Raw genomic sequence first — 72,089 nt, 5'->3', positions numbered from 1 at the left:
ATGAAGTCACGCTGCAGTTTCTCAATCTATTTACACACTCCAATTGGCACATCCTCATGAAACATATTAAAGATGGGAATTTGTTGTGTAACTGACTACACCAAGGTTAACCTTCCTGCATAAGAAAGAGTACTAGCATTCCACCTACTCAACTTCTTTTGTACCTTCCATATGAGGAATAGGAGCACAAATATCTTCCTAACTCCTCAACCTGTTCAAATCCACATAGCTCAACCAGGTTCCTTTTCTTCCACTCAACCACTTTCTTAGAGAACATAACCGTAGTCTTCTAGGGATTGATCCTCTGACCCGACATACACCCAAAAACCTTCAAGCACCTTAGAACTACCTCTACCTAAGATTTCTCAGCTTCACAAAACAACAGGAGATCATCCACAAAAAGGAGATGGGAAATGGCACTCCCATTCCTTCCAATTCTCAACGGTTTCCATCTACCCTTCTCCACTTCATCCAAGATGATATGGGTCACCTTCTTCATTCCTAGAATAAAGAGGTATGGAGAAATAGGATCACCTTGTCACAATCCCTTAGAAGGACAAAAAGCTTCAGATTTGCCCCCATTCTGCAGTAACTATATTGATACAGACTTCATGCACCAATCAATAATGGTTACTAGATCTTGAGGCAGACAAATTTCTTCTAGCACCTTTCTTAAAAAGTCCCAACTCACTCTATCGTACACCTTCTCTAGGTCAACCTTTATAGCCATATACCCCTTATTTCCCCCTAACTTTCCCATATAATGGGCAACCTCTCTAGCAACAACAATACTCTCCTGAATCCACCTACTGAGAATGAAGCTCGTTTGGTATGGTGAAACCAGCCTTGGCAATATCAGTTTAATCCTCCCAATGATTATCTTAGAGACAATTTTATAGAGAACATTACATAAGGATATTGGCCTCAAACGATTAACAGTTTCCACTTTCTCCACCTTCGGTACTAGCACCAACAAAGTTTTATTAATTTCCACCAGCCTTTTAGGCTCTTTCCAGATCCTATGCAAAAACTCAATCACATTTTCCCCTACTACTTCCCAATTTTTGTGATAGAAAATAGCAGGAAATCCATCCTCCCTTGGAGCCTTGAAAGCTCCAATATTGAACACGCTCTTCGAATCTCTTCACTACTCACTTCCCTTCTTAACCTTCTTTTTTCCTCCTCATTAATGCAGTCCCAAGAGTGTACGGTTTGGAACCACTCTCTATTATGTATTTCTTCCACGAACAGATTCATGTAGTGTTGCTTCACCATCCCAATCAATTCCCTCTCCTCATCTATCCATATTCCTACAGCATTTTTCAGCATGTTGATCTTTCCTTTTCGCCTGCTGCTTAAGGTTCTTAGGTGGTAGAACCTCAGTCCCTATCACCATTTCTAAGCCACTCCCCCCTTGATTTCTAGAACCACTGAATCTCCTCTTGTCTTAACACTTCACTCAGTTCCTCAACCAACTCATGTTCAAGTTTCTCAAGAAACCTATGTTCTCTACCATTGAGGCTTCTTTGGATGCCAGCAATTCGTGCAGTAAGTGTTCTCTTCTTCTGTTCAATCCACCTAAACTCCTCCTTATTCCATATCCTTAGTACATCTCTCAATCTTCCTAGCCCACCACAGACATCCTCTTCCTTATTCTAGACACTCCATAATAGATTTTTAAAACCACAATGCGACATCCACATGGCTTCAAATCTGAAAGGACGTAAACCCACAGGGGGGGTTCTACAGACAACTCAAATAGCATAGGGTGATGGTCCAAATAGATACAAGCTAATACCTTAGGAGATGCATCAGGAAACTGCTGCTGCCAAGCAATGTTACATAATCCTTTGTCTAGCCGCTTAAAAACTCTTTCCCTTCCTTGCCATTTCGGACCTCTCCAGGTATAAAAAGGACCCTCAGCTTCAATATCAATTAATCTACAATCCTGAATCCATTCTCTGAAATTGTCACATCGCTGCAAGTTCACTTCAGCACCCCTTTTTTGCTTCAATTGAGAAGTGATTTCATTGAAATCGCCCCCTACCATCCAGGACTCCTGCATACTTCTAGCTATATTCTTTAGACGACTCTAGAGCTCTTCTCTACCAGAACCATGGGGATCGGCATAGACGATAGTACACCACCGCACCTCTTGCCCTTCCCCAATCCTCATATGCAGGAATTGATTAGACTGCTTAATCACTCTAACTGTCAACTCCTCATCTGACCAACAAAGCCAAATACCTCCTGCAAAGCGTCTTGCCTCCACCCTAACTGACTTCTTAAAACCAAGGCTCTTAACAACCTTATCTGCTCTTTCACCACTTACTCTTGGTTCTAATAGTGCAACGAAAGCAGGCCTTCTTATTTTAATCAAGTTTTTACGGGCAAAAGTGAACTACTTGCTTGCAACACCCCTGTAATTCCAAATCATGACATACATTAAAAACTTGTAGGGTAAGTCCGACGATGCACCCCTAACTCACTGCCCAAGCCGACCCTCATAATCTCACTTTCTTTACGTAAGCTCTCCTCCATAACTTCTTTCATTCTTTCAGCCCAACTTCTAGCAAGCTCTCCCTTCCCTTTAGGATCATACTATGCAATATAGTCTCACAGCCATTTCTTCCTTTGGACTGCACATGCCCTTCCCCTAGAACAGCCTCATTCCTACATTCTTTTGCTACCGAGGTTCCCTCCTCACAAGGTACAACCTCAACGCCCTCATGCCTTACAACTTTCCCCATCCTTCTTTGAGCACTGAAGAATTCTCCTTTTTGTTCCCTATATCCCAAATTAATTTTTAGAATTTATGTAAAATATATATAGATATAATAATAATATTTTATTATAATAATTTAAAAAGAAACAAAAGAAATAAGTCAAACTTTCCAACGAAATTCAGTGGAAAGTTTGGGGGAGGGGGTTGGGTTTGAAATCCCCCTCCCCTAATAAATGTGTGGGCGTGTTAAATACACCCACCATAATTCATTTCCTCCCTGCAGGCGCAAGAAGGAAAGGGAGAAAGAGAGATAGAGTGGGTGAGAGAGAGAGGAGCAGACTGTTGAAGGAGAGAACAAGCTTTGAAGATATTTTAGGTACATAAAACTACTTCTTTTTTATCAAAATTTCTTTATGAATATTTTTTATATATTTTAAGCTTCCTATTTACATTATTATTGTAGCGATTGGAGAAAATTTTGAGACTTATATATGATATAAGTATTGAGTTTTGATATAAAAAATGACCATAGAAATTTAGAAGTAAATGAGTTGTTAATTTTAATCGGTTTAGTTTTGTCCATTTGTTAGTTTTAGTATTTAAATTAATTTATTTAGTTGAGTATATGTTATTTATGGGATATACCATATTTTTTTTATCAATGAAATTGAAGTTAAATAATTTATTTGAGATGTTTAATATATTATTAAAATTTTAATCAGTTTAATTTTATTTATTGGGTGACCGGAGGTTTTAAAATTATTATTTGAGCTAAAAAGTTTATTATTTATGGAAACATATATTTATCTGATAGTTGCACCATTAAAATTTCAATTATATTATTTATTTATAAATATTTGAAATATTATTGAATTTTTGTTGGTTCAATTTGAGGCTTAAATTTTAAATGAGATTTTTAGAATTTAGAATATAATAATTCCATATTTTGAAATTTTGGAAAATTCTTTTATTAGAGGATATAATTTGGAGGTCGTAAATAAATAATTTGGCTAGTTAGAAAATTTTAAGTATTTCTAAAATACTTAATTTTGGGTTATGAGAGTTGCAGAAATTTAGAATAAAAATTAAATTAAATTATAAATTTAAATGATATACAAAAGCTTAATTAATTAATTATTTAGCTTATATTAATATGTGATTATATTAATTGTGTAGATTAATTATTGGTTGAACAAAGGATTATTGACCTTGTGGTAATCCTTTTTATTGCTTTGGCGAGAGGTAACTATTTTCCACTTATTATATGTGCTAATATGTTGTTTGTGAGTATTTTGTTATTTTAGAATAATGATGTGTTATTTGAAACTCCAGTAGATATATTATACTTTTTGAGCTATGAAAATTGTCTTGCGGGATTTTTGGGATTGTGATTCAGAAGTTTGGAAAAGATATATGATTTATATCTTATGGATTAGACTGAGAAAAGATTGAGACATTTTTATTATATTATAAATGATTGGTTGTTATTTGGATTTTGGATTGAGCCTTATTCTACCACGTGGTAAGGCCGCCATTAGTGCATATTAGTTGGCTTCCTTCGTCCCCCATAATGAGAGATAGGCCTTTGTGGCTTTTTATTTATCCCCCAAAGTGAGAGATAGGCCTATATGTCTGATTAATCCCCCATAGTGAGGGATAGACTTATGTGGCTTGTGTGTTAGCCCCCCATAGTGAGGGTTTGGATGATTAAAATTACATATCTGTGTTTTCAAGAATTAATAACTGTCCTACTTGACACCTCACGAGAATGTGTTAGTATGTATGATGAGTTAGAAAGTTGGTTACTGAGGCGTTTGTCTCACCCCGTGGTTTTTACTATCTTCAGGTGATAGTTTAGGTGGTGACCCATCAAGGAAGGCTCCGGAGGCATAATGTGCTGTTATAGCTTGTATAGCCTCTCGACTTTTGTTATATGTGGCTGATTTGTTATATATTGCCACATATGGCCTATATACTTTAATGCTGTAAACTAATACTTTTAATTACTACTATATGATATGGGGGTCGTTGGAAGGCCAGAGATATTTAAGACTTTGCGTATTATGCTCTTTTGATATGTTGACTTTTGACTAATGAGCTCCATGACTTATATTAAAATAATTTATCAGTTCGTATGTTTGAAAGTATAAGTTTGGTTTGGGCTAATGGTTGAATGATATTTCTGGACTTTGAAAGTTCAAGGCCCAAGTTAACGATTGATATTACTCGTAATATAAGTTTATTTTTTTTAACCATGATAACGATTTTAAAATTTTAAGGTTTTTTTTTCTATCATGGTTAATCATTCAAATAAATTATTATTGGATTTAATCTAAAATGGTTCTGAAAGAACGGTTGTCATAGTTTCCCTTACACTTCTATGCTCTACTCCCTTTTGAATGTCATCCCTTTTAGTAGCCTCTCGACTATTCATAATATCCGTCAGAGGTTTCTTTCCTCTACCATGTCCCCCAAATCTTTTCCTCCCACCCAGAGTATCGTCACTCTTCTCCTTGTTATTTTCAGTAGTTGGAAATTGCTCGACTTGAGTCTCCTGCACGTCCTGTAGTACACCAAATCTAGATCCAAACTGAACATTTCCAATCACAGTTCTCCCACTCCTACCTCTTCTTGCCCTTTGTACAACCCTCCAAACCTCTTTTTCTTCAACAACCAGGGGTTTAATCACACCATTAGAGTCATCCATCATAGCATTAGGCTTGGTATTCTGACTCTCAACCTATTTCACATTCTTGCAAGAGTCCTTCACATGTCCGTAATTGCCACACTTCAAACAGAGCAAGTTCATGCTCTCATATTCAATTGGATAGTTCATGCCATTGATTGCATAATGGGGCAATAATGGTCTAGTCAAGTCCACCTCTATACAAACTCTTGCAAAGCGACCCCTCTTCCTCCTAGCAGTCGGGCCATCCACCTTAATAACTCTGCCAATCTCACTACCAATAGCATACAGAATTTTCTTATCATAGAAATCCATCGAAATCGCTGGCAAACGCACACACACTGCCACCTTATCAATCACTTTAGTAGCCGGGTTAAATCCAGGCCCCCAACTCATTACAACAAGATAAGAATCCATAATAACCCACGATCCCTAGTTAACGCAATATCATAATCCTCAGCACATTGAAATTCAACAAGAAGAAATCAGAGTCTATGTCTACCACCTCAACCTTACCATGCTTACTCCACATCTGCTCTATTTTCGGACCAAGGCTTCTTAGACTTGGAGATCTCCCAAGCAATTTCACTATTAGTGTCCATTTGAAGGGGACTGCCAATCTCTCTTGTTCTGCCCTATCTAGAATGATGTTAGGACACATTGGGTCTGATCGATCGACCTTGATTCCTTGGCTCAGGTCTTCTATAGACTCAAACCCTATATCTATCAGCACATCGTTGCCCAAACACTAGCGCGACCCCCTAGCATTATGATTCAGCAGCGAATCGCGATAAGAACACCCTCCTTGCACTTCGCCCTCTTCAATCTGCTCATCGACCATCCAATTCTCACTTCTAGGCTTCAAGGAAACCCCTCCAGTGAACTCTTCTCCTTCCCTACGAACCTTTCACTTGCTCTGATCCAGCGCATTTGCTTCCTCCGCTGTCAACTCACCCTTATCGCTGCTCTCCGATGTCTTTGAGTGCGAGAGCATTTTTCCAGTTCGTCTCCTCTCACTGTTGGATTATATATTTTTAATCTCTTCATATTAGTATTAAGCACCAGAGGTAGTATATATTTAAGAGATTTAATGTATAGTCAAGAAATATTGAAAATATACTACAATATGAATTTTGTTGGGTGTCATTAACTCTCTCATTTGCATGAACCAATAGTGATTGACAGTGGGCAATATAACGTTCATGATCATTATTAGGCATCGAAAGCATCTTATCAACATATATATGTATATGTATATATATATATATGTATATGTATATATATAAATAGCCTTATCTGTTTAACATACGTGTTTCAATCGAACCCAAACTTGTGGATCTTTTTATATATTATTTATGAAAATTTGAAAGCTAAAACAACATGAAAATTCGAATTTGGTGGACGGCATTATAATAATGAAAAAAAATACAGCAGTAACATTGTATTTTACATAGAAGATATTGTTACAATAAAAGAGCTCAACATTACACACAGAATAACGGGAATATTTTATTTTAAACATTGAAATATAAATCTAATTATAGGAATTCCTATATAAGAGCAAATCGATATGCACTTTGCTAACGCGGTACCTGCTTTTTTTTAAAGTGCTTCCACGGTGAGATTCCTTCGATGTGATATGATGCCTTATTCCCATTTAATGATGTTAAAATATACTCTGCCTTTTGGGATGGGAATACAGAGGTAAATAAAAATCCTTTTAAAAGCTACCTAAAATAGGTAATTCCAAATCATATTGGCAAATCTAACAAATCCCTAATTGATTTATAGGCCCAATTTAGGAATACTTGTGAATATTTGGTATTTTCCGATTTGCCTCCGATTTTAAAGCTACTCTCTGCCCCTCTAGCTCCTTCCGCTCTTTCTTTTCAAAGTCATTATTTTTACTAGCGGCTGAAGCATTGGCAACGAACGGTGGTTGAAGCTTCATTGCTGGTGGTTAGAGCATCGGTTACAACTTTATTACAAAAGGTTTTTTGTGAATAACTAATGTTGGCTTAGAAATTGCTAACTTGAACTTGTTAATTTATGAGCAATCTAATAATAATCAAGACTTCATAACATGGTTAACAAATTGTGGCTTCTTTTTTCTTTTGCACATTTGTCATTGAAAAAAAAAATGAGAGAATTTGAGCTGAAGGAGCCCAGCCCAAGCAAGAGAACTTCCTCAAGCCCATTTAAAAAGTGAAACACTTAAAGCTGGATTTTGGATTCTTGTGATGCCACACACAAGACATATAGTGGTATTATCAAGACCTATTAAAAATTTCTAATTTTTAAAATAAAATTTAGCAGTTCCTTAAATTCTTCAAAGATAGATATTTTTTAAATTCTTAGAACACGTTTAGTGGCATTTCCAAAGATTTAAATTACGTTATATATTGTCATTTTTCTACGCAAAATTTTCCCACCATCAAATAAAATAATGTAATGTTGAATTCATAGTCATCTACTGAATTTCTTTCTATTAGAGAGCTTAAATTGAGTGTTGCTTTAAATTTCAAATTAAAACTATTATGCAATTTTCTGCTTTTCAACTCAACAAGTATGCATACTTTTGTTTCCTTTTTTTGTAAAAAAAATTTATTTATGGCATGCTTCCTTGATTAATTTGTTTTTTATTCTATTTTTTCTCCAACCAAGATAATTTGATCTTTATCCATGCCCGCGCGATTTGGTATATATCTTTCTTCTTTCTAAGCTCAATTATCAAAAAATAACTAATAATTATTTGGAAAAACGAATGAATAGTTTTAAAATTTTCTAAGAAATGATTTCATACTTGGCCAACTAATTTTCAAATTGATTTCATATTTTATAATCAGGAAAAAGTAGATAATCTCTAAAATTTCTTTCAGGTTTTACTTAAACTTAAAAATGATCCATGCTCACATAATTTAAAGGATTTTAAAAAGTCATCAATTATTACCAATATAATATTTTAACACACAAGTAAATGAAGCTATTTATTTTTACCCAAACACCCCCTTATTATATATTTGTTTGTCTCTTTGACGTGCAGAATTTTGACTTACAAGTCAGGCACGCCAATATTTTCCCTGTTTTTATTTTTCAAAGACTTATTATACATTTGTTTGTCTCTTTGACGTCTTCCCACTTACATTTTTTTGGGGTAATCTCTAGCTGTAGTCTAACAAACTTGACCCGTAATAAATTAGTGATAACAAAAAAAGAAAAAAGAAAAAAGAAAAAATTGCTGAAAAATCCTTTAGGTAAGGGAGGATAATATTATCATAATAAAATATACATACATACATCACGCACATATGTTGAAGTTGTTTCGTGTGAAATGGTGCATGACTTTGAGGTCTCTCACAAGTCAAGCACACCATGTGCTTACAAGCACTAGGTGTGCAGTTGATATGATACATCTAGTTAATTAAGTCTCTTGACTTTTGAGTAGTAACGTTCTTTAGAAGGTACTCTCTATATATGTCCTACAAGACTAACGATAAATGAATTATTGCAAAGGAAATAAAAATGTGGTATAATAAATAAAATCGTACTCCCTAAAAGGACAAAGGTTTTTTTCAAGACTAAAGTAGTTTATGGGGTAACTCTATGACCCCTAAAAATACAATGGTAATGAAAATATTGTCTTTAATGTGATAGCAAACCATTTACAAGATCGAATCTTTTTATCATTATTAGTGTGATTTTTTCTCTTTCATTGCATCAACTTGTTTTGGACATCACTTAATGTTTGAAAAGTCTAACATACCTATGTCAGCATGTCCAGTGACTGCTCTTATTATTTAACCATTAATGAGTTTGTTAATAAGTGTGAAAATACAAAACAAATCATTTAATATGTTCAAATGGGTCCTTAGTTATTGATAAGTAGTAGGCAACCGGGGGGGGGGGAAAAAGCACCTGAATCTTCAACAAATTTCTTGTACCTTTCATTTAAGCAATAAATTTTGCGATGGAAAATTTTTAGAAAGCTAAATCCAAACCGATTTATCACCAGGTCACATTTTTACCAGTTTCATCAGTTCACTCCCTGTTTGACTGGTTTGCCACCATTTCAATTTGCAACCAGTTCAATGCTTAAACCACATTGAACCATTGGCCAATTCATCGGTTTTCTAATTGAACTGGCCGGTTTGGTCCCCTTTCTTGTCCACTGGGTAGTTAACGAATTAAGCTTTTATATTAGATAAGAGAATAACTCAAATGAAGATCATTTTGTAGCAAGTTTATATTTTACTTTTTGCCTATAATCTATTTTTTATTCATTTCTCTGCAAGTATATTATATCCCGTACTCATTTATGTTACTTTCAATTCCAAAATAATTCACATGCAGTATTTAATGAATGTTAATAACTACCATCTATTTTCCATATATTTCTTTCTTAGTATTATACATACATTCTGTTCATATACTTTTTTTTTCATTTTCGTATATCTTACCATATTATAAAAACTACTGCGTCCCTTCGGGGACATCCGAAAAAACTACTGCAATTCGTGGGAAGGTAACTTTTTATAAAATGCGTTCGCAGAATTCGACTGACTATCTAAAATAATTGGTATCGATATTAAATCTCTGGCGTCGAAAGTAGATTATTAAATTTAATTAGTGCTGTGGCTTTTGAAATAAACATACAAAAATACATACTCTTTTTATCACGTACATCATATAAAATCTGTGAAAAAAAGAATTAAAAACTGCACCATTTACTTGTGTTAGCATGATATTACCAAAATAAATCATCCATACATAAGCCGCTTCTTACAAAAGAGAGGGTGATTTTGAGGTCTACTCATAAGTCAAGCACTGCATGAAAAAGTTTTAAGGAGCTCATTTTAAAAAATTAAAGAAGTGAGATTAAAATTTTTTAATTAATTTTTCTTACTCTTTTATCTTATATTTTCTCTTTATTTTTTGATGTGATAATGGACTATTTGTAGGGTTAAAACTTCTCCTCATCACTTACGTAATTTTCTTTCTATTTCTTAATATGGTATTTTATGTAATTTCTTTTGCGGACAATTTGATGTTTGAAAATTCAACCTTGCCCCTGTGCGTTACACTACTCTTGGGGTGAATGGATGAGTCATTTTCATTTAATAGGAAATATCTTCGCAATTAAAATTAGTTTTATAGATTTATTATTGTTCGCAATCACTTTTTCTAAGCTCCGTGATCTATTTTACACCAGCACCATATTCTATACTAATTATTATAAATAAGAAAGACAAAAAGTAACAGGAAGTCCTCAGCTGAACTGTCCTCAGTTTCTAAGATTTTTTTTTTTTTCGTTTCAGTTTTCTCCTTTGTTTGGCTTCATGCTTCTTTTTTGTCCAGTAAGATATTAGATAAAACACTTTTGAATTTAGATATTCAAAATTGACTTGTAAATAATAACGTATTAAACAATTCTAGTGAGAAACGAAATAAAATCCTAACAAATTATAATTATGTATGACAATATTATTATTTAGGAAAAACTAATTTGTTAGTCCTTATAATTTTACCTGATTTTGAATCAAGTCCCTGTAATTTTTTTTTATTCAATACTTATTCTTTTCTTTATAATTATTCTTTTCTTTTTATAATTATTGTTTTCCAAAATTAGCGGCAAATGCAAGTTTAGCAAACAGAAGGATTAACACTAATAATGAAGTAAACAATAAGGACCGAATAAAATGAAAAAAAAACTATGGGGATTTGATTTAAAATAGGATGTAGCTACAAGGACTGGTAAATTAATTTTTTCTATTATTTATAAAAAAGAAAAATGGAATCTTCAAATGTATAGATGCCTTTCACCAGTCTCATGCCCCCCCCAAAAAAAATTTAAAGCTTGTCCACACGTAAATAAAATTTCAGTTAATTAAATAATCATCAGTTCGATTCAAAACTATGAAAATATAAATGATAGAAAATAAGCACACAGCAAAAAGAAAAATCCATAAGGAAAAATAAAAAGATAAACACGGGTTAGTTCTGAGGACTTTGGTTATTTTTGTAAATGCAAAAAGTATCAAAAATAAATTTGATATCTTTATAGTTGAATTTAAAGCATTGACAATGTTTAAAATATATTACGAAATCAAAATCCATAAAAAGGACATCTTAATATCTTATTAATTATTAATCCTCAGAAATAATTTTAGAAATTTTTTTGTCCCCCAGAAAATGAAAACCAGTTATACTTTCCTCAGCCTTTTGGCTAACATCAAGAAAATGAAAAATAATTATATGTCATAAAAAATGTCGCTCTACACTTGTAGTAAAAAAAAAAAAGGAATTAACTTATATAAATTTTTTCTTTATAATAATAATGAAATTTGGTGGCTCAATGGTCACCTATAATTTAAAAATGCAAGTGGCTGTGGTATCAAGTCTCAATTTTACTAGTTACCCAAAAATATTTCTACCCCTAGTGGTAGGCCACCACCTTCTTTATGTGTGATTTTTCCCCAAAAAAAAAATCTTCTAAATCGCTTTTTCAGTGATAAAAATATCTTGTCATGTGATCTCATAATGCTTAATCAAAAAATAAAACATTACAGGTTTTGCCATGGTTTTTTAGTTATCTATCATCAATAATAAAAGTTTTTACAAACTTAATCTTATAGGTACATCATCCCAATAAATGCATTAAATAAAGGTTAGTTGAGATGTGGCTCACTACGACTAGAATATACTACTATCTCATAGCTCAAAGAATATTCACCAAAGTATTTAAAGATCATCCGCTAAAATGATTTTCATTTCAGCAGTAAAATTCAAACCTCACACTTCTTGAATGTATGTGCTATATATATTATATTCGTATAAACTAAAGCAACCTTAATTTTGTTAGGATGTTATTCTTTAGTACAATTTTTCAAAATGCTTTAAAAAATTACACATAATGATCCCTTCAAGTCTCTGTTGTAGAAAGTGTATTATTAGATTGATTGTTTATCTTTTAAAATATATATACATATAAAAACACATACACTTTTGTTGCCACATACGATATATAAAATCTGGGGAAAAAAAAGAAAATTCTGGACTATTTACATGTGTTTTGGAGGTCAATTGTGGTATTTTCATTTGGGTAAACTAAAATGATATTACCAAAGTTACACGCCTACATGAATTGTTTTGTGTGAAATGGGGTATGACTTTGAGGTCTACTCATAAGTTAAGCATTCCCATTGATATTGGGTCATTGATATATAATACATCCAATGAAGAGTATGGACAATATGTCCGCACATGCTTCTTCCCAGTGGTTCTTTTGAAGGATTTTTCTCCATCTATGACCTACAAGGCTGACCATATATGAAATAATGCGATGAAAATGAAAACATCTTCCCAGATGTGAAACTGACCTTATGTTTGGTATGATTGAAATGGAGAACATGAAAAAATTTAATGAATTTGATTTATTAAAATTTTTAATTAATTTTGCTTACTATTTTGTCTTATATCTTCCCTTTATTAAAATTTTATAACTCTACTTCTTCAATTTTTTAAATTGAACTCATTAAAATTTTTCCTCTCCACTTCCCTCATACCAAAACATAAGGGGCAAAGGTTCTTTTCATTAGGAACATGGGATTACTCTATGACCTATATAATACGGCGATAATAAAAATATGACTTTTAATGTAATAACGGATCATTTGTAGGATGAAAGTTTTTTCTAGTTACTAGCGTAATTTTATTTTTCTTTCATTGCATTAACTTCTTTCAATGACTTAATATTTGAAAAGTCTCCCATACTATGTACACTATAGTGATGAGCACTATAATATTTATTACTGCGGTGAAAGCTACGCCATTTCAATATAGTTGTAATAAGCTAGATTTAAAATTTTTAACTCATGATTTCTAAATAAAAAAATTTAGAGTTAAGACTTGAGAGATTACACTTATTTTGGATCATGTACCTATTAAAGGAAAACATTTTTAAAAGAACAAAATATAAAAAATTAAATCTCTTCATCCATATTAAATTTAAATAGTTAAGATTTAATAAGTATTATGGTGCTCATTACTGCAATGAACACCGAAATTGGTTCATGTGCATGCTGGAATTTAAATAAATGCTATTTAACTATTAATGTGTTTATCAATAAGGGGAAAATAGAAAACAAATCATTTAATATCTTCTTAAAATATTAGAAAGACACATATTATGAGACATGTTACAAAATTTTGTGATATCTATTATGAAACAGAGGGAGTAGCTTATTAGTAGCATGCACATTGAAACCTTTTAAATAATTAAATTGGGCATAAATTAAGGAAAACGCTATTTTATAATTAGTGATTTTATAAAATTTAATTGTAAAAATAAAGTATATTTTTGCTATCCGCAATGACAAAGTAAAAATTAACGCGTTTTTCTTTTTTTGCCTTTTACATTTATGCTCAACTTGTTTGGTTGTTGACCATAATATATTTTGGTTTAGTGTTATGTCAATGTCTTTAAAGGCTTATTTTTAAATGATTTTTTATTATATGCGAAACAATTAACTGAAAAGAGTTGTCTCGTGCACAACAGTTTCTTTTATAATTTTTATATCAATTTTGGAAATCTTAATTTTTCAAAGAGAAAAAAATTATTTAATTATGACTTTTATCACTATTTATGCAAGTTAAGCTTGCCATTCTTCTCCTACAAGTTAACATTAGGATTTACTTGACTTACAAGTCTTTGTTTGAATATAAATATAGATTAATTAAATAATACAGTGAGATAATTAATGCAACCATTTTCCAAGCGAATATGTATGATAGTTCTAATAAATATTACTTTAGACAAAAAATAAATTAAATGTATTGGAGTGAGTAAGGTCATAATAACAAAAAACCATGAAAATAATTTCTTCCGACTTCTAAAAAGGCAAATAAAATGAAACGGAAATTTTTTTTAAAAATTATATATTTAAAATTGGAGAAAGTACTTATTATATGCACTAATCAAATTTTCTACTAAATAAGTTGAAAATAGTCCTAAAGAATCCTACACGGAGATCCCATCATCTGCATTGGGCTTATGATTCCCAAAAAAAAAAAAAAGGATGCAAGTGAAAAAAAAAAAAAAAACAATGATGAAGCATACATCTTATATTCTTCTTAGCAACAAATGTGCCTTATTATTTCTATAGCCACTTTTATCTACGCTGCTTTTCCAGACCCTTTTAAAGCGCCAGATCGTTTAGACCAGTTTCGTGCGTAAGACGATCTTTAAAGGAACAACTTAACCCCCAAAAAAAATCTCGGCTCCCAATAAATCTTATCAGTTTTGATGTAATTAATTATTGTCATGAAAATATTTTTATAAATTTAATCATTATAAGTAGTTAAGTAAACATCGAACTCCCAATAAATGTACTAAACAAAATTTGGCTGGGGGCAGCTCACCAAGAATGTATATGATCTTATCATTCAGTGTAATTTTTCAAAATTTTTCTTTAAAATTGCACAAAGCAATTCCTGTGAGTCTCGAGCTTAAGAACGGATTATTAGATTGAAAATTCTGCTTTTCGAAATATGCAGACAAAAAGCTATACTTTTTATGCCACCTACAAGAATGCATACTTTTAAGAAGTGTATTTTCTTAACTTCTTTTCCTTTTAGTGAATATTTATATTATAGATTGATTGTGTAGTTAATTTTCCTTTTTATATTCACCGCGTTGCTTTTAATTCTTTTCATGTAGATGAGGTGATTATCTCTTACTTCCTTTTAAATATATTAGGTGTGTGTAACGGTGGTAATTTTTTTCCCCCCGAACCAAGATCACATTACCAAAATAAAAATATTCATATAAGGGGAGATATTTAGAAGCAGTTTACTATGAAATGGAGTGTGCCGAGTTTGAGGTCTAGTATCAAGTCAAGCACATCACGCATGTATCTGCAATGAAGAGTTATCATAATCACTAACGTATATTTTGCGTTATTTTGTGACCTATATAATAAAATGATCATGAACATATGGTTCTTAATGTGATAACATATCATTTGCAGGGTCAAAATTTCTTCTCACTACTAATGTAATTTTTTTTTTCGCTTTCATTGTATTAACTTCCTTTTCAAGATAACTTAATATTTGAAAAGTGTCAATCACGCGATGTGCTTACACTAGAGGTAAATGGATGAGTTCTCATAATTAAAATTGGTCCTTATTAAACTATTTTTTTGTTTTACGAGACAAAACTCTGCTAATATAAGCTCTGCTAATATATTTATCTTGTACAAGTACAAAATTATTTTTAAAAAAAGCTAAATCAAACACCAATAAATGTGTTTTTCTAAGCTCTACTGTCTATTTTATACCAGCACTATTCTATACTAATTATTTTAAGTAAGAAAGATTAAAAAAAAATAACGAATTTTTATCCTCAGTTGAACTGTCCTTAATTTCTAAAGGAATGAACTTTGAAGAATACAATAATCACCGTCCATTCCACTCCACAGGTCATTTTTTTATGAAGACTTTGGTTGTTTCTGTAAATGCCAAAAAAGATTAAACAAACATGATATTCTTATAGTCGAATTTAAAATATTGAGGATGTTTAAAATATAATATGACATCAAAATTCACAAAAAAGAAAATTAAATAATACACCATCGGCTCGCCCCGACTCTTATGTTCGCTTTCTCTGTTTGGCTGTTAACCGTACAGAAATTGAATAATACAGTGATAATATCGTCCTCAAACTCAAAGTGATAGCTTTTCGGCCAAAAAAAAAAAAAAAAAAAAAAAAAAAAACTCAAAGTGATAGCTGAAGAAATTGAGGACCATATAAATTGTTTTTAATGGGTACCTCGAAGATTTTAATTTATATTGAAATTTATTATTTGTTTTACTTGCAAATTTCCATTAGATGATGATCATGCTATGAGTCTCATATTAGGAATCTCACAAGTATTGTAGAGTTTATAAGTATAAGGGTCTTTTCATCTTAACAGGTTAGTCTTTTGAAATTGGACCTCTCTTTGAGTTTATGTTCATCACATTAATACTTTTATTAAAAGCCAAACATTCATAGAGAGGGCTACCCACAGAGAATTATGACCAGTAGGAGGCTAAGTGAAGTGCTATGGTGTGAAGCCACCAAGGACATAAACTCTCAAGGGGGTGTATGGTTATGAGTCTCTCGTTGGAGAATCTCATAAGTGTTATGGGATTTATAAGTGTAAGAAGTTACCCCTTCTAACAGCTTAGTCTTGTGGGATTAGGTTCTCCCTTTGGGCTTATGCTCATCATAGATCAAGAGTTCCTTGAATTAGCTACAAGCAAAGTTAAAAAAAAAAAAAAAAAAAGCTAGAAGTTTATCAAATCATATATATTATATCATGAGAGATTGGGTCTAGGGAAATGGGGTAGTCCCTTATAAAGTGGCAAATCAAGGTTTGAAACCTTGCTGGAAGAAGTACCAATATTGAATATCTAATAGTGACTTGAATAGGATTGTCTCTAATAAGAAGATATTTATGCGTAACAAAAAAAATTATGTATATTATTTATTATTGACTGAAATAACCACTTGTAAGAATGAGAAAGAACAAAATACAAAGATTTCTTTCATCAATTTAGATTTCATGTAAATTATAACGAAGCATTTTATAGATGGTAGAATTTCTATATCCATAAAATCACAAAGTTCTGTTTGGTATGAGAGAAATAGAGGAGAAGAAAGGGGAGGAAAAATTTTAATGAGTTGTACTTAAAAAATTAAAGAAGTGGGGTTTTAAAATTTTAATAGAGTGAAGTTGTAAAATAAAATAATAAAAAAATTAATTAAAAGCTTTTGACTCCATTTTAATTTTTTAAATCAACTCATTAAAATTTTTTCGTCCCTTTCCCTCCATTTCCCTTATATAGGGTAAATATGTCCAATAATGAAGAAAGAAATAATAGCCTCACAAAAATATTAAAAAAATAAAAATGGAAATGCATGATTAAAGGAGCAATGTATCTTGACCATAAATAAATTATGCAATGAAAGTATGGTCCCAGAAGTAAAATTACTCGACAAGCAATGAAAGGGACGAAGCTTCTCGTTAACATACATTTTGAATTATTTTACACCCCACCAGGCCACCAGACTTGACCACAAAGAAAATAATGCAGTCAAAAAGTATCGTTAAACGCGTGTAGAAACAAATATAAACGTACGTCCAGCATACGAGTTAACTTTTTAGTTGAATTTCTTCTAATCTTATCACTAAAGACACCCTTTTAATTTCCAACTCCGCGTTTTGTTAGTATGACTTGACTTGATTCAGAAAACGGAGAAGTATGAAATGATATATGTGTTTGTGTCAATTCCTGGTTGTGCAAGATTTGATAAGTTTGATATGATCAATATGGGAAAACCTTCTTCCTTTATCTTCCTCTTCTTACTTCATTGCTTCACAGTCGCCTTTGCTTCGATGCCTACAAACATTACTACTGATAGATTCGCACTTCTTGCCCTTAAATCCTTTGTCACTTCAGATCCATATGATTTCTTAGCTAATTGGTCTGTCTCTTCTTCTCCATGCAGCTGGGTTGGTGTTACTTGCAATATTCATCATGAAAGGGTTCAGTCCCTAAATCTTAGTGGCATGGAACTCAAGGGTACCATATCCCCACAACTCGAAAATCTCTCATTCCTTGTTGAACTTGATCTCAGTGACAACACTTTTTTTGGTCAAATCCCTAAAGAGTTAGTTCGATTGCATAGATTGAAACTATTCAACTTGAGCTACAATGACTTTCATGGGCCAGTTCCAACATGGATAGGAGATTTGTCTTCACTTGAGCAACTAAGTCTTCAAAATAACAATTTTAATGGATTTATTCCATTATCTCTTTTCAATCTATCAAGGTTGGAGATCTTGGATTGGAATTTTAATCTCATTGAAGGGATCATTCCACTGGAGGTGGGCAAACTTGAGCGACTCAAGATTTTACGACTTAGTCATAACAAACTTTCAGGAATCATTCCCCAAACAATTTCCAATTTATCTTCGCTTGAGTTGTTGCATTTATCCTATAACACTTTGTCAGGTATGTTTTGGATTACTTTCAATAATTATATTTGTCTTTGTTCTATACTAGTGTATTTGGTTAGTAGGATCGTATTCTTGAGTAATTTGAGTTTGTCTTTTTTTATTTATTCATTTTTTGTATTTTTATGAATTTTCTTCTTAAATTTTGCCAACATATTTCTATTCTTTTTTCAAAGAAAAAAACCACTTGTCATCCAATTCTTGAAACGTAGTATATAGTCACAATTTTTTTTATTAACTTGTCATGCCTGAAAAATATATGTAAATGGTCTCATGTACATATAATAACTTGTCATGCCTGAAAAATTGTTAGTGGCATTGATTTCTTTTTCTCCCCTGATATTTCAAGGAGCCATTTCCAATGAGATTGGTGATCTTTGACAAGCAGAAATATTGTGTTTAGAAAGAATCAACTTTCTGGTCTGGTTTTATGATTAACTGTATTAAAAAAATTCTATTCCAGTATTTCATAAGATATTAGTGAATAATGATTTTGAACTGAGATTTTGTTCCCCATCATTTAGTTTATGTCACAATTTTCACACACATGTAAAGGTGGGTTCACAAGTTGCTCCAAAAATCTTTAAGAACCAAAATAAAATATTGAGTCATTAAAAAAGGGGAAGCCCCGTGGAAGATAATCTGATGAGGATGATGGAAAGGACTAGTTGGGATTCCAATGTTCTTTCTAGATTTTTATTTTTCATTTTCACCCCATATTTTATTTTCAATGGCAAGTTTTTCATTTTTTTTAATATAGATAATCCATTAGAATTTAATAAACACGCATAATTATTGACCTTAGAGTGTGTAATATTCGCAAATACCATTTTTACTGTTTGTTTATTGAAATATTAAAATGGCCCTATACAACACTACTTAGAGTAGTCACACGGAATTGAAGGGTTGAACTATTTTTTACCTTTATGAATGATATTTCCATTTTGGATCATTTGTAATTAGCTGTTTATGCTTAGAGACATCCTTAAATCCGAATAATCTGATTATTTATATATTTATGTTAGCTTCTCAAAGTAAAAAGAAAACTTCAGATGTATTGGAAACAAATATGACATGCCACTCTAATTATTTTTATTTGAATTTTTTAATTTGCTGTAATCACGTGAGATGTCATTCTGCAGTTTGTTAGGTGTGTTTTGAATGAATCTGGGCTGTCTCCTTTTTCTCTTTTAGACTCCATCATTTCTCTATTCTTTTTTCACGAATAAAACCCAATTCGTCATCCAATTTTTTTGTAATGGTTAGGAAAGTTATACCATAGGGAAAAAGAATATTGTTATAATATTAGTCTGAACAGATCTTTTAAGGTTCATTATCACTCTTTGAAACCCAAGGCTTATTATTATGTTATTAAAAAGTTTTTGAAGTTTTATTTTTTAAATGAGCAAGCCTTATAAGCAGCATGCATATTTGGAATTGGAACCTTTCATTTTAATTTGGATGATATAAAATATTAAAATATATCTTAATTTTATTATTTATTATTAATTTTTATTTTAAACTCATAATCTTATTTGTTGAATGAGACGAATGCAGCTTACATGATGTATAAGAATTTCCCAGAATTAATTAATCCTCCAAATCTAAAAAAGATAGCAAAAATAAATCTGAATTAATCTAATATAAATTACAGAATAATAGACTGAACTGAAACATAAAACACTGTGTAATGAATTGAAAGGGTTATTTTTCTATAAAGTAAGTATTGTTGTGTTTTATTATTTAGAACATATTTATGTTATTTCTCACAATTGTGCAAGTCTTTCAATATTTATAAAGTGAAATAATCATTTTTGCTATATGAAAGTTGATATTGACATGTTGTTTATCATTTAATATTGGAAGGAGCCATTCCAAATGAGATTGGTGATCTTCGACAACTTCATACAATATATCTTTCAACTAATCAGCTTTCAAGCACTATACCAACCTCCATATTTAATAGTTCAGTGCGACAATACATTGAACTTAACAACAATAATTTATCTGGGACTCTGTCAACAAATGTATGTTTTGGGCTTCCAAAACTTGAAAAACTATATCTCCATGAAAATGATTTGTCTGGGAAGATACCCTCCATTTGGCATCAATGCAAGGAATTGGTAGAGTTGTCATTGGGGGATAACAAGTTCAATGGAAGAAACATACCAAGTGACATTGGAAATTTGACCAAACTTGAGTGGTTATATCTTAGTGGCAGCAACTTGCAAGGTAAGAGTTTTAATTATGATATTCCAATTAGATAAATTGTTGTCACGAATTGAATCCAAAATAAAGGAGTTAACTCATATTATTTTCTTGCATTATAATGTTATGTTATTTTTAATTTTAGCAACCAGGGGAATCAAATCCTACCAACTCCACTTTTCTTCCTTTTTAGGGGGAAAAAAAAAAGTTCCTTCGGGCAAAAAAATACAATGCTCTGGCAAAAGTTCCAAACTTATTTAAAAAAATAACGGGCCATTTTTGTAATTTTTCATGAATTTTAAAATTCTAATTTATTTTTTTTTCATTTTCTGTAATTTTTGAAGTGGTAGGTGCCTACAATTTCAGGCCTTTTTATCTAAAATTTTCCCTAATGATTTCTCATAAAATTATACCAAACAATTCTTTCATGCAGACATAAATTGCTGAAAAAGTAGTCTAATATGCCATACATGATTAATTAGAAATATATAAAAAAAAATATTTAGTCAAACTTAGCGTACTGATTTGCAATATCAAAAGGTAATAACACAAATATTCAAGTTTTTGGACTTAGTGCGTAAAACGCGTACATATGTACATACATATTACTTCTATGCAAACAACATATATATATATGTGTGTGTGTGTATATAACCTATATGCAAACAATATCTTTTGTGTTTATAAATAAAGTATTACATTTCTATTTTTTAAAATGGAGGCAGTGTTAGAAGTCTTGTAAAGAATTTAAGTTCTTTTTTATTCAAAATATAAGTATAAAACAACTTATGTAATTTGAAAAGCTGGTTAAAATTGATTAAAAATAATAAATATGTCAAATATATAACTTATTGTCCTAAAACATCCTCATTTATGGTGAGGCCGAATGGGAGAGACGATGAGCTAAAAAAAAAAAACCAAAGAGAATGAGTTAAAAAAAAGTCAAAAAGATAATGAGAGAGGCTTATAATTAATTTGAGAGAAAAATTTAAAAAAAAAGTATTAAATGATCCAACAAATCTGAAACGAAGCTTATAAAAAAGTCCCTCTTGAAGATTTGATGCTTATATTTTTTAACTAGAGGAAGTATTTTGTGGTAATGTTCAATCAGGGGTATCGGGCTGTAGGTTCTCAAAACCTAGTTTCCAGTGTCTATGTTTCTGTATAAATATGGGTTAATTATCTGGTGTCATACATGAACCCAGTTCCCCTTTCGCTGAATAATAGATTTTCAGTTCTCTCAAGTTTTTCACGGGCACCCTTTTACATTATATATGTACTTTATGCATATTATACAAAAGTATTATAAAATTTTTTATTTTCCTATTTACAAGTCCCTTCAACCTTTTCACAAGAAGAGTGGTTAATGAATTATATTTAAATGCCAACCTCTTTACAAGTGTTGAGATTATTATTTCTTATTTTTCTTCTTTTATTTCCTTTTTTAATATTCTTCAATAATAAATAAATTTAAAATGAGATTTTATATGTTCATTCCTTTATTATCATGCATTTTTCTAGTGGAGGTTTAAATATGGCTAATGATTTATAATCACAAAGCATCATCGATTTTCTATTTTTTTTTTCTGGTGATATTTTCTTCATTTAGAGGAAAACAAAAATGGGATTTTCTTTCATTTATTCATATTTTTCGTTCATATAATGCGATCTATATTAAACTTGTGATTACAATACCAGCATAAAAGAAAAGAAACATAAGATCAATACCTGATGGAACCACTTGATATTTAAAATGTGCAAGACATTTTTTTAAAAAAAGTTTACTCTTAACTATCACATCATTTATACTTTGATCAATAAAATGGCTTCACCATATATAATTTTTTCAGGAATCATTCCAAGTGAGATTGGAAAACTGATAAACCTCCAGCACCTTGATCTTAGCAACAACAATTTGCAAGGTCAGAATTTTAATTATATGACTGTTTTAGACCATGTGTGTATTTTTGTTTTGTTTTAATCTGGGGGATGAAAAATAATTTTAAAATTAGATTCTGTTTTTATTTTTTTCATTCATTTTAAAGAATCATGAGAAGTTATGTGTTCATAGGAAAAATGCTTAAAAAGAGCCATGGCTTATTAACCAGTACATGTAATGTTCATGTTTGTCTATTCATAAAATGCGGTTTATCTTTTTTTCTTTTTATTTGGAAAAAAGACACATTTAATGGTGATACTTTCTTTTAATCCCAAAAGTGAATATTGCTTTATACGTGTATACATGTTTGTAACTTGATTAGAGTGTGTTGATTGAAATTTGCGCGCGCACACGCACACACATATATTCATCTCCCACATGTATTCGCATCGTGCTGTGAATACATGGCACTAGTTGGGATTCCTTTTTTCTAGTTTTTTTCTATTTTTCATTTCCTCCATATTTTCTATTCAATGGCATGTTTTTTTCGTTTGCTTTTGTTATAGATAATGCACTAGAATTTAGTAAACACACATAATTATTATGCTTAGAGTCCGCAATATTCGCAAATATCATTTTTTATTGTATGTTAATTGAAATTTTGAAAGGACCCCATACAACACTACTTAGAGTCACACAAAATTAAAATGCTAGAGTATTTCTTACTTTTACTAATGATATTTCTATCTTGGGTTTTTTGCAATTAGCTGTTTATATTTAGTGATATCTTTATAATCCGAATGATCTGCTTATTTATATATTTATTTTAGCTTCTCAAAATTAAAAAAAATAATTTTAGATGTATTGAAAACAAATATAACATACCATTCTAATTAATTTTTTGGTATAATTATAGTGAGAAATCATTGGGAAATATACAAAAAGTAGTCTAATGCTTTATGCCATACATGATTAATTGGAAATATACAAAAAAAATTATTTAGTCAAACTTAACGCACTGATTTGCAATATTAAAAGGCAATAACACAAGTATTCTACATTTTGGAAGTAGTACGTAAGAAGCATACATATACACATACACATATTACTTCTATGAAAACAATTTATATATATATATATTTTTTACCTATATGCAAACAATATCTTTTGTGTTTATAAATAAAGTACTCCATTTCTACTTTTTAAAATGGAGGGAGTGTTAGAAGTCTTGTAAAGAATTTATGTTCTTTTTGTTCAAAATATAAGTATAAAATAACTTATGTAATTCAAAAAGTTAGTTAAAATTGATTAAAAATAATAAATATGTCAAATATATAACTTATTGGCCTAAAACATCCTCATTTATAGTAAGGCTGAATGGGAGAGAGGATCAGTTAAAAATAAAATAAAATAAAAGAAAGAGAATAAGTTAAAAAAAGTCAAAAAGATAACGAGAGAGGCTTATAATTAATTTGAGAGAAAAATAAAAAAAAATGCATTAAATGATCCAACAAATCCAGAACAAGCTTATAAAAAAAAATGGTTAGTTCCTCTAAAAGATTTGATGCTAATATTTTTTAACTGGAGGAAATATTTTGTGATAATGTTTAGTAAGGGGTATTGGGCTTTCGGCTTTCAAAGCCTAGTGTCAGGGGTATTGGGCTTTAGGTTTTGTATAAATATGGGCCAATTATCCAGTGTCATGCATGAACCCAATTTCCTTTTTGTTGAATAATATATTTTCAGTTCTCTCCAATTTTCCACCAGCATTCTTTTACATTATAGATGTACTTTATGCATATTATACAAAAGTATTACAAATTTTTTATTTTCCTATTTACAAATCCCTTCAGCCTTTTCACAAAAAGAGTTGTTAATGAATTATATTTAAATGCCAACCTCTTTAAAAGTATTGAGATTATTATTTCTTATTTTTCTTCTTTTATTTCCTTTTTTAAATATTCTTCAATAGTAAAATAAATTTAAAATGATATTTTATCTGTTCATTTCTTTAATATTGTACATTTTTCTAGTGGAAGCTTCAATATGGCTAATGATTTACAATCACAAAACAATGATTTTCTTCTCTCTTTTTTTTGGTGATATTTTCTCCATTTAGAGAAAAGTAAAAATGAGATTTCTTTTGGCCATTTCATTCATTCATATTGTTCGTTCATATAATGGGACTTATGCTAAGCTTGTGATTAGAATGCAAAAATAAAAAGAAAGATAAGATCAATAGCTGATGGGACCACTTGATATTTAAAAATGTGCAAAACCTTTTTTTTTTTTTCAAAGCTTTGCTCTTAAAACTACCACATCATTTATACTTTGATCAATAAAATGGCTTCACCATATATAATTTTCCCAGGAATCATTCCAAGTGAGATTGGAGACTTGACAAACCTCCAGAACCTTCATCTTAGCAAGAACCATTTGCAAGGTCAGAATTTTAATTATATGATTGTGTCAGACCATATGCGTGTTTTTGTTCTTGTTTTAATCTTGAGAATAAAAAATAATTTGAAAATGAAATTTTGTTATTATTTTTGTCATTTGTGGAAATATCTTATAACAGTTTATTAGGTGTATTTTGAACAAACCTGCGCTTTGGATATTGCTTTAGATTTTGTTGTATTTTTGTCCATTTCTCCTTTTTTTTTTTCAAATCATTTTTCTATTCTTTTTTAAGAATTTAAAAAAAATCTGTCATCTGATTTTTGAAATGGTTAGTTATACCAATGGGAAAAAGAATATTATCATAATAATAGCCCAAACCGATCTTTTAAGGCTGATTATCAATCTTTGAAAACAAATGTTTATTATTATATAATTTAAAACTTTTTGAAGCTTTTTCTTAAACAAAGACTAAGCAAGCCTTACAAGCAACAGGTTTGGAAATTGGAACATTTAATTTTAATTTGCATAACACAAAATATATATTAATTTTGTTATTTATTATTAATTTTCATTTTAAACTCATAATCTTATTTGTTGAATGAAACGGACGCAGCTTACATGATATATAGGAATTTCTCAGAATTAATTAATCCACAAATCTGAAAAAGATAACAAAAATAAATCTAAAATTATAAATTAATCAAATTTGAATTACAGAATAAGAAACTGAACTGAAGCATAAAATATAGTGCCATGAATTGAAAGGGTTTTTTTTTCCCCGAAAATAAGTATTTTTGTGTTTCTAAATGCGCAAGTCTTTCTGTGTGTTTCTAAAAATGTAAGTCTCCCATGAACATAATATTTTTACTAAACCCATAATCTAAATTGGGTGATAAATATTGATAATGAATTGTTCCTGTATAGGACTTAGTTAGCTAGTAACAAATTTAATTTTTGAAAATAATTATATTTTTTTTAATATTGTCAGATTAACTTTCTAAGGACATATCTTATCCTTAAGAATATTTTTTAAAATTTTTCAATAAAAATGCAGACAAAAAATGCAACACTAGATTGAGAAATGTCATAATGTAAACATAAATAAAGAAATACATAATTTCAAAAATGCCATAACGTCCTGACTTGCAATATTAAAAAGTAAGAAATTTGATAGACAAAATTTGCCTTCCCCTATTGTAATATTTATGCATCGACTGATCCGCATAACACAAATATTCAGGTTTTGGGGATCAGCTCGTAAGACAAGTAGAGTTATATATACAGTACCTATATGCAAACAATATTTCCTGCTTTATTTTCCCTTTAATGTCGGTACACTTATACAAATATATTATTAACTATCTTATTTTTCTATTTGCAAGTCCATTCAGCGTTTTCACAATCAAACTTGTTGTTAGTGAATTGTATTTAAATGCCACCTCTTTACGAGCATTAAGATTATTATTTCTTATTTTTATTAATTTTTTCTTTTTAATATTCTTCCATGATAAAATAAATTTAAAAATGAGGTTTTATCTTTTAATTTCATTAATATTGTATATATTCATAGCGGAAGCTTATATATTGTTGATTCATAGAATGGGGCTTATATATAGCTTTTGATTACAATGCCAAACTAAAAGAAATATAAAATCAAGAACTGATGGGACCACTTGATATTTATAACGAGAAAAATAAATGGCTTGTTTTTTTTAAATTATTTTTTCCAGAACAATTCTATAATTTTTTTAAATAAGTTTTGGGAATAAAAGATGAAAAAGATGTTTGGTTGACGATTTTAAAAACCATATTTGAAACAAAAAAAACATAAAAATTCACATTGGGCAGTTTGATTATATAAAAAAAGTTCAAATGTGTTTTGGATCATGAGAAATATGTGTTTGCTGTTTGTTTTTATATATAAAGTAATCTGTTTCTTTTCAACATGCTATTCAGTTTATGCGCTTTAAAAACGTTTCGTGTTTGTAATGTTCATGAGTGGACGCAATGTTTTTTTTTTTTAATGACAGGATTTGCCTTTGAGAAGATTTTTATGATACATCCAATTCTCTTATCAAAATATATATATAACTCATATCTTGTCCTCTTTTAAATTGAAACAGGTGAGATCCCATCATCTCTCCTCAACATTTCTTCTTTAATTACTCTGGGTTTAGACAAAAACAATTTGAATGGTAGTCTTCCAATATCAAGTGGCAATGGGACATTGTTGGAAGAATTACGTTTATCATGGAATTTCTTTACAGGTATGCCCAATCAACCCATTTCTTTATTTTATGCTTAATTGATTTTATTTTTTATTTATACTTATTCTGTATTGCTTGCAAATTTTTTAATTGAGATTGTTTTAACCCTATGCTTGGATGGAGAGAAAAGTTTGGGGGGAAGAGAACTAGGAGAGAAAAATGAGAGGAATAAAAAGTAGGAGAGAAAATGAGATGTGAGATCCATTATATTTTTTGCTCAAATTTTCTCTCCACGTATGGAAAGAAAATGAGAGGGAAAAAACACACCTTCCATTACTGCTCTCACCTCCACCCCTCTTCATTATGATTTTTGTGAGTGAAACTCATGGCAAAACTGAATTTCACGTTATGGCTGCTCTTATTATCCCCAACGTTAATGCAGTTTGCTTTTCTTTTTCTTTTTTTGGGGGCAAAAACGATATTGCAGTTTAAAAACCTCATTTTTTTCAATTAAAAGAAGGAGAAAAAAACCTTGAGTTTGTGATAGACTGGTAGTTCGTATATGATTAAGTGGCTTCCCATACATAATTTTTATTTTTATTTTATTTAATTTTAAAAAATTAATCACTTTTATTGTTATCCCAAAACGTAACACTTCTATCAAATTATTTCACAATGTAAATATTATTATATTAATATGATTTTTTATTTTAATATCTTATTCAATTTCAAACATTTATATTTTGTCATGGCAAAAAAGATATTTTAGTCATTTAAATATTTAATTATTTTTTCTTTCTATTTTCTCTCATTCATTAAAACATTTGATATGATAATATTTTCTCTCAAGTTTTTTCTTCACTCCATTTTCTTTCTGTTTATTTTCTTTCTTGCCAACTTTCTTTCCATCTAAACGGAGGGTAAGAGTCAAAATTCTAGTACACTTGATATGTTTAACGCAATCCATTTTTCTTTTAAAAAAATACAGTTGTTATTATCTGTACTATATCTGTACAATGTGCAACCGAAAGTATTTTAGTTCCTTAAATAAAAACTAAATTCTAGCCTTCCATTTTTTTCTTGCCCATAATGAACTCATCCTCAGATTTCAAAATGTGAGCCTTGTAAATATTAAATAAGTTTAATGCAAAATATAAATAATTTGGATGTTTATTTCATATAGTTGAGGCTAAATCCATAGTCTCTCTTTAGCAATCCTTCTTTGAAAGAAATTTAATGTTCAATTAATCATTGAGATTAGAGGAGTCCTTTTTAAATGACCGTCAACCTAAAAACTGAATTATTTCCTATTACTTTTAAGCCTCTAATTATCAAAATTCCATGTATTATTTATATGCTTATATGTGTGTGAGTTTATTAGGAAGTTGCTTGCCATACTACCAAGTAATTAACAAATATTTTGTATTTATTTACAGGCAAAATTCCTTCATTTCTTTGGAACATGCCTTCCTTGAGAATGATTGATGTTGCCGTCAACCATTTAAAGGGTAACTTGCCAGAGGAAATGTGTCATCATCTCCCTTTGCTTGAAGCCTTTGTTGCTACTGATAATCAATTAGAGGGAATCATTCCAAAATCAATAAGTAACTGCACATCTTCGAAAGGATTATATTTGAGTGGTAACTCATTTATAGGTATGTATTTATATGTGTTTGTTTTCTTCTTTTTTAATATTTTGTATGCACTTATGATAGGACTCATATAGCTAGTGATTACAATCCCAAAATAACAAATAAAGCAAAGATTATGAATAGACGGAACCTTATGATATTAAATTAGTAAGATAGAAAAGTTATATATAATTTATTTATTATATATATTTTTTGAGAAAAATTCTCTTTATTATATATAACTTGTAACAATTCTATATTGTTTAAATGTATTAATATATGTAATAATTTTAAAAATTTGTATTGTAGGAATTGAAAAATGTACAATAAACAAAAAAATGATTTAGATAATTATAGAAAATCAGTTACCAATAAAATTTAAAAAAAATTTAAATGAAACTCAAAAAACACTTATTCAACCAAATTTAAGTTCAAATTAATGAAAAAAAATACAACATGTTTTCAATAGTTAGTCAAATTGTTAAATCCAACAAACAAAAATCGGACCGGATACTAAACCGGTTAAAACAATAGGTACAGATTCAATGAATCTTATTGGGTTAGACCAGGTTAAACCAGTAATAATTAAAATAAGTAAAGGTATTTATATTTTAGTTATAAAAAAACAATATTTTTTGAATGGCTACTCATATTACAAAATAATTATGCATATAATTTTTTTTATTTTTAATTTCTTTTTTCTTTTTCCCCTTCTTTTTCCTCACAGCCCAATACAATTTTTTTTTAATAATTATTTTGTACCTCTCTCTCTCTCTCTCTCGCAAATATTAGACTCTTTCTTCTCCATAACACATCACGAGGTCACCTTTTTATGCCTCTCTCCTCCTTGAACAGCAGATTCAAATTTGCTTCTTAAAAGTTGAAACTTGAAACACCTATATATCTTCTCTTTCTCATTCAGATTGGTTCCTCCTTCTTTATTTCTTTCTTTCTCAAACAGAGACAATAAACAGTAACCATTTTTTTCTCTCAGCACATCCATTCGAAGTATACAAAATCACCAGGAGGAGAAAAGTATATTTTCATAATTTCTCACTTCAACTGTACCATAAAAAATCTCCTGGAGAGAAAAATTGCTGAAAAAATAATTTAATGCTTCATGACACACATGATTTATTGGCAACGCGCAAAATATTTATATGGTTAAACTTGAGAGACTCACATGCAATTTGTTAAGAAATTTGCTTCCGCCCTTCCGAATATTAATAAGACACGTGGAGTTTTTTTTAATAGTACACATATATATTATTATATGCAAATAATATGACTTGCTTTATTTTTTCCTGTTATAAGTCTAATCAATTATACTTGGTTGCCAATCTTTTACAACCATGAGATTATTATATCTTATTTTATTTTCTTTGCTTTTAAAATCATTTTTTTATAGACTAAATTTAAATTGGGATTATGTTTTTCATCATTTCATTAATATTGCACTACTCCCAGTGGGGGGTTTAAATATAGCTAATAATTTACAATCCAATATATCAAAAGATCAAATCATGAATTGATGGTAGTCTATGAGATTTTGTTTTTCGATTTTAAATTCATTCATACAATTCTAAAATAAAATAAAGATGGCATCACGAGCTGATGGGGCCACTTGATATTTAAAACTTGGAAGACAACATTATTTAAGTACTTTGTATAAGTTATACTCTATTCAATGAAAAAGCACAACATCATATATAAGGTACCCACATGTTATCCACACACTTACATGTTCTATTGTTCTCCAATTAAGTTCAACTCTTTTTTCCCCCTTCGACCCTTAATTAAAGAATACAACCTTTTGCTGTTTTTTATTTTTGCCAATTTTGCCAATTGTTTCTTTTCTATTTCACAAATTTATTAATTTCCTATCACACCATAAACTTTGATTTTTAAACAAATCTTCTATAACTGTGACATCTAAAAGGTAGTCTTCTATGATTTCCGCTGATTTTTCACTTGAAAATTTTTTTTAAAGACTTAAAAAATAATATAAATAAATTTATTTGTATATATTCTGAGGTGTATATATATTTATATGTATATATAAAAGTCATGATTCCCATCAATTTTCTATGTACAGGTTTTGTACCCAGAGGCATAGGCAAACTTGATAAACTTGAACTCTTAGATATGAGCTTGAATAATTTGAAAGGACCTATTCCTTCTGATATATTCAACATTTCAACATTAACGCTCTTGCGTTTTGATTGGAATTCTCTCTCTGGCCTTCTACCATCATATTTAGGAATTGGACTTCCCAACTTGAAGACATTATGGTTAGATGAAAATGAACTAACTGGACAAATTCCAAAGAGTATATCAAATGCATCTAGACTTACTATGTTAGGTTTGTCATGGAATAAATTTAGTGGAGCTATACCCAGAGTACTTGGAAATTTAAGGAACTTGGTGGAATTAGATTTGAATGGGAATAATCTGAATGGGTTGATTCCGAATATGGTTAACAAATTACATAGCCTTCAACGTTTAAGTCTCAGTGATAATAGATTGCAAGGGTCCATTATAAACGAACTTTGCCAACTCAAAAATCTAAGTGAGTTGTATCTTGCCAACAACATGTTTTCAGGAGCAATTCCAGGATGCCTCGAGAATACTTCATTGCGGAAGTTGGATTTTAGTTCTAACAAATTGATTTCTCATATACCCTCTTCTATTTGGAGTCTCAAAGATATATTGGTTTTAGACATATCCTCCAATGAACTCAGTGGAATAATTTCACCAGAGGTATCAAACATGAGAGCAATTATACTACTGAATTTGTCAAGAAACCAAATTTCAGGAAGCATCCCTACAACTATGGGTAGCTTGCAAACTTTGCAAAATCTATCTTTGGCTCACAACAATTTACAAGGACCTATACCTGAATCGCTTAGTGGCATGATAAGCATTGAGTCCATGGATCTTTCCCACAATTATTTATCTGGTGTGATTCCAAAGTCCTTAGAGTCATTACTCCATCTTAAATACATCAATCTTTCATATAATTTATTGCATGGAGAAATTCCAGAAGGTGGCCCTTTTCAAAATTTTACAGCTCAGTCTTTTATGATGAATAAAGATCTTTGTGGAAAATCCCAACTACAAGTCCAACCATGCAGAAAAGAAAGGAATTACATGACAAAAAAAGTGAAGTTGTTGATAAAATGCTCACTTCCTATCGTGGTTGTCATTCTGGTTGTTTCATGCATTGTCTTTCTAAGACGTAAGAGTGATGTGTATGCTAGTGGTTCAACGAACAATGATTTAATAAATGTGGGGATACCAATTAGGATATCCTATTATGATCTTTTGCATGGAACAAATAGATTTGATGAGAGTAATCTTCTTGGTGTTGGATATTATGGATCAGTATACAAAGCAACTCTTCCAAATGGAAAGGTCGTTGCGGTTAAAGTATTTCGCTCAAACTTGGATGAAGCATTAAGGAGTTTTGATATTGAGTGTACTGTAGTATGCAATTTACGACACCGCAACCTTGTTAAGGTTATTAGTAGTTGCTCAAATGATCATTTGAAGTGTCTAATAATGGAGTTCATGTCAAATGGGAGTCTTGACAAATGGTTATACTCTCATGACAACTATTTAGACATCCTACAAAGGTTGAGTATAATGATTGATGTGGCAGCTGCATTAGAATATCTTCATCATGGTTCTTCTACACCAGTTGTTCATTGTGATGTAAAACCGAGCAATGTCTTGTTAGATGAAAATATGGTGGCTCATCTTACTGATTTTGGTATAGCTAAATTGATGGGGGAAGAAGAGTTGGAAATTTATACAAAAACTTTGGCTACAATTGGTTACATGGCACCTGGTAATCATTTACTAGTTATATTTTAGTTTTAATCGTTTGCATTGTTTTTGTTTACTACCTTAATAAAGTATGTTATTCAATTACTAACAAAATATTTGTTGTCTTACATGCATGAATTTATTGTATTAATAAGAATGAATTTTAATGACACATATATTACATTCTTTTTTGACACAATGGCATTTATACTGACAATTCTAATTGATATATAGAGTATGGATCAAAAGGAGCTGTTTCCATTAAAGGAGATGTGTATAGCTATGGTGTTTTGTTAATGGAAATGCTTACAAGTAAAAAGCCAACAGATGATATGTTTGCTGAAAGTCTAAGTTTGAAAGATTGGGTTAGCACATCAACACCACATTCTGTTATCAATATTCTAGATCCAAATTTGCTGCACAATCAAAATATTGGTGATGTAGTACCACATATGTCATCAATTTTGGAGCTGGCTTTAAATTGTTGCACCAATATACCTGAGGCACGACCTACAATGATTGATGTTGTGGTATCGATGAAAAAAAGCAACTTTTCATTGATGCAAAATATTAGAGGCAACTCAAGGTAAATAATTGTTAAATAAAATTTTAGTTTCTTTTTTTTTTTACCCCTTTGGTTTGGTTTATTTGTGAACTATGTAATAATCTTATCGGAGTAGAGCAAAAATGTTTGCCATGCTAATGCATCAAGTATTCGAAGTTTGGGTTTTTCTTGACCATATGTGTTTTGAACATTTCATATTATTTGAATAACAGGAACCTTGAACTTTGGGGGAAGAAAAAAGAATAACAGGACCTGAATAGTCCACTTTTATCCCTAAAGATTCCCAAATGCAAAATGAAATTTGAATCAATATAACTTTCATTATAATTTTGTTATGTCAAACGATCAAAGGAAGGAAGGGATATTCTTAAGTGATTGACCCTATGCAATTTTGTTATTATAACATAGCAAAATTATTGTCACACAATTTATCACTCAGAGAATTTATGGGTAACTTTACATGAAATCAAAACTTTAATATGCTTTTATAAAGACCTCACGTTAAAACTTTAACATTAATTTCTAATAATAATATTATCTCCAGTCCTAATTATAAAATTCCGTTTGTAAACTATAAATGAAATCTTATAATTAGGACTAAAAATGGTACAATTTTTTGAGCTTACTGACTATTGCTTTCAACAAAACCGATTTGCAACTTACAGTATTCTAGTATAAATTCTTTTTTTAGGATGTTGGTATTTTTTTCTGTGACATATTACTTACTTGTAAACTACACATCACCAATCATGCTAATATTCATTTAAATTAAAATCCCTTAAATAATAAATCTTAAGCAAATAAATTAGCAAAACCTCTAGAAACTTTATAGTGAACTCCAATAACATCTAATGATTCTAAAAGTGAAGACCCTTAAATATTAAAAATTGCCCTTTTTAAATTTAAATTGTTAGATAGTATTTCTATTTTGATTTGACAGGGTCAATGTTATCATTTTGATATTCTATTTTTGAATGACTTAAGTATGTATATGCCTTAACAAAATCAGGCTTTTTTATTTGGAGAAACCAAAATCAAGCTTATTCTCATTCTTGTCACAACATTATTATCACAAGCGGGTTGTGATGATTATGAACATTTGCAAATGAATATTAGCATATCAATTTAGGCATTTAGCCCTTCTTCTAGGTACTTTTTGAAGTTCTATATACTTATTTTACTTCAAACAAATTTAATTTTTTTTTATGAATATAGAAAATTATATGCTTTTAACAAACTCTACTACCATTTACAGCAAAGTAATGACAAAAAAAGTTTGAATTAATAGGAGAAAGAGATGTGAGAAATAATGACAATGTTGAGGAGCTTAGACGCAACCCACTTGTGACAAAAATGGTGGAGCAAGCTTGATTATGCTAGAGTAAAAGTAGAGCTAAGGAGCGCAAGCTTGATTATACTAGAGTAAAAGTAGAGCTAAGTCATTGAAAAATAAAATATAATAATAATAAAATTATAGGATTATTTATATTAAATATTTCCTATCAAATGAGATCTAAGAGCTTAACTATAAAAATGAAAATTTTCATTATGAATATTAGAACCTCGATTGTAATCAACTATGCATCATCTTACTAAAATATATGAGAATAGATAATGAGATTTGTTTAAAGAAATTAACACTCCATTTTTCATTTGCACATAATGTAAGGTTTTTTTGACCAGAGCATGTTTGTCCTATCGTAGTATGTGTTATTTGTATGAAAAAAAGAAGAAAATGTTCCTTTCACTATGGACAATCCAAAATTAATGAAAATTTCTTTTTGGGAAAGAAAAAAAATAAATCCTCTAGTCTTAAATATAAGACTCATTTTGTAGTGTAAATTATATTACAAAAGGGATATTATATTTAGAACCGGAGGAATATAATCCAAAATCTAGCTTCTTTTTTTTTTAATTTCAGAACTGCTTTCATAGATGAACAAATTTTAGATTTTTTTTTTTGTTTTGACCTGAACAAAATTTAGAATTAAAACCTTACGTTTATGTAACGTAGGGTATCATTGAATATTTCAGTGATACATGAGATTAATGATTTTTTTTTTAAAAAAAAAAATGAATCCCAAAAGCTTGCGCCCGGTCCGTTCATCATTCTCAACATTTGTATTTTTGGTAGCGGGGCCCTATTTTTTGACCCAGAGGGCCTAATTCTAAATTTTATGAAATCATGTAGGCTTACTATTTTTGCCACATTCAATGTCTTTTTTTTTTTGGAAACAAGCCATGATTTAATGTTATTTAATACTCGTTTAAAATGATTTATAAGTAATTTTTTAATTATGATATATAAAATATGAAATAAAAATATGACAGAAATTTTATTTCGATTTACGTAAAAATATACTTATAAATGATTTTAAACACTAATCCAAACAAAACCTTCCTCATTTGGTGGTATTATTGGGCTTAGCCATCAATTAGGTCGCTTACTTTGATAGGAGTAGGTACCTTTATAGTAGTTTACCATGAAAATATTGTATTGCCAAATACTCCTCTGATTCTTAATATAAGACCTATTTAATTAATTTAATTAGATTAAGAAAGTTAGGTAAATTAGTTAATTATAAGAAATGTGACACGTTTTTCCTAAAATACCATAATCATTTTTCTTAATACTCTCTTTTCCTCTTCTATTTGATTATGGTTGAGAGAGTATTCATAGGATTAATTTAGAGAAAATTGATAAATATGAGAAATGGGTTTTATATTTAGGACCAAAACCAACTCAACAATTAAGTCTTCTATTAAGGAGCGGAAGAGTACTATTTAAGGATTTGTTCGAAATTACCATTGAAGTTTGCAAAAACAACTTTCAATTATAATTCATAGTATATGAATTAAGTATGCGGAACAAGTTTTATCTCGATTTTGATTTATATAAACTTGCTTATAATAAGTAATTTTAAATAAACACTAAAGGGGGTTTCGAATACCTCTGAAATTAATTAAAAAATATTTTCACTCAAGTTAAAATAAAATATCTCTGATATACTCAATATAGCGTGCAATCATTTCTAAAAGCTAATCTAGTCACATTTGTTGTAAATGGACACCCTAACTTCACATTCGTTGTTTTGGGGTCACCAAACGACTTTAGCGGCAAAGCCTGCCTTTTGCAGCGCTCACTTCAAGCTACTAGAATGTTTCAACTTGTCGCATGGGATAATCCCTCCATTTCTGAATTAAACCAAAGGCGTCAGCAAACAGGCATTGAGTATACGAAGCATTCATATCAAAGAAAGTTGACCCGATGAATAAATTTTCATCTTCTTTCCTTAATCATAAGAAAGAATAGAATCAAATATTTCAATTTCAAATTATGCATGAAGGGAAGGATTGAAAGGAAATATGGTGTTAATGACCATTTATTCCAATAACAACGCCACCAGTAATGTTTAGATGAGATTCCGATTTAAACCAAACATTAATATATTTGTGTGCATGCGTATATTTAAATTGTATCATATAAAAAAAGAAAAAATATGAAGATATACAATTTTGATATTTATTGCCTTCTAAAGTAGTGGAAATTGGTCAACTTCACATGCTCATCCTTATTATAAGTACTTAATAATAATTTATATAAATTAACAAAATTAGTTATTTTTGTTATAAAATATCAAAATTATTCTTAATAAAATTATTTGTTAGAAGAGTTTACTTAACTAGTTAAGAAGTTTTATAATTAGTCGGGAATACTAGGAAATAAAATTAATGCTTTAAATAAATCATGTTATATTATTAAACATATTAAGAGTCTTTGCAATAAGAATTGAGAGTATTAATTAGGGAGAATGATAATCTGGTCCTAAAGAAGGGATTTAATTATTTTAAAATCTATTGATAATTAAAAAATACGTAATGACAAGTTACAAGATATGAATGACAATAAGTTCATGCTAGTCATTTGTTATTGAAATTTCTTGATAATTAAATCCCTTTCTTAGGACCTCATGATAACTCTCTTTATTAATTATGTTTGAGAATTGTCTACTTCACCAATATATGTTAAACCACCTCGTTAGACTCGTCTCAAGCTTTATAATATACCTTCTTCTTCTTTTTTTTTACCAGATATACCTTCTAAATATTAGATGCGAGACTTCATTTTTTAATAATATTTCCCTTAATATCTTCCCATTCTTCAATTTACATCGAATGGCTCTTGATACCATGTCACTCTTTAGTCTTTATATATCAACTATACTTGAGAATAATTTATTATCATTTTAATCTTGGTTGTGTTCCCCCCACCCCACCCCACCCCAAATCACAACCCACACACCCATTATATTCTTTATAAAATGTTCAAACTCGCAACCTTATACTTAAGAAAACCTTAAGAAAGATAGTACTTAATATCATTTGAGTTATAAGGGCAATCTGTTAGTGATTGGAAATAATAATGCAACGCAATTATATATTTTTAATCACACTTTGAGTCAACAGACACACAATCCTTTGAAAGTAATCCATAACTAACTACTCTGATGAAGAGTCAGACCCCAAAAAAAAAAAACTATATGCTAATGAAGGGACTGAATAAGTCACATAAGTATAGGCTTTGGGAACCCAGGAAGTCAAAAACGCAAAAGAAAACAGACCCTTGCAATCCCATATTATAAAAATATATTCATTAGGGTTAATATAATCTTTGGTTCCTCAAATGTGCTTTTATTTTGATTTTGATCTCTCAGATTTCAAACCATAGAGTTTGGTCAATCAAGAGACAAAATGGTCTAAATTTTTATTGAATTATATGAATCAATGTTTTAAATGAAAAAAAAAACTTAAAAAGACTAAAATCTATGGTTTTTAAACTTGAAAGAGGTAAAATACAAATCAAAATAAGGTTAAAACTTGAAGCACCGAAAAACTTATACTCCTCTGCCTTAATATAGGACCTATTGTTAAGTTAATTTTGGGTCCTAAATATAAAATATATTTCTCATATGTATCAGTTTTTTCCTAAATTACCCCTATAAATACTCTCTCAATCATAATCAAGTAGAAGAAGGAGAAAGGGAGGATATTAAGAAAAATAATTATGGTGTTTTAGGAAAAACATATTATTATTTTTATAATTAACTAACTTTTCTAACTTTCTTAATCTAATCAAATTAATTAAATAAGTCTTATATTAAAGGACTGAAGAAGTATTAGTCCAAAAAAGTTTAATGAAGTTTGTATTATACATAGGTGTATGATTTTATGATACATATGGATGCATACTCCCTTCATTTCAATTTAAGTGTAGTTAAATATTTTAGGACAGAAATTAAGAAATGTGATAAACAATTTAATGTGTGATGTAATTTTATTAAATTATTCTGCAAACTTGAAGCGCCAAAACTTATACTAACCCAAAAAGTTTAATAAAGTTTGTATTATATATAGGTGCATAATTTTATATTACATATGGATGCATACTGCCTTCATTTTAATTTAAGTGTAGTTAGATTTTTGAGGACAGATATTAAGAAATGTGATAAACAATTTAATGTGTGATGTAATTTTATTAAATTATTCTTATTGTTTTTTTTTTTTGCATTTTTAACCTTTTTTTTTTTGTTTGAATCCAGGATATCTACTAATTCTCTCGTACCGTAGATTTCCTGAAAGGACTTTAGTACTAGCTATGAGACCTTCTCCATACACACAGTCAAGCTAGCTAACTAGATACTTAAAAAACCTAGCCAAGTGCCAACTGCGTTAAGCCTCGTGATTTTTTTTTTTTTAACTTTTAATGATCAGACAACAGTACTTGTTTAGCAATCACATATTAATTATGAAATTGGAAGACAAAAATATTTTAACTATAAATTATCATCATAAAATAACAGGTAAATTAGGACAGAGAGAATACATGAATTTTTTTCTTTTGGTCAAAAGCATAATTAATTATTTCCGGCAAAAAAAGCATAATTAAAACATGTTGTATTATGAAACATATTAGGAATCTTTGTAACTAGGATTGGGAGTATTAATTATGTTTGAGAATTGTCTACTTCACCAAAATATGGTAAACCATTTGGTTAGACACATCTCAGGCTTTATAACATACCTTCTAATTATTAGATGCGTGACTTCTTTCTTTAATAATATTTTCCTTAATATTTTCTCATTCTTCAATTTACATCGAATGGCTCTTGATATCATGTCACTGCTTAATCTCGGAGATTCCCTTTTTTTTTTCCCCCCCCTACAACCCACGTATCTACTGTATCTTTTATAAAGTATTCGAACTCACAGCCTTATATTTAAGAGAACCTTTAAAAAAAAACTCTTCCAATCCTTAATATAGGATCTAATTATTGAGTTGATTTTGGTCTTAAATATAAGACTTATTTCTCATATTTATCAATTTTTCTTAAATTACTCCTATAAGTATTTCTTCAACTATAGTCAAGTAGAAGAGGGAGAGAGATATTAAGGAAGATGATTATGATGTTTAAGAAAAAAACATATCATATTTTTTATAATTAACTAACTTACCTAACTTTCTTAATTAATCAAATTAGTTAAATAGTCTTATATTAAGGACTGGAGGAGTAGTTAATGTCATGTGAGCAAGTGCTGACTTGAAAATGTAACTATGCGAATGAATCAAAAGATATATTGAAACAACATTCCTAAGTAGACGGATAAACTTAACTTTTTCATAGTAACTTTAAGAAATAACTTTTTATAACCAAACCATGTTAAATACAAACTTAAATTATATCACAACCATCTACACTAACTAATTATATAATATTGTTATCTGTGATAGAAAAAAGCAGCACTCAATCATGTATCCTGTCACAGATAAAAGAACTTTTCTTAACTGATTCAAATACAAACCATGTAAGAAAGGATCAATCTTATCTAATATGGTTATAAAACAACATATAATATGGCTCATAAATTAAAATATTAAGAATTAAATCTTAATTCACACTTTATAATAAATTCATAAACAAATCACATGCGGTCTCAGGCCTCTGGCCAACTATCAGCACACATACCACAACAGTACATTCAAAGGACATAAGACATAATAATGCATGAATTAGTTAAAAACAATTTATCCTAAGGTGGCAATATACAAGATACAACATAGCTCATAAATCGAGGAGACGCTACAAGTCACTAATGTAGCTTTACTCCTCCTGAGCCTTCCCTGACATCCCTCCTCTAAAGCTTTCACACCTGAAAAATGTTAAACAATAGAGATGAGACAACGTCTCAGTAACTAAATCCCTACCCATCACACATACTAGCATGGGCCAGTGAGGTGTCATGTGGGATACACAGAGTTAATAACAGTCAATAGACACTTATCGAACAGTTGAACTCACAGTAACCATATAGGTCAAATATATCTGCTAATCTCATGCAACTGATAATTTCAAAAGAGATAACATACTTTTCATTTATTCAAAGGATGCACATATCAATGAAGATTCTATGTTATATGTAGTCCATAAACCCCAAATCCATCCTTATATCCTCCTTATTTCCATCGATTGGACCCATGGGTTAAGTTCTTTCCATTTGACTGGCTACTCTGACAAGCTCACCACACGAATAATATGGACCGGCCAAAGACCATAGAGCACTCGGTGGACCATGGGTCCCCCCTCGAAAAACTAGTGGGGTGTCGCAATCTCTCGAAGAACTAGTGGGACAATAATAGTGGCCAACCATAAAACTTCGTATGGAGGCCAATACCACGTGGTAAGTATATAAATCTCAATAAATCCAATTATCTCCTTCCCCCACTCAAACTAGATGCACAGGGTTTAAAATAACACATTTACATGCATAATCAACCGAATTCCAGAATAGCACCTCATAGTCATAATCATTAATTTCTATTAATGCAAACAATTTCAACCCTTTTCAAAATAGTATCCCACAAGACAGTTCATACAAAACATAATATATGTATACAAAACTTGGTTATAAAATCACTCACCAACCTCATACCATTATATATAACAGATAGAAATTTAGTTACCTGGTCTCCTAACTAACAATAAGTACAAACGAGGCCCGTACTTGAAAATGCCACAATAGAGTTTATATCTACAATTGAAATTAAAACATTATCTCTACAGTATTAGAATAAACTACTCACAAATTTCTAGCATTTAACGCTCCCTCTAATACCTTCAACTGTTACTTGAAATTCTAGCTCGAAAGACTTTTTTCTAAGGTTTCAGGTAAGAACGTATATATGATGATTTATATTCAATTCCTAGGTTCCCTTAACTTATGGTATCTTTAATTATTAAATTATATAATTTGAATCACCAAATTCATAACCTAGATAGAGAACCCTCAATTTATAGCTTATGTTCTATATTCAAGGAATTTAGACAGACAACCTCAATATGAGTTAATTTATTCTTATTGTAGAAGTCTAATTATTAATTCAACCATTGAATTTAATCACTTACGTGTCACAAGTATACTTTCTAAATTTTGGGTTAATCCAATGGTGAAAGAATTTAAAAGCGCTAATTTACTATCAGTATTCTATCTACCAAATCTAAAAAAATAAATGAAAAACATACCTAATACCCTGTAACTCAGAGATTGAATCGATGATCCAACCGTTGAAATGGATGAGTATGAACTCTAGGACCAGTTGACCAAATTGCAGTTCGATCCAACAGTTCACAAACTCATAAACAGTACTTTACTGAGACTGTCTCAGTTTGTGCGAAAATTATTTAATTCATCTTTAACTCTCCCTTACTATCATTTATATATAAGCTCCTAGAGCTCTCTCTTCCCATCACTTAGTCGATGTGGGACTTCTTAATATTGTTATTTTATCCATCCTCTTATCATTTAGTTAATGTGGGATTTCTTAACATTGTTATTTTATTTATTTTCTCTCACACACACACATACACATATACATACATAAAATCAGAATTATTTTGATTGCATATATATATTTGACCTCTACCTATTCTACAAAAATTTGTTTAAATATTAGCAATATGAAAATTAGGATGTTACATTAGTAGTGATTGGAAATGATAATGCAATTGAATTATATATTTTAACCGCATTTTGAATCAACGGATATGCAATCCTTTGAAAACAAAAAAATAATCCATAACTAACTATGCTAATGAAGAGACCGAATAGAAGTCACGAACGCTAAAGAGAACAGAAACTTTGAATCCCTGTTATATAATAATACGTCCAATATTTACTATAAGAGCTAGGTACTTAATTTGAGTAGATTAAAAAAATAGTTAAGTTAGTTATTTATAATAAATATGTGTTATCTTCTCTAAAATACTCTTACTAATCATATGTACTCTTCCGGTCCTTAATATAGGACCCAATTCTTAAGTTGATTTTTACTACTAGAGAAAAAAAAACATTTAACATCGCAAAATAACGGTGGTTAAGAGGAAAACGTCATGGAAAAAAAGGCGGTGGCAATTTTGTAAATAAATGGAATAACTCTTGATTTTCCACGGCGATTATCTGGAAAACCGCGTGGAAAGTTCCAACTTAAACCCTACGACGCGTTCTGGTTCTCTCATTTTCACAGTCTCGACTTAGTGCGCCGTGGTCCCCCACTGTCCCACCACCAAAAAACTTCCATTACCGGCCATTCCCTCTACTGTCCCGCCGTTTTTAAACTTCTCCATTTTGCTTGTGTGGTCTTGCCGCCGTTTGCTGCCGCCTTGCCGCCGTGGAGTCATGCCTCTTTTCACATTGAATCATCTCTATTCTATGAGTATCCTCTTCTTTCATTCTCTTCAATTTTTTTTGGTTTCCTGGATGTTTTGGCTGTTAAAATCCGTTGGATTTCGAATAGGTTTGTTAGTTTTACATTGTGGTTGGCTTACATTGTCGATTTTGCATTTTTTATTTGGTTGAGTTGTTGATTGGGGACGTTGGATGTGAGAAAACCTCAATTCCTTCTTATGTACGGTATTAGAAACATGTTTAAAAGTTTGAAGTTGATTAGTTTTGAATTTTTTGATTTTTTAATAATTTTTTGATATTTATTTCAAATTTTTAGTAAATTTTTTGAAATAAATTTTATAATTTAGTAATAAATAATCTGTTAATTGTTTTGTGATTTTTTTTTCGTTATGAACTTTGACTGATGATAAAGTGTTATTTAAAATTTCATTATAAATGAATATTGTTTGTGTTCCCCGTTTTGTATTCAGAAATTTTATCTTTAAGAATCTTTATTCATTGAATTGGTTTGAAATTAAATTCTTATTTTTTTTATTTATTATATTTCTTCAATCCTATTTTTAATTTTGTTACATTGTTATATTGGTTTGATTGATTTGTTTAATTTTGTATACAAATTTAGGATTTGTTATAGGAAAAATTAGATTGAAAAATTATATTGAAAAACAACTATGTTCATTGACTCTGTAGAACAATAGATCGTAGTTGGATGAAAGCTAAGAGAATTAGCAAAGAATATGAGGATGGGGTTGAAAGGTTTCTTCAGTTTGCTCAGAGAAATGCCCCTAATCAAAGAGATGGATTATACTATTGTCCTTGTGTCAAATGCCTAAACAATAGTCAGAGGAGTATTTCTGAGATAAAAGAGCATCTTATCTGTGATGGGATAAATTTGAGATATACAAATTGGATATGGCATGGAGAAATTAGAAAGATTACACTATCTGGAAAGGAGAAGGTTGTGAATGAAGACTTTGGTGATAGAATTTCGGATATGTTTCATGACATAAGGTCTGAATCTTCTACATAGTTTTCTTCCACTTTCGAAACTTTGTGTAGTGATGCAGAAACGCCTTTATACCCAGGGTGTAAAGATGATTACACAAGGTTGGCAACCGTGTGTGTGAAATTGATGAACTTGAAGGCAAAAATAGTGGACCGATGCTAGTTTCACGGAATTACTTAAACTGCTGAGTGATATTCTTTCAAAGGGGAATTCACTTCTGAAACGAATGTATGAGGCAAAAAAGATTTTGTGTCCGATGGGTTTGGAATATGAGAAAATACATGCATTCCCTAATGACTGTATATTATTCAGAAATGAGTATGAAGGGTTGAATAAGTGCCCTAAATGTGAGACTTCAAGATACAAGGTTAAGAAAGATGGTGGTGATTATAATGAGATGACCAAAGGTTCTCCTTTGAAGGTTCTGTGGTATCTTCCAATAATACCACGATTTAAGCGTCTATTTGCTAATGCCACAGAAGCAAAGAACTTGATATGGCATTTCGATGAGAAAATATGTGATGGAAAGCTTCATCACCTAGCAGATTCTCCTCAATAGAAAACAATAGATCAAAAATTTCCTCAATTCGGTAGCGATCCAAGAAAGCTTCGTCACCCAATGAACATCAACTATATATTTATTACATATAAAGTTTATAAAAATGTGTTCTGATGTTCTAATATTTGAATGTTCATAGGGCTTTTCACACTTTCAATTTTATGACCAGGCATCAAAATATGCAACCACCAACATGGTTTCTCCCACAAGTATGTTGTTTTGAGCTAAATATGTAGTTATAAATCTTTTCAATCATCAAATTAGCTAATGCTTATAAATCTTTTATTTTTTCAGTATCGTTGTCAACCTGGGAAAGTTGAATGCAGATATTATGTCATCCGTTATATCAATGACATTATTGAGACATGGGTAACTGAAAAATTACACGGGGTAATTAAATATAGCTTATGTTGCATGTAATTCTGCCCATTTTTTCACATTTTTAATCAAGTTGACTAATGAATCCATTTTTGATTTACAGGCATTCGAAAATGTTATGCCATATAGCATGGAGGAGATCAATTTGATAAGAGACTCTTTGTCAACCACGTTGTTAGAGAATCTTTAAAATGGTCTCTTAGCTTCCTCGCATATTGGTTCATTTTTTGAATGTTAACTATAGTTGATGTTCATATATGGTAATATTCAAATAGTTTTGTTGAGATAATGCTTTGGTGTTTATCTGGTAATCTTCAAATGGTGCTGCATATATATTACTCTATCGATTTGGGTACCTAAACTACAGGGAGGTGGTAAAATATAAAATGACAAATGAAAAAAAAAAACATTTAACGGCGGTTATTCAAAAAACCGCCGTTAATTAATTTATAACGGCGGTTTTATTAAAAACCGCCGTGGAAAATATTTTATAACGGCGGTTTATCAGAAACCGCCGTGTAAAATTTGAATTTCCACGGCGGTTTTGAGATAAAACCGCCATGGAAATTTATTTTCAATGGCGGTTTTCAACAAAACCGCCGTTGAAAGTTTATTTTTCACGGCGGTTAATGACCGCCGTGTTTTCTAATCCTTTCAACGTCGACTCTTTTTACTCCGGCTCCAAACCGCCGTTAAAAGCCATTTTTCTGGCAGTGTTGGTCATAAATATAAGAACTATTTCTCATATTTATCAATTTTCTCTAAATTACCCCTATAGATACTCCCTCAACCATAATCAAGTAAAAGAGGGAGATGGGGTATTAAGAAAGATAATTATGGTGTTTTAGGAAAAATGTGTCATTTTTCTTATAATTAACTAACTTACCTAACTTCCTTAATCTAATCAAATTAGTTAAATAGGTCTTATATTAAGGACCGGAGGAGTATTAGCTAGAATTACCATTTCATGAAACATTTAATATGTATAACTACTATAAAAATAACCTTAAAAAAATAGATAAATATGAGAGACAAAGTAGATTAAGGTCTTATATTTAAGATCAAATTAGACGTCAAACCAGCTCTTATATTAATAACCGGAGGTAGTATTCATCATTTCAAGCACAGGCTTTTTACTTTGTATCGTTTTATCTTTTTAATAAATCAACTTTTATAAAAAAAAAATATATTTTGTATTATATATAGATGTATAATTTTATATTACATATGGATGCATCCTCCCTTCATTTCAATTTAAGTGTAGTTAAATACTTTATTAAAGAAAAAATTAAGAAATGTGATAAACAACTTAATTTATGATGTAATTTTATTCAATTATCCATATTGTTTTTTTTTTTCCTTTTTTAACTTTTATATGATCACAAAACAGTACTCATTTAGCAATTGCATATTAATTATGAAATTGGAAGGCGAAAATATTTTCATTATAAATTATCATCATAAAATAACAGGTAAATTGGGACAGAGGGAATATGTATTTTTTTTAATATTTTTGGTCAAAAGCATGATTAATTAGCAAGTGTTTTTCCATGTCATTGGCTGGTGAATCTTAACTCTTCATATCTATTTTCTGTCTGATTTGGATCCAAACATCCCCATACCTCTCTCTACTTTTGTTGTTGGGCAGCATATTTTTTTCCAAGGCCTTTTTAGCCTTATAAAGAGATAGTATCCTTCTCCCGTGGCTATTTGGACAACTCACAAAAGATAAACCAAACCTTTAAATTCATATTTTTCCCAAAGTTATCCCAATTCCATATCGTTACTTTCCCTAGTGCGACGGTACATGCTCGTGCACCATTAAAAGAAAAGGCATTATTATATGTGCAACAAAGCCAGTCATTTTTGTTTATTCCATGCGAATGTTAGAAGTGTTTTTATGGAGTAAATAAAACGTAGATCGAAGATAGAGACTAAAAAGGAAAGCAAAGAGCTTGGCTTATGTAGAAAGCCTGGCAGAACAGTGTACTAAAATTGGTCAAGTTGATCAGGCTTGGGGATTGCAAGCCTCCAATTTCGGCCCTCGATTCGTTTCCTCCATCTCTAACATTGCGATTTGTCCTTCCTTCGACATATCAAAATTCTTCACTAAACCATGACCACAAGCTATTCTTACCTTGTTCACTAAGTCACATTTCTTTTCTCTTACTCCCCTAGTTTGTAGCACTTCGAGACACCCCAATGGTGTCTTTTTCCCTTTTGCTCAGAATCACCCACACAGTTAAACTGATTCTGCCATGCCCAACCCAACCGCTCGCTCCCTCTTTCTTCCTTTAATTTTGTTCTTGATTTGCAATTTTGTGTTCCCACAAATCCGGCTCGTGTCGGGTTCCTCTGTTCCTGATAAGCGCTTCCAGAGACCGGATCCACTTCGACGTTTCAAACACTACAATGGAGGTTTTGATGTTCGAGATAAGCATTACCTTGCTGTAAGTAGTTTTTCAAATCGATACATTCTATATTCTGCCATTACATATAACCATAACTCAAAATGACCAAAATACAGATGTTGCAAATGAAACGTGCGGTGACATAAATTGATTTTACGTATTGCTTTCTGATCCTTTTCAGTCTGCGGCATTTACAGGAGTTCACGGCTACGCCATTGCCGGAGTTTGGTTATTATGTGGGCTGCTCTTTGGAATCTTCATGATCATCAAATGGCTATGCGGTGGCTCTGCTTCATTACCCTTCAAAGACTGTTTGGACAATCACCATATCCTTCTCTTCTTACTGATTCTCTTATTGACTTCTCTCGCCATGTAACCCCACAATCTTCTTTCTCTTTCTCTTCGAATTCCGTGATTTGATTTATACTAAGCACCTATATATATACATACACTCACTCTTTTGTGTGTGACAGAGTTGCTTCAAGTTTGGTGTTCGTGACCAATCAGAAGGCCCTGAAGAGAACAGAGAAACTGAAGGATTCAGTACTGGGCATAGGAGAAGATGCTCTGAGGTCATTAACCACAGTGATTAAAAAGATGAAACAAATGCAATACCTTCTGCTTCCATATAACCAACAGATAACTGGGAATTTGAATACTACGATTGAAAGTTTCAGAAGCGACTCGCGGGTGATCCGTCGTTTTCTTGACTCAAGTGGTCGTATATTCCAGAAGGCCATTCATACTTCGTATGACTTTATTCTTTTTGTTTTACTCTAGTTTCTTTTTGTAAATAATCAACGGGTTGATTGATTTTATATACGCTTTATATTTGCCCTAGATATATTGCTCATCTCGTTGTTGTGGCCGTCAACTTAGCTATGTTGATTGCAGCACTAGGTAAGCACAACCTGTGCAAAGTCAATTTATTAGTTTAAGCATATGTTCCTACTTCCTAGTACAACAAGCGTGCTCATTTCTTAAATGTTTACAAAAAGTTCGTTAACTTGCTCATACATTTGACTCTGTCTCAGTCCTGCTGCTGCTGTTTTGGCGCCCCGGATTTATCACGTAAGATATTAGTGTATTTATCTTTACTCTTTAAGGCTCGAATTATAACTTGTGATTGCAGCATGTGACAGTGTGGGTTTTGTTGTTTCAGCATAATCTTTTGTTGTTGGATGCTGACAAGCCTGTGCTGGGTCTTGACGGGTTTTGATTTTTTCTTACACACGTGAGTAAAAAAATCATTGTTCATGCTTGAATCGCACATATATAGCTTCAATTATTGGACCCCTTTTTTCCAAGGCGCTTCTTCGTACGTACATGGTTTAATAAAATCGTCCATGCAGTTTTGCAGAAGAGGCATGTTTTGCTTTTGAGGAATTCGAGCAGAACCCACAAAACAGTAGCCTGAGCTCCATGTTGCCATGCATGAACGACTCAGACGCAGCCAAGTTGATGACTCGAATAGGCTTCACAATTCACACATTCATCGCAGAGGTAGAGATAATCTAATGTTGTTTACTCCGAGTACAACACAAATGTTCTAAAAATCTCATTTTTTGTGTGCTCAGTTGAATGCTAAAATGTCGGAGATTTATGGTGTATTGGGAATAGACAAGCAGGCCCAGAAAGTGATAGGAATTGTAAAGATATGTGAACCTTTCTCTGGACCACCAGATTACAACTTCATTCCCAAAACCTGCCCTCGGAATGCCATCCCAGTTGGCGACTTACCAAAAGTAAGACTTCTTTGATACTATACCAGGTCCCATGTTTAAGGAGTTGAAATTAGAACATAGTACTAATCAAAGCTTAGCATGGGTGCATCAGATTCTGGCAAGATTCAAATGTGGGAAAGATGAAAGTGCAGAGGACTGTGAGAAGGAAGCGAAGTTTCTTCCAGAAGCATGGTACAACATAGCTCATGCTTACAGCAGATCTGTTCAGGATTTTCTGGACATATATCCAGACTTGCAAAGCCTATCAAGATGCTCCTTTCTCAAGGACAGAACTTCAGATATATTGTTGCACCAGTGCAGACCCTTAAAACTTGCACTTAGATTCTTGTGGGCATCCATGTTGTCTCTCTCCATTGTCATGATCATCTTGGTGCTCGCGTGGCTAGCACGCGCTTTTCTGTGCTCTAACAATTCATCTCCCTCCATCTTTTATAGGGCTAGAACGAGAACTCCCGAATCTGGATAGATAGGAGTTAGGAAATATTTATTTTATTTACAATTTGTAAAGGTAGAATGCAAGATCGAGTTAGGTAGAATTTATCAAGATAGGGGGTATGAGTCATTTTTCGGATTTTATTTTGATTTTATTTTTTTCCCCAATTTAAGGTGTGAATATGAGAGAATAAGAGAGAAGTTTCAGTGCTTCTAGCTCTAGGCATTACCAGCCATGGATGCTCAAGTGTACATAGACCAGAGTGGTTTTTTTTTTTTTTGGTGCCTGGATGAAGAAAGAGTGGTCTATTTAATTGTACATATTATCCGTTTGTAGGATAAATAAAAGTGGTTTAGTATTGCTATCATTTGGCATGGCAGGGGGAGTTTGGATTTTTCTACCGTAAACAAACCATGAGATACAATGCTTAAAAATAATAAAATAAAAAAAATTTAAATATTTTACACCTTGTTATCTATCACAACTTTTATTTTGCTACGCATAGTAGCTTTTTTATTAGATGTAATCCTATTTGAAGTATTTTTCAAGGACATGTATCCTAAAACAATTTTGTTCAAGATACAACAATGTCCTAAATGTGCATATTTCTTTTTAGCAAAAAGTCAAATATTAGTTTGTAGGTTAACATTTTTATTAGACCCAACTCTCACTATAACTTTTATTGAATTGGATGGTCCATCTGGTTTGGTGGGCCTAGAATTCTTGTCCTGTACTTCCTATTTGATTTTTCCCAATTATTAATATTAAATATTAATACATTTTAAATAATAATTAATAAAGCTTCTTAATTAGATGATCAGCTGGGAAGCCTTTCCATACCTTAATACAGGTCGTGGTCTATCGAATTCCTAATTAAGAAACGCCATAACTAATTCTTTTTTTTTTTGCCAGCAATTATTTAAAACTCATTAAAACATATGAAGACATGGAAAGACTTAAAATAAATTTAAAAATATGCGCATCCAAACTAAAACATTTGCATAATTTATTATTTATAAATAGTGTGAAATTTCCATAAAAATAAATAAATACTCCTCCGGTCCTAATTATAAGACCCAATTGACTTATTTGAAGAGATTAAGGAAGTAAGTTATGTTGGTTATTTATAATAAATAAGTGTTGTCATTTCTAAAATATCCTTGCTAATTAAGTATATTGGCTAAAACTATCATTATTAGAAGGATTATCTTGGAAAAAAATGCATAAATATAAGAGACAAAATGGATTGGGGCCTTATAATTAGGACCAAATAAAAAGTCAAATGGGGTCTTATAATAAGGACCGGAGGAGTAGTTCGGTTCCTTCAAAAGTTTTTTTTTTTTTGGCCAACGCAAAAGTTTTATTTATTATAATACCTTTATTGTTTACTTAAATGCTGTTAAATTAAATCAAATTCAAAAAGTTTAACCTCACGCTTCTCTCACGGCTAAAGAAAGAGTAGCTTCTTAGGCAGAATCCAAATAAGTTATGCTTTCCTAATAATTGTTTATTTTTTTATTTTTCAAATAATAAATAATACTACGTCCAGTCCTAATTATAAGAGCCAGTTGACTAATTTGAAGAGATTAAAGAAGTAAGTTGAATTAGTTATTTGTCATAAATAAGTGTTGTTTTTTTTCTAAAATATCCTTGCTAATCAAGTATATTGACTAAAACTATCATTATTAGAATGATTACTTTAGAAAAAATATAGGGAAAATTGCAAATAAAGACCCCTCAATATATAAAATAGCAATCAGAGACCCTGAATTTGACAAATTGCTCACAAGGACCCGGTCCCAATTTGCAATTATGAAATCATGGCCAAATTACCAAAATACCCCTCTTTAATTTTTTTTTCAAAAAAGAACACCACTGCCTCGCCGGAATCCGGCCGCCGGCGCCGGAGTTCCGGCCGCCGGAGCTCCGCCACCTCAGTCGCCGGCCGCCGGAGCTCCGATGCCGGCGGCCGGATTCCGGAGGCCTTCCTTTATTTTTTTTTTGAAACTGTTTTTTTTTTTAAATTGGGGGGAAGTGAGGTTGGGGGGATTTGATCCCCCAACCTCATGCTTCCCAAAATTAGGAATGACCATTGAGCCAACAAATTTTTGCTAACATTATAATACAAAAAAAAATATAAGTTAACTCATTTACTCTTGTTCCAGGTGATAACAAGAATACATTTGAAAATAACAAGTTCTGATTATAAAATAACAAGTCTGGGATTAAAATTTAACAACACGTTTTTTTTATAACAACACACTCTGTTGCAGGTGATAACAACAATACATTTGAAAATAACAAGTTCTGATTATAAAATAACAAGTCTGGGATTAAAATTTAACAACACGTTTTTTTTATAACAATACACTCTTTTTCAGGTGATAACAACAATACATTTGGAAATAACAAGTTCTGATTATAAAATAACAAGTCTGGAATTAAAATTTAAAAGCACCTTTTTTTATATATAACAACACATTTTATTCCAAGTGATAACAACAATACATTTGAAAATAACAAGTTCTGATTATAAAATAAGAAATCTAAAATTAAAATTTAACAGCACATTTTTTTATAAAAATTAATTATTTTATACTTTTAAAAAATAAATTATTTATAACTTATAAAAAGTATTTTAAATCTATTTAATTTGCTAAAAAAATAATTTTTATCTCCAATTTATAATCAAAACTTGAAGTGTAATTTATTATAGATTAAAAATACTTTTTATTGTTCAAATTTATAAATAAAATTTAGGGAAAATGACAACACACTTTTTTAATTTTTTTTAACAAATTTTTAATCTATATATCTATACAACTCATTATAATATTTTTATATTATTTCATTCTTTAAATATTAAAATTTATTATTAAGTATTTAAATATTATAGTATAATTTATTATTTCATTCTTTAAATATTAAAAATAGTTTTTATATTTAAAGAAAAAATAGTATTTTTAATTATAAATTAGAGATAAATTTCATTTATAAATTTAAGCAATCAAAAAGTATTTTTAATCTACAATAAATTATACTATTTATAATTTATAAGAAGTAGTTTGATTTATAATGAGTTGTATAGATATATAGATTAAAAATTTGTTAAAAAAAATTAAAAAAGTGTGTTGTCATTTTCCCTAAATTTTATTTATAAATTTGAACAATAAAAAAGTATTTTTAATCTATAATAAATTACACTTCAAGTTTTGATTATAAATTGGAGATAACAATTATTTTTTTAGCAAATTAAATAGATTTAAAATACTTTTTATAAGTTATAAATAATTTATTTTTCAAAAGTATAAAATAATTAATTGTTATAAAAAATATGTTGTTAAATTTTAATTTTAGATTTCTTATTTTATAATCAGAACTTGTTATTTTCAAATGTATTGTTGTTATCACTTGGAATAAAATGTGTTGTTATATAAAAAAAGGGTGCTCTTAAATTTTAATTCCAGACTTGTTATTTTATAATCAGAACCTGTTATTTCCAAATGTATTGTTGTTATCACCTGAAAAAGAGTGTGTTGTTATAAAAAACGTGTTGTTAAATTTTAATCCCAGACTTGTTATTTTATAATCAGAACTTATTATTTGCAAATGTATTGTTGTTATCACCTGCAACAGAGTGTGTTGTTATAAAAAAAAACGTGTTGTTAAATTTTAATCCCAGACTTGTTATTTTATAATCAGAACTTGTTATTTCCAAATGTATTGTTGTTATCACCTGAAACAGAGTGTGTTGTTATAAAAAAAACGTGTTGTTAAATTTTAATCCCAGACTTGTTATTTTATAATCAGAACTTGTTATTTTCAAATGTATTGTTGTTATCACCTGCAACAGAGTGTGTTGTTATAAAAAAAAACGTGTTGTTAAATTTTAATCCCAGACTTGTTATTTTATAATCAGAACTTGTTATTTTCAAATGTATTCTTGTTATCACCTGGAACAAGAGTAAATGAGTTAACTTATATTTTTTTTTGTATTATAATGTTAGCAAAAATTTGTTGGCTCAATGGTCATTCCTAATTTTGGGAAGCATGAGGTTGGGGGATCAAATCCCCCCAACCTCACTTCCCCCCAATTTAAAAAAAAAAAACAGTTTCAAAAAAAATAATAAAGGAAGGCCACCGGAATCCGGCCACCGGCATCGGAGCTTCGACGGCCGAGGTGGCGGAGCTCCGGCGGCCGGATTCCGGCGAGGCAGTGGTGTTCTTTTTTGAAAAAAAAAATTAACGAGGGGTATTTTGGTAATTTGGCCATGATTTCATAATTGCAAATTGGGACCGGGTCCTTGTGAGCAATTTGTCAAATTTAGGGTCCCTGATTGCTATTTTATATATTGAGGGGTCTTTATTTGTAATTTTCCCAAAAATATATATAAATATAAGAAACAAAATATATTGGGATCTAATATTTAGGATTAAAATAAAAATCAAATAGAGTCTTATATTAAATACTGGGTGTAGTATATTGTTATAGCAATAATTATAACACTCTAAAAATTACTCCTATAACTTGTGTAAGCTTTAAATTAATCATTGGCCAAAAAAAGAAAATACTCAAGGGCGAGGAAATTGAAAACCAGAAGTCCTCTTCTCGTTTTTGCCACCACAGCGCAAAAAAGTCAAAGAGGTACCTGGCGAGTGACATCCTTGGATTCCCGGTTTCACTTCCTTGTTCGGAGGGTTCCTTTTTTTTTTTTTTTTTTGCCCTTTTTGGCCGGAAGTTCTGAAGTTCTGAAGATGAGGAACGATGAGTTGTTGCTAACTGTCCCAGTGTGATTGGAGGTGGACATTAAATTATTGAGAATATCAACGTCTAATGAGCCGAAAGAAGAAAGAGAATAGCCAAAGTAAAAGAAGATTTGAGAGGCAAACAGAAAGAAGGCTCGTTTTGCTGAAGCTTCTAGAGCTGTCTTCCCTCTTTTGAGACACTCGGCACCAAAAAGCACCGTCTGATAGTGCAATTCTAGATTCGGTCGCAAGTCAACGTCATCAACCTCGGTGTTCAGATCGAAATTTCACGCAAACTTAACTACCGCCTCTGTTATTTTCATTTTCTTCATTTTGCACCTGCTCCCTTCTCTGCTCTTCTTCGCCGCCGGCCTCGTATTGGGACTAGGAACTGAAATTGGCGTACTTTGGTGGTCGCGCCTCGGTTTCTCTAACTTTGAGAGCTGCAGGAGAGACTCATGTTTAGGACTTTTGTTCAGTTCATAGTTCGGGTGACATCACGTAAGTCTTCTTCTTTGGTCGCAATTTGATTCTCTGTTATTGTTGTTGTTGTTGTAATCTGCGAGCTTCCGGAGGATTTTGATCTTCTCTGTCTCGAAGCGATGCTAATTTTAGGGGTAAGCTTTGTTGCATTGTTGCGTGACGGTCTGGTGGATCTGACGAATCGCTTTTCACTTTGATTCTTGTTTTATGAGAAAATTGACTTGTAATCTATTGAGGGGGCAAATCGCTGCCGACCATGATAAATTGACGGCGGTCAATATTGGAGTGGAATATCGTAGTGAAAGAGAAGAATCCAACTAGTCAACAGTTTATTGTCACCCTTTAAAATAATTTAGTATCATATTCCCTGAATTGGTTTTATCACAATTAATTGCATATTGTCTTTTGTACAAGGTAGATTAAATCTTTGTCAGTTGAATTTAGTGGGGTTATGAGGTCTCCATAGGTTGCATTTTGTTAATTGCAGCATTAGCCTGAAGATAAAAGGGAAGAGAGAAAGAGGATGAGGAACAAATACAGGAAACCAACAAATTTATGTCGCAATGCAGGGAGCAGATTTTCTGCATCTGCTGTGGTGTGGAGCTTGGTAGGATGCATTCTTTTGATTCATTTCTATTCCAGTATTCATCAAAGATATAGGGAAGGTGGAGAGGTCCAATTGCGAGTAAGCCGTCATCCCCAACTCCGTGAACTTCAAGAAGTGGAGGAGGAGGAGAACATCCGAATTCCCCCACCAAGGGGAAAGAGGTCTCCTAGGGCAGCAAAACGCAGACCTAAGCGCACAACTACAGTGATTGATGAATTCCTTGATGAAAATTCACAACTGAGACATCTATTTTTTCCTGGTCACAGAAGAGCTATAGATACAGCAAATGCTGGGAATGAGAGTTATTATTACTACCCTGGCAGAATTTGGCTGGATACAGACGGAAATCCTATTCAAGCCCACGGAGGTGGCATTCTGTATGATAAGAAATCGAGGACGTACTATTGGTATGGTGAGTACAAAGATGGGCCCACTTACCGTGCTCACAAGAAAGGAGCTGCCCGGGTAAGTCATTTTACGTGAAAAACACTTGTTCTCAAGTATAATGTGATTTTTTCCCCCTCTAATGGCAATTTGTGCGTCTTATTTTCTGGACAGAAAAGATGCTCAGTCATCTTCCTGGTTGTTGAAGAGGCGAGTTCTTATTTTTAGTGCCATGCTTTGACGTTGCATCCTTTGGTTGTTGAGTTTATAACAATATCTTTAACAAACGGAAGGCTTTATCACTGATTGGAGATGCTTATATGGCTTTTAGGCTTTACATATCTGCACTGTCCCTACTTTGACGCACAACTGCGTAGTTTTACCTGTATTTAATTCATGTAAGATTCTAGTTCAAGGGGCCTTATGTCTCATTAGCAAATTCAATATCTTGAGTTCTGAATATTCTCAATGTCATTATTTTATATGAAATCTTTTGTAGAGGGATAGCATTGGAAATGCCTGTTGGCGGTTTGATTTACTAAGGGATTACAAATTATTGACCTGAATGCCATAGTAAACATTACCAGTGGCATAAGATTAAGGTGTGGAGGTTGATTTGTGGTATGAATAGGCTGAGTGGACTTAGGATGTAACTTGTTTTTCACTTTCTTTTTTCTTTTTAACCAGATAATTAGCTTCAAACTGAACTTGCAAAGATAATAATACTAGTGAGTTTTTATATGGAATGATTCCATACCCGCCGGGAAGACAGCAGTAAGATTTTTTAATATATATATGTATACACACACTCTAGTAAGCTTTTTGTTTTCTGTCTCTCTTACTATCATGGAGTGAATACTCTTTTTACAGTATATCAATCTGCTCTTTCCCTGTCAGTGTTATGTTCTCATTCTAAATAATTTTGCTACGGTGCTGATATTATAAGTCATACCATGCTGTTATAAGCCACGACGGCTTCTTTGGGTGGCAACAAAGGGGTGGCCCAACAAAAAAACTGTGTATGCTTACTCGGCTGCATTGCCTTGTGCAGAAATTCTAATTAGACTTTTATCTCTGTCCCCTTCAGGTGGACGTTATAGGAGTTGGCTGTTATTCTTCCAAGGATTTGTGGAGTTGGAAAAATGAGGGTATTGTATTGGCGGCGGTGGAAACAAATGAAACTCATGATCTGCACAAGTCCAAGGTGCTTGAGAGGCCAAAAGTGATTTACAACGACAAAGCTGAAAAATATGTGATGTGGATGCACATAGACGATGCCAATTATACAAAAGCTGCTGTTGGGGTAGCAATCAGTGATGCTCCTGCTGGTCCTTTTGATTATCTTGGTAGCCAAAGGCCACATGGATATGAAAGCAGGGATATGACAGTTTTCAAGGATGATGATGGGATGGCATATCTAATATACTCTTCAGTGGAAAATAGTGAACTGCACATTGGACCCTTAACTGAAGATTATCTTAATGTGACTTCTGTCATTAGAAGAATTCTAGTGGGCCAGCACAGAGAAGCACCTGCTCTATTCAAGCACCAGGGCACATACTATATGATCACATCTGGCTGCACTGGGTGGGCCCCAAACGAGGCACTGGCTCATGCTTCTGAGTCAATATTGGGGCCATGGGAAACAATGGGAAATCCATGCGTTGGAGGGAACAAAGTATTTCGATTGACCACTTTCTTTGCTCAGAGCACTTTTGTACTCCCTATACCAGGATATCCTGGTTCATTTATTTTTATGGCAGATCGGTGGAATCCTGCAGACCTAAGGGACTCAAGATATGTATGGCTGCCTTTGATTGTGGCAGGACCTGCTGATCAACCTCTGGAGTACAATTTTGAGTTCCCATTATGGTCAAGAGTTTCTATCTTTTGGCACAGAAAATGGAGGCTGCCTCTGGGATGGAGGGGATCCATATAATGAGGTTGCTCTTTGTACATTTGAATATTTGATCAACTATGTAGCCTGAGTCTGCAGCTCGCCGAGTTGCATTGGTAAACCCTTGCTCAAAACTAAGAGTTCAGTCACACCAGGAGGACGCGGATGCAGGACTATAGTCTCAAGAACTAAGGTTAGCACATTTCCTAATTCACGTGTATATATCGAGAAAAATTGGCCATTGACTGGAGTTCTCCCGGTAATCAAGCTGTGTTTGTCTTGATCTACCGAGTCCTAACTTACAGTGGTGTAAAATGATTCTTTCTTATGTGCAAAATTTATTGACCTTTTTCTTTCCGATTCTGATATACATACATGAAATTGCTTTGCATACGTGGATATAATATACTGATTTCATGTTAATGCCTCCTGGGATCTAGTTTAGTCGTCTGTTTTAAGATCTGTTCAAGACCCTGCCATGATAGCAACGAAGCTTCGGGCTTTGTTCTATATCTTTTTTTTCTTTTTTCTTTTTATACAAAGGAGGGCAGAGCCCGGAACTAAAACTTAAACATCAAAGGGATTAGATCCCATACACTCAGTAGAAACTAAGGCCTGAAGCTTGGGAGGACAAGAATCAAGTAGGGAAGTATGAGATAAACCGTCTTTTGCAAGGAGATCTGCTATCCGATTCCTCTCCCTATTAATGTGGGTAATCTCCAAGTGCCAGGGAAGTCTGACAAGTTTCTGAATTTGAACCATCAGAAGACCACCGTTATTGAAGTCCCTGTTATCTCTTAATAAGCTGATCAGATTCAAGGCATCAGACTCTAGAATAACGTTTCTGAAACCCATATCCCAAGCAAGTTGAAGCCCTTTATAAATGGCCCATTGTTCAGCCTCTATTACTGGACATGATCCCAAGAAGTGAGAAAATCCGGCAATCCACTTATCATTATGGTCCCTGATAACACCGCCACATCCTGATCCAGTCGAGGAATGGGACACTGCTCCATCAACATTTACTTTAATCCAACCATTAGGAGGTGGCTGCCACGTTGACTGAGGATGATTACTGACAAAATAGTCACCGTGACTAACTACTCCATTCTTTACAAAATTCATCCAGCTATTCAATATAATAAGAGCAGGTTCTTCAGGTTTAACAAAATTGGGATCAAAGGTTGATTCGTTTCTCCACTTCCAGATTTTCCAAATAGTTACTTGTTGTTCTATATCTTGTTACAGCTAATGTAGAATTCTATCCTGGCCCCGAGGTCCATGGCGCCGTTTTCTCTTAAGCCCCACGTTGGCGGCAGCCCATAGTTTTTATCAACTGGTATTGACTTATGGCTAGTGAGCCCTGAAAAGATGAATCTTCTGAGTACTATGTAGTGTCTACCATCCGATTGGGCCTCAACCTCAAAATAGTTCAAGTGAGTTTTGAGAACAAATGTCACGCATAGCAAACAGGAGTTGGTCCATTTGGTATTTGGTAAGGAGTGGGTTCATAACTTACAAGATTGTGAGTTCAAATCTTACTGCCAATATGAGGATCTTATTGGTGGGCTATCTGTAAGTATTTCTGTAAACGTTGGTCTTGATAAGCTTTTGGTACTCAATTCACTTAAACTTTTATTGTAATTTAAAAAAAAAAAAACAAATGTCACACATAAATTCAACTGCAAGATTGATCTCCACGAGTTAAAAAAGGGTAAGCCCTAATGGTACTATCATGTTGGTTGTTACCTTTTTTTTTTTTGACCTGACATATTGGTTGTTACTGGATTCTTCAATTATTGCGTTATCAAAGAAACTATTCGTGTGGTATAATTATAGAAACCATATAGGCTACGGGAACAGGAAATACAGGGACAGAGGGACAAAGATCCAGGAGTACTATGGGCTGGCAAATACGCTTGAACAAACTTTATTGCTCGAAGTCGGTCCCATTAAAACATAAAGGTTTCAGCTGGTCGTTGTCAATGTCATAGAAAAAGAATACCAAAGGCCTAAACTGGTAGAAGAAAGTTGGGTCCTGCACCAAACTCCCTTTATGAAAATTAAAACCGAATGAAAGCCACAATATATGATTATTTTCCAAAAGCACAAAAGGCAATATATACATATATATATAAAGAGAGGGGTGAGTGGGTGTATAAACGTGGAGAGGGGAAGCTCCACCAGAAGTCCTGGGCAGGCAGCCCTAAAAAGATGAACCCACTATTCATAATGTTTCCTTTTCATTGTCCATGACAGTTACAATATATTAGCTTTCATGGGCAAAAGGTGCCTCTTGTGAACCCTTATCTCACCTCCATGAAAGAGCTCAGGCTTCGTGGGGGCCATACAAAGAAGCTAAAGCTAAGATCTGTGTCACACATATAAAATTATATGTATGTATAAAGATGATGGACTCTAGAGAGAGAAAAGAAAAAGGAAAGACATTCAAAGACTAATTCAAAGACAGCGTGCTTTGCTGGCCACTAAGACCCTTCTTCCACTGAGGAGACTCTGCTCCTTTTTATGAGATTCCCTCACATATGAAACCCAACATAGTGGCCGTCCTAAAGATTCTATATATCACTTGAAAGACTTGATGAACACGTCCTCCTTCGTTTTTTGCTAGTTTGGTTTATTATATATTAATTACCAGTATGGATGGGCAACTTTTTTTATATTATTATACACCATTATCCCTACACAGGTGATATCATCTTTGTAAACCAAATACCAAATCTTGATTCTTTCTTTGGGACCTTTTTGCGGGAAGGGGAAAAAAAAATTATTATGGTAAGACTGAGCCTTCCTTTTGTTTTTAAGTCGATTATCTTCTCCGGCATAATTATGTTGTTAATTAACTTGCTAGTTGATCGGGATTGGACCATGCATAACCATATTTTGGTATAACCCTGCATTATTTATGCCGATTATTCAACTTCTAAGTTTTGATTCAATGGTGATAGATTTATTGGGCGGTTTAAGTCCTAATTTAATTTATGCCGTATTCAAAAAAATTTACAGGCAAAAAAGGACCTTTGACCTATAAATTCCATCACAACGATTCCATAATTACAATTTTAATCGAACGTTAAAGGCAATATGGGCGTGACCTTCACTGAACATAAACTTTTTTTATTACCACTTCGTTATAACTTTCTTTTTCTTATGAATCTCGCACCAATTTGTATACACCAGGCGATTTGAGTGTAAAATGATAGCATGTGCTGCGCAGATTGTGTTCTCAGTTAATTTTATGACCAGTTTAGATTAAAAAAAGTTATCATATGGGACTAAATTATTATGTTTTTTAATCAAATTAAGAGAATATTGTCGCTTGAGATATGAATGTTCATAACAAATAATTTTTTAATTATTTATTTTTAAATAGAAAAAGCTATTTTTTTTGAAAGAAAGACAGTTAAAAAATTATTTCTATTTTATATTCTATATATATATATATTAAAATAGTTATTTTAAATAAATAAAAATAAAAAATAAATCAAATTCAAATCATCTAAATGAGATATAGACGATCCAGATCTGATGAGCATAGAGTACCAGTGAAAGTGATGAGCACCGAAACTGGTTCCCAAGTTATGATAGGAAACTATTTATCACTCCAATTAAACATTAATTATGATCATGCAATATTGGAAAATGAAATTTATAAAAACTAATGGGCTGTCAGTACGTAAAACATAATAAAAATAAAAGAAAAAGCATTTTATACTTAAAAATAATCAATGCTAGCAATAATATAATGAGAATTGTGCTTTAGTATTCCTAAAAATCAAAAAATCCATGCCATTATTTTTTTAAAAAATATATAAATTGTTCAGATTTTGGTGTTTTAATTATATTATTACTTCAAATTCTCAGTCATCATTTTACCCACAAAAAAAAAGGATGAGAGACTGTTCTCATATTATGACCTATTTCATTTAAAATAAAAAAAATTAAAATATAATACAATTGAGCCATCTAAACTAAAAACTATACAGTCAAATAAAAATGATATTATCAACACACGACTACTCTTTTCTCAAATGAAACCAACAATTCCATCTAAATGCACACATCTCTCTGTTTTCTTAAAATGCATCTCTTGAAGGCAACATGACATTAATTTAAGGGAATAAGTTCATCATCCGCTCAAAAATAAAATAGTCGGACAATTGTGCCATTGATTACTTCATACATATATATAATATATATATTCAAAGTCATAACCTATTTCTTCGTAATATGAAAAATTAATCACAAAATGTTATCAAGAATAATTGAAAATTCAAACTCCCCCTCCCAACCATCTCAACCTCCAATCGTATTGTCTTGCCAAACTGATCAAATAAAGAAAATTAAAAAAAAAATAAAAACACCCACGGCCACAGCAATCTCGTCCCATCATGCACGTGCCAAAAAAACCGAAAACACGTGCGAATCACTCCGTCGCAGCATCCTCATCATCCACTACGTCAAGGCCTCCATGCACTGGCCCACACCACCGGCTGTTCCTTCCACGCCAAGAATATTCCGGCGTCGGAGCAATGTGTTATTGCCCACCCCTCCTTGTACCTCCTCAACAGCGCTCTCACGTCGTCGGAAACCTCATCACTGAACGGCAGTGCGTTGAACCCACTGCCATGCAGCCGCTGCGACCATCTAACCGCTGTCTCCCGCCGTTCTACAGACTGCGATGGATCACAAGCCACCAGGTCAACGATGGCTCGTCCTGCCGCTCGCTCGAGCATCAAACGCTCGTTGCTTGCTCGGGGGAAGCTCTCCTCCAGTGCCTCGAAGTAAACCCTAAACCACCTCAGGCATTCTTGGAAACCTCGTACAAATTCAAACCCGTGAAATCCAACATCAAGATCAGCTTCCTCTTCCACCACGGTGACTATCCTAGGTTGTAATCTCTGAAACGAGGATATCAACATGTCTCGGTTATTACCAAAGGCCGTGATGGAATGCAACGAGTTCACACAGTTAATGGCGAGAGCCTCGTCATCTTTGATATCTAATTCCGAGAAATTAAAATCTGAGAGATCACCCGCGTGATGAATGACGTTGAATTTAAAAGGCACACCCATGAGCCGAGCGAATTTCTCCATCCTAGTACCTATCTCCTTCATGACTTTTTGAACCGCCGCGATAGAGCCACCGGCTCTGCGGCTAACCACAGTGGTCAACCGGAGGTGCGGGGTTTCATCGCTGCGAGTGGCCAAGGCTTCAAGAAGAGTAGGCCACTGGGTGCAATATGTATCGCTAATATCAACTATGTGCAACTTGGGCTCACCATCTAACGCCTCCAAGATGGCGCCATTGGAAGCGACGTGACCGAAAGTAGTCCAAGGGCTGACCTCTTGGAACTTCAAGACCATCTTCCTGGTTGACTCAAAAGAGCATGTTTTCTCCGACGCGGAGGCCAAAGTACGGTGGGTACGGTCCCCCGATTCGGTGACACGACTGAAGAGAGCCTGAAGAAAGTAAGCTGCGAGCTTCTGATCGGTGTCACCATAGGGACTGGCGAGCTCGTTGAGCATCCAAATCAACTGCTGGACACGCGCAGTGTTCTTGTCGGCAACGGCACGGGCCGTCTCGAGGAGGATGTCGTGAGCCCATCGGCCGGAGAATTCAAAGTTGTGGAAGTCCGGAGCGGTGGGGGAGAGGGAGAAGGAGAAATCAGAAGTGGTGGGAGTGGTGGTGGTGGTGGTGAAAGTAGGAGTAGCAGTGGTGGGGGTGGAAGAAGGGTGGAGATGATAAGGATAGTAGTGCCTAGAAGAAGACGAGGACAAGTCTTCTTCATCCATGAAAAAGTTGAAGCATTCTTCGTCTTCTTGCTGCTGGTAGTGATGATGATGGTGGAAGTTGCTGTTGTTGTTTTGTCTGGAGGATCTAGAGCTGCTAGAAGTTCTGCTAGAGGAGTTGTTGAGAGATTGAGGATCAGTTGCTGGTTGAGACTGAAAACTGACAAGCCGAAACAAGGTATCCATTTAACCTCACATCAATACAAAATACAGACTGTGAAATGTGAATAGAAAGAGTGCGATGGGTTCTGGTGTTTTTAACTGCAACAGTTGGGTGGGTGTGTGCAGAAGAATGATTAGGGAAAATTTGATGAATTTGGGTTATATTGCAAGTTATAGGCTCTGAATAGGGATGCCTATGTGCAATAGAGCGACATTAATTAAAACTAATTATATATATATTTTGTGTTTGGGAAAACGATGAGAAATAAGGATGTAGGTATGGTACTACAGTGTATAGGGTATTCAAATGAACTAATAATTATATTGAAGAAAAGGGAAGGGAGGTAGTCAGGTGAGGGGTGGGGGGGTTATTAGAAAAAGAAAAAGGGGTATGGGGTAGCCAGCTGAGGGGGTTAGAATAGAATAGTTTTCTGACAAAAAGTGGGGAGAGAAGGAACAGGGAAGAGAAAGAGATGACCATATGGGTTAGTGGATTAGCTTTTCATTGTTTTATTTATAGGGGGGAGGGAGAGAGAGAGAGAAGGGTGAGTGGAAGCAGGCGTGACAACTGAGTTTGGAGAGAGAGAGAGAGAGAGTAAAGCTGCCGGCGTGAAAGGGGATGATGATGAGCAAACCCACTATCTATCACAACCCACTCACGTTGCTTGCCTCTTAATCCCTCTCCCCATCAACCTTTCCCTTTCCCCCTTGTCATCTCATTTTTTCAAATGAAAAAATTAGGGTACATTCTAACATAAGCAATTTGATCTTCTGAATTATTAATATAAGATCACACTGAAGTCATCATTTGTTGAGAGATTTTATAGTGATCAATTTCTTACCTGAGACTCCACCATAATTTTTACTTTCTTTAAATTATTAGACTTGTGAATATTTGTTCTTCTAGATTAGATTAAAATTCACTTCACCCATCAACTCAACCGTTTGAATCTACATAAACCGTAAATTACTTGCTCCATATCTCATTGAATTGACGAAAAAAAGGAAAATGGAATATAATAAGAATAATGTTGCAGTAATGATGTGGTCGTCTTCTGCAAGTTCTAGGGCACGCGACCGTTTACTTTTTCAGTTTTTCACAATGCCTCTCATTTGATTTGGATGGTTTATAAGCATGCAGCGTCAGTAATTAATCACTTCAAGGTCTTCACCCAAAACTGTTTCTGGTAACGTTTCAGAAGCTCCATTTCCATTGTCACTCCTCTTCGCCTTACCATAAATTGTTTTCTCTTCTACTTCATGTCTTCATCTGCAATGACCTCAAGTATAAGCTTAATCGGAGAACCCAATCCTAGTCTATTAGAAGAGAGAGTCATTTGAACTTATAAGTCTCACAACACTTGTGAGACTCATATCAATGCACTCCCCTCGAGAGCTGACATCCACGACCGCTCCACACCATAGCTCTTTACTCGGTCTTGTAGTGGTCAGAACCCTCCACGTGAGTACACATCTCTGTGAACATTGAACTCTATCAAAGAAAGTACTAATGTGATAAACATAAGCCTTAGAAAAATCTCGATCTCAAAAAACTAACATATTAGGAGAGAGAGCATTTTAAACTTAATTATAAATCTCACAGCACTTGTGAGACTGTCTAACGCGGGACTCATAACATTATCACTCATTACTAATCTCTCTTCTTTCATATACAACTAAGCTTCCTCCTTCGTTAGTTTCCCATCACTAGGTTGTTGTTTTATGGATTATAAGTTGAGATTAATTATTCATTATTAGACGCCATGCATTTGTCTGCATTTAGTTTTTCCCTTGCCAGTTGATTAATTATTTTGAGTAGATGATGAAGTCGATCTTGATGGAAACTATACTCATGTTTCCTTGTTCTTCTTCACCGAGATTTCTTGTTGGAATTGAAGACTTTCTTGATCTATAGACTCTACACTATTATTCCTGTTTAATTTCAATTATTTCAAAGACTTTTCATACTAGTTAAAAAATTAAGTTTATGGAAGTCTACTCGTCTTACTCATGTGGATTAATTTTTGAAATGTGTTGTTATAACATACGTTTTGCTAATTTGATAGTGATTCATTAATTATAATTATAAAGGATGCTTATTAATTATTTCAAGTTGCATCATCAACACCTTTAAACAAGCGATTCAAAATGTTGATAACCGTTAACCACATCCACGTGTTATGAATAAAAATAGCAGCTTGCAAATATATTAAACAAAATGTAATAAAAAATTGTAGGAGTCATTACCAACACAATATACAGCCTTTTATCAATAAAGGCAACTGAAAAGAGCACTTCAATAAGTGGGCCTTAATTTAAAGCACTGGGGGAAAAAGAAAAGGATAAAATAAAGACAGTTTACCGCTCAATAATTCAAGGCTTTTTGAACAAATATTTTCTTTCTAAATTAAAAATTAAAAATTAATTATATTTTAACACATTAAGTTTTATAAAATAAACAAATATTAGACCACAACATTAATATTGGGAGTAATTCAATCCAAACAAAGTTATATGTTAATTAATGGACTAAAATAATGACAACTTTTGATTTGAGTTCCAAATATATTTTCTTTACTCAAAAGTCTTGGCTTAAGGATCAAGTCTTTTCCAGTACACAGAAAAAAGGATCACAGTACATCTTTTAAATTGGTAATGAAAACATGGATTTGTATCCCATCTTCAACTAGCCTATATATTTTTATTCTTAATTTTTAATTAATGCGGCCACATTCAACGGAGAGCAAGCCGGGACATATCAAAAGGTTGTTGTACAAGATTGATCATAAACTTTATAATTGGAAAGGAGTTTTACTCTCAGATCTAGTTGGCTAGGCCAGTTGACTCTGAAAAGTCAATATTAAATTCGAATTCAATCTACTTATAAATTATTATATCCCAGTTGTTCATAGTATAAGATCTAATTTATAGTTCAATTTTTATTATAAATTAAATATTATATTAAGGACCGGATATTATATCTTCTTAGGTATTACCTCAATTTATTATCAAGAAGCAATATGAGAATAGTTGCTAATTAATCTCTTTTGGGAGACGAGGGACGAGTAATCAAGCCAAGACGTTGAATTGGGTTAAACTATGCCATCTTACAGGGGAGGGGCAATGTTAATTAGGTTCAAAAACCATAACATGGGTAATAAAAACTTTTTCTTCCTCAAGTATGTCATAACTATTGATTTGTGGTTTTGATTGATACAAACTAGATATATCAGAGATCAAATCAATGATTGAGACAAACTTAATGAGAAACTAAAAAGTTTCATTATTCCAGGAAAGCTTTTTCTCTTTTATCAATTAAAGAAACAAGACAAGTTAGATGTGATTGCTTATGGGCTTCATCATTAGGGATTTTCTATTCTGTCTGATTCTTCTTAATGATGTAATTATCATAAAAGAATACAGTTGATGTGTCCCTTTACTTAAAATATATATTTGATTAATCTAAAAACATAAAAACGATCATATATCTTTTATAATGATACGCAGCAATAGTAGCTGTTAATTCATCGTCATCATGCAATTAATTAAATATCAATTTCTGAAATATGATATCAAGCTTGCTGTTCTCCTAACAAAGTCTGTTCAATGATGTGATTTCGTCTTGCCTCTTCAAAAGAAAATCCTTCTGTAACTCTCAACAAAGAGTCTTATACATATACATATACATATATACATACATATATATATGTGTGTGTGTGTGTGTATAGTCTAAAGATTATTGATCCCTTAAGGAAGAGTTTGTGCTTATTATATATTTATATCATCATTTCTCAATAACTCCATGAATTTTTTGGTTTCAGATATGCACTTTCTCAAGCTTTGCTCCAAAATCCGATATCATATAAACTTCTCCGGTGTTTTTTTAGTATTATATATATATATATATATATATATATTAGACACCGTTTAGAACAAGTTGACGCGATCTTATGTAAATTAGTCAATTTACATTCGCTAGTTTTTTCAGAAATAATCATCCCCATTTAAAACATTCAAGAATTTTTCTTTGAAAAATGCTCAGATGAAGTTAACTCACTTATTTTATTTTTTTTCATGTGGGTTTATAATTCAATATTATTAAATGCTAATATTTCAAAAATAGAAAATAGAATTCATGACCATGTGTGATTAAAAAATATGACATAAGAGATATAAGTAACTATAACACATATCTTTTTTGAAATTGCGTGCTTTCAAATAGGATAAAATTGCAAATCTATGTTATTTTTAGATTACTTCAATGTCCGGTAAAATAGTTAAAAAAGGCCCTCAGTGTATCCGAGCATGATGACCAAGAAAAACTAGGAAATTCTGTGCCCATTATTATCCATGCCATGAGTAAGGCTAAATTGAATTTAGCAGCACCTGATATCATACATCAATTTTCAATTTTCGACCATTACATAATCATGTGTTTGAATAAAGAGTGACATAACTGTAAATGAAATTCATTATCTTTAACACTGATTCGTCTTCTCCCTTTTTTATCTTATATATCACCACTTTTATATATTGAAGTAGTGATGAAGGGAAACTGAAATCCACTGAGTAACATAATGTAGTACTAAATGGCAGTGAGAAAACTGAGCACGGAGAAGAAGAAAGAAAGGAAGAAAAATTGGGTGTGAGTAATAAAGTGAATTGACCGGATTGTAAGGCGCCCCAGAAAGTAAGGATCAGACAGCTGTTAAAAGAAAGACTGATAATCTAAAGGTGTTTTTGTGTTGGTGTGAATTGTGAAATCTGACAAAGCAAAGCAGCAACAGGACACATGATTATGAAGTCTCTGAGTATTTTTTTTTTTATTTTTCTTTTCCATTGGAGACTGGAGAGGCAGAGACAACACACCTAGTACACAATTATTCTCTGTTGGTAAATTCTAGGTGTTCTCATCAGAGACACCATTATGTTGTTCTCTATGCCATTTTTATCGGTAATGAAAATCATCAGATAAGATGTTATATTATCGATAAAGTCAGTTTCGCTAGGTACTTACCGACTTCCAGGACAATGTAACAACTTTCCCATTACTCTAGTCTACAAGATATATATATATATATATACACACACACACCTCCTATTCTTAATATATGACTTAATTATTGAGTTAGTTTTGATCCTAAATATAAGACCTATTTCTCATATTTATCAGTTTTTTCTAAATTATCACTATTGATACTCTCTTAATTATAATCAAATAGAAGAGGGAAAGGGGTATTAAGAAAGATGATTATGATGTTTTAAAAAAAAACGTGTTACATTTCTTATAAGTAACTAACGTACCTAACTTTCTTAATCTAATCAAATTAATTAAATAAGTATTATATTAAGGATCAGAGGAGTATATATATAGTTGCCATGAGAAACTTCGAACACTTTGTGACAGCCCTTCTAAACAATCAAAACAAATCAAATTCTTCAACAAATTTTAATTTAACACCAGCAATGCAAGTCATGATCTATCTGTCAGTAGTCTTTTTCTTTAGATCATACCAGCACGTTTCGTCTTCATGGTAAACTCTACAATTTTTTTTTTCCAAAAAAAGTTTCTGTTGAGGTACCAACAAGAGGTAGCAGTAACTAACAAACTAATTTATGATCCGGTGAGTATTCAAAATCTGAATATGCCAAGCCATAGATTTGTGGCAACAAAGAATTTTAAAATGTCCCCGGATAGATGAGTAAGAACACAATGGTTTTCGCGCAAATACGTTTCAAGTATAAACATCTGGCGTTCTTTAACCTGTTGTTGTGGCCTGTGAAAAGACATATACCCCATCTCCTTATTGTAAGGATTTCCTTTATACCTTTTTCCATTTGGCATCCTAACTAACTATGAAACTCTACAATCTAACTTTTTCAACTTTCGTTTTAAAAAGAAAAAAAGTCAATGTGAATTTATAAATATAACTTGAGGAAAATTTTCTCCGTTTGGCCAAAGCAAAAGATATGCCCTTTTCCAGTATTCAAAAAATATGCTTTGTGACCAATGGAGCTTAAATCTAGTAGAGGAGATTGGGTCCTCATAATGTGACAAATCAAAATTTAAATTTTCATATAAAGAAGTGTTCATATTTAATGCTGGATAGTAATTTGAACTGAATTACCTCTCACGTGAAGATAACTGCATTTAGAAAAAAAAAGATATGCTTTGTATTAAAAAAAGAATGAACAAAAGATATGCTTGAAACATGAGTCAACCGTCAACACCATGTGTTCTCCCTCCGGCGGGTCGTTCCTGTCACTTTTTTTAGGGGGAAAACAATCAGAACCTTTTTTTTTTGTTTTACAAGAATTGTGTTTTTCTATTAAAAAACTCAGGATTATAGTTGCTGAAATTGTATCTATATGGGTATATTGGGCCTGGACTCAAATGAGATATATGAGGCCCAGAATCGTAACAAACAGAAGAATGGTCTCATTCACAGAATGGAAAAAGTATTGGGCCCATAGAGTCGTAGCCCTAAAAAAACACGCCTTTTTCTTGAGTTTCAGAAACGTTGTGCCACCACCTCATCTTTCAATTGCAAGTGAATTTTGAATCAAAATACAAAGTTGCCAAACAGAATCCTAACTGAGGGGTTTATGGCTGACACTGAAGGTGGAATTGAAATCTTGAAATAGTTACATAAAAAGCAGAGATTTTAATGGGGGAACCCGGTAATGGCTACGACAGCAGCAGTGGGGAGGAAGATGGAGATGCCAGGTGGAGGGCTGCCATCGAATCCGTCGCCGGAACTACCAGCTACATCTCTTCTTTCATGAATGGCTCTTCCTCTGCCTCCAAGGAAAAGTCGCGAGCCAAACCCAGTGATGACGACGACGATGGACAGCGGAAACCCAAAACCCAGCAGATGAAGCACTACCAAGTCAAGGTCAGTGTTCTCTATGCTTCCTATTTTCTGCTTATTGGTATCTGTACCTGTTTGGTTGATGTTGATAGTGGACCATTGTTAACGCTAAAACAAGCTCGAAGTGATTAAGTTTCAAATCAAAAGGTATATAAAAAATCACACACGAATTGGACCTTTTCCCTTTTGGCTGATTAGTTGTCCCCTTAGTCTGTAGAATGTAGGTTAGTTGGTTATTCGAGCTCACTGTTGTTATGTGAAATTTAGTTTATGGTGATTGGTTTATACTTATATCTGCACATCAAGAACAATGTGCGGCAAGTCTGCTCTAGACTGTTGTTCATTAATGGATTTGTCTCGTCGATCTTGGAAATTTATTTTTAGCCAATCTCAATGTCATCTAGTCAACTATGGATATAGGAAGATTCATGCTGTTTGTATAGTTTAGTGATTTTTAGATCACCTAATTCATCTTTTCTCTGGAACAATATGTAGTAATGGAATTCATATCACTTACGTATTGTGGGTCTTTATATAAAAAGCTAGAATTCTTATCACCCCCCGGGGGGGGGGGGAAGAAAAGCTAGAATTCTTCTTCTGTTTAGCTTATTTTGCTCCTCTACCTTTTGTCCCTCATTTTCCGATTTCTTGCTGATAGTTAGGTTCTGTATCTGCTATGCGAACTTCCTCCTTGCCTTGTCACAATGATTAAAAGTTCTTGATGCTCTGGACAGGCACAAAGGCTTTTGGATGACATCATAGAAAACACATTAGAGATTGTAAAAGAGCCTATGCCCATCCTGGATGAGGATCCCAAGATCCAAGAAGGTGGCGTTCGCCTATTCAAACATGCTCAGCCAGGAATAGTGTTTGATCATGTAGGTAAGCAATTTTTGCAGCCACTTCTGGCTTTTTAAAGTCAAGCACTGAGATAATCACCATGTCTTGATACAAATGGTTGATTTTGGGTTGGGAGAGTTAGGATGGTTCTATTTTGGTAACATACTAATATTAGGGCTTTATCTAATGCTATTGGCGGTGCTCACCTGTTTGTGGTTAATGAAAATTTATAAAGAAAAAGGTTCTTTGTAAATTGTTATTTTGCGTCCTTGTCACATTTCTGAGATATGCAGTAGCAGCTCTCAGTTAAAGCAGTGGCTGATAGCATACTGCTGTCAAAAGGGCTTCCATTATAAACACTAATGACTATAACCTGGATCTGCCTACATCTCTCTTTCCTCTGTTCATTCTATTTTTCTTAAAATATGAAAAATTGAAGATTTTCTTCATTACCAATTTTGCATTACTTTGTAATAATACATGACTATAATGTTTACCCTACTCGGCCCCATAAGGGAATGTTGTGCAAGTCACTAGCTTCAGAACAGCATGCTTGCGGTCTCCCTTATAATACTAGGTCCGGCCAGGCAGGTTATCGATGTGGCCATATGCTTGCGTTCTATATTCATTAAGTTCATGCTACTTGCGAAGTGTCTATAGAAAAGCTATTGAAGCTGAATAAAATATTTTTTAAAAAAATGGTAGTTGCAGGAAGTTCTCTTGTAATTATTAATTTGAGGAATTAAAAACGAAATCCGGATTGCTGCCAGATTGATTTTGACATTCTTGCCAGCTGATGCCATTCAAGTACTCTAATGATCTAAATAA

General features: G+C 32.2%; 5 protein-coding genes across 7 annotated transcripts in view; 4 read left to right on the top strand and 1 right to left on the bottom strand.

Annotated features, from left to right (window-relative positions):
* The first annotated feature begins 16,227 nt into the window (after positions 1 to 16,227).
* On the top strand, positions 16,228 to 33,326 carry LOC114729907 (probable LRR receptor-like serine/threonine-protein kinase At3g47570). Its single transcript, XM_028916931.1, has 3 exons — positions 16,228 to 16,232; positions 31,514 to 32,644; positions 32,857 to 33,326. Exons 1-3 carry the CDS (start codon positions 16,229 to 16,231, stop codon positions 33,210 to 33,212), a joined length of 1,491 nt encoding a protein of 496 aa, XP_028772764.1. The 5' UTR covers position 16,228; the 3' UTR covers positions 33,213 to 33,326.
* A 13,803-nt stretch (positions 33,327 to 47,129) lies between these two features.
* Positions 47,130 to 49,519, top strand: LOC114729936 (uncharacterized). Its single transcript, XM_028916965.1, has 9 exons — positions 47,130 to 47,321; positions 47,464 to 47,654; positions 47,756 to 48,031; positions 48,124 to 48,182; positions 48,317 to 48,353; positions 48,445 to 48,516; positions 48,635 to 48,785; positions 48,860 to 49,027; positions 49,119 to 49,519. The coding sequence occupies exons 1-9, from the start codon at positions 47,130 to 47,132 to the stop codon at positions 49,491 to 49,493; spliced, it is 1,521 nt and encodes a 506-aa protein (XP_028772798.1). The 3' UTR covers positions 49,494 to 49,519.
* A 4,653-nt stretch (positions 49,520 to 54,172) lies between these two features.
* Positions 54,173 to 58,000, top strand: LOC114729963 (uncharacterized). 2 transcript variants are annotated; one of them, XM_028916984.1, is made up of 3 exons: positions 54,173 to 54,707; positions 55,259 to 55,761; positions 56,768 to 58,000. In XM_028916984.1, exons 1-3 carry the CDS (start codon positions 54,665 to 54,667, stop codon positions 57,617 to 57,619), a joined length of 1,398 nt encoding a protein of 465 aa, XP_028772817.1. In that variant the 5' UTR covers positions 54,173 to 54,664; the 3' UTR covers positions 57,620 to 58,000. The 2 variants fall into 2 exon arrangements, with proteins under 2 accessions (XP_028772817.1, XP_028772816.1); XM_028916983.1 differs by having other exon boundaries at positions 55,177 to 55,761.
* Positions 58,001 to 61,654: 3,654 nt separating this feature from the next.
* Positions 61,655 to 63,840, bottom strand: LOC114729906 (protein SHORT-ROOT-like). The gene has a single exon (XM_028916930.1). It carries the CDS (start codon positions 63,571 to 63,573, stop codon positions 62,056 to 62,058), a length of 1,518 nt encoding a protein of 505 aa, XP_028772763.1. The 5' UTR covers positions 63,574 to 63,840; the 3' UTR covers positions 61,655 to 62,055.
* A 6,280-nt stretch (positions 63,841 to 70,120) lies between these two features.
* The window catches only part of LOC114729960 (uncharacterized), a 2,712-nt gene continuing 743 nt past the window's right edge, over positions 70,121 to 72,089 (top strand). Inside the window, exons 1-2 of one of the 2 annotated variants that reach the window (XM_028916980.1) lie at positions 70,121 to 70,445; positions 71,156 to 71,299. In XM_028916980.1, coding sequence (XP_028772813.1) covers positions 70,218 to 70,445; positions 71,156 to 71,299 — 372 coding nt within the window. In that variant the 5' untranslated portion in view covers positions 70,121 to 70,217. Of the gene's footprint in view, positions 70,446 to 71,155; positions 71,304 to 72,089 lie in introns of both variants that reach the window. The other variant, XM_028916981.1, reaches the window with a different exon arrangement.

Source organism: Neltuma alba, unplaced genomic scaffold (genome assembly GCF_004799145.2).
Source record: "Neltuma alba isolate B1F8T4 unplaced genomic scaffold, ASM479914v2 tig00012694_pilon, whole genome shotgun sequence".
In the NCBI taxonomy this organism is placed as follows: Eukaryota; Viridiplantae; Streptophyta; class Magnoliopsida; order Fabales; family Fabaceae; genus Neltuma; species Neltuma alba.
This window is presented reverse-complemented; position numbering and strand designations above follow the sequence as displayed.

What these genes read in the sequence shown, in the direction of transcription:
- LOC114729907 (XM_028916931.1), top strand. An exon ending in AATTGGTTACATGGCACCTG is followed by an intron (nt 32,645 to 32,856) that starts GTAATCATTTAC and finishes ATTGATATATAG; the next exon opens with AGTATGGATCAAAAGGAGCT.
- LOC114729906 (XM_028916930.1), bottom strand. Translation starts at nt 63,573, where the DNA reads ATGGATACCTTGTTTCGGCTTGTCAGTTTTCAGTCTCAACCAGCAACT.
- LOC114729936 (XM_028916965.1), top strand. Translation starts at nt 47,130, where the DNA reads ATGCCCAACCCAACCGCTCGCTCCCTCTTTCTTCCTTTAATTTTGTTC. An exon ending in TTATTGACTTCTCTCGCCAT is followed by an intron (nt 47,655 to 47,755) that starts GTAACCCCACAA and finishes TGTGTGTGACAG; the next exon opens with AGTTGCTTCAAGTTTGGTGT. An exon ending in TATGTTGATTGCAGCACTAG is followed by an intron (nt 48,183 to 48,316) that starts GTAAGCACAACC and finishes ACTCTGTCTCAG; the next exon opens with TCCTGCTGCTGCTGTTTTGG.
- LOC114729963 (XM_028916983.1), top strand. Translation starts at nt 55,213, where the DNA reads ATGAGGAACAAATACAGGAAACCAACAAATTTATGTCGCAATGCAGGG. An exon ending in ACAAGAAAGGAGCTGCCCGG is followed by an intron (nt 55,762 to 56,767) that starts GTAAGTCATTTT and finishes TGTCCCCTTCAG; the next exon opens with GTGGACGTTATAGGAGTTGG.